The following is a 72,089-nucleotide window of genomic DNA, read 5'->3' on the forward strand; positions in this document are numbered from 1 at the left end:
TTCTAACCTCTTAATAGATTATACTTATTTATTATGTAATAATAATGATTTAATAATCATCTCGTCTGGTCACTACTACAGTTTTCTTCTTTGATCGGTTACCCTAACAGCACCTCAACTCTGTTTACTCCCCTAAACGACCTTCCTGCCTACCGGTTTCAACTTTAGGATGACATAGTCTGGACATACTTACTCGCAGAATATTTCCGTAGCAAACTTTCTAAAGAGGGTTATTATAACATTATTAAAACATGATAAACAATTATAATGAACAAGAGATTATTAGGAATAAAACAATTTAGTTACTCATGAATGTAAACGAGTATACCTATTTTTGTAGATTTGTAGGTTTGTCACTATATAATAATTTCTGCTTTCTTTTTACTTAGACTTACACTAGAATGTTTAATTATGTGTATAAATTTTTCTAATAACCTAATATGTTTATCTTGTGTTTTTGAGTATAATAATATATCATCTATAGACAATACAATTTTCTAATTGATTAAAATATTTGTCCATAAAATGTTGATATCTTCCTGGTGCATTTTTATATCCAAACGGTAGAACATTCCATTCATAAAATCCTTATGGTACAGTAAATGTTGTTAGCTGTTTAGATTCTTCTTCTAGTTTCAATTGATAAAATCCTGATTTACAATCAAATTTACTGAAATAGTTATATCCTTGTATTTGTCTTATTTTTAGTATCTTATTTGGTATTGAGTAATTATATGTTTTAGTTTTAGCATTTAAGTTGCGATAATCTATGGCCATTCTACTTTTACCTCGTTTTTGTTCACTATGTTTATTAACTATAAATGCTGAACTTGTATGTTTACTATTGCTTCTTGTATATAATTATTCTTCAATAGTTCATCTATATGCATTTTGAATTCTTCTAAATCATCAAAATTATATTTTGATGATTTTTGTGTTATTATACTATTTTCATCTATTAATTCAATTTTTACTTTCATCTTATGCTTTTCCCATCCTTGTAATCGATTTTCACTATATAATAATTCTAGTTGTTCGTTAATTATTTTAACTGCACGGTTTCAACCTCTTATAAATTGTTGCAACAATTAAGTAAGTCATTGTATTATTATTATTTTTTAACTTGTTTCAATAATTAATTAAATAGTTAGTGCAAATGGAATAACTCTTCAAATAGATAAATAACTTACTGAAATAATAGGGGTAGTTGTTGAACAACTACTCAAAATATTTTTTCTTATGTTACGATCAATTATTAATTTCTTAAATAAAAATATTTGTACATACCTCAAACTTTACTAATGGTGACAAAATAATAATACATATTGATTGACATGGTGAAAGAGTCGAGTTCAACAGTTATTATTGTAATACTTCAAAAAATGAAAAGTCAAGTCAAAAAGGAAATGTGCAATTTTTTTGATGATGCAGTGATTTACGAGTCTCATCTACGAATATAGAATGTTCTACGAATTAAACCTATGAATTTATATGCCGAGTCGTAGAAAGATTGACGGGTTGTAGGAATAATCCGTAGACTCAATTCAGTGATTTGGCTTAAAAAGATCAGTTGTATGAAAGTAATTGATGGGTCGTAGTTGATTTTACGAATCGTAGAATGGGTCTTATAGAAAGGTTCTAGACTTGTTAAATTTGGACTTGAACTTGTATTCTGCGGATGAGGTCTATGGATCATAAAAATTTAGACGGACCGTAGAAAGATCTCATGAAAAGTAACGTGAATTTGGATTTATGAAATTGGTTATATACGGTTGACCAGTACTAGCTGTAAAAACATCTACAGACCATAGGATCCAGTTGTAGAAATCACAGGACAATTATTTTAAAAATATCTGGATCTTTTTCTATGCATTAAATACCTATATTATGTTGTTTTAATCCTAATTTTAAGTCCTATAACTACCTTTCAACCCCTAAGTCTATGCAAAACCCTTACATTCACTCAAATTCTCAAATCTCATCTATATTCATCTTCTCCAATTCTCTCTTAAACTAAAGAAGGAAGCTAGAGTTTCAAGCTTCAAGTCTTCTATTCCTCCATTGCATTTGGGATTTGATCCTCAAGGTATGAAGGGTTTCATCAATGAATTATATTCATCCATTAAGCCTCAAAGAATTCTCAAGTCTCTAAGTTAAATTCATCATGTTAATTAGGCTTTCAATGAATTCTTCATTGATTCTAATTGTGTTGATTCACTTGTTCGATTTTGATATTTTTAAGATTTTATTTAACTCAATTACATGTTTTCTAATTGATTTCAGACAAACTCATGCATTTTTCATGATTTTGACTATGATTTCTTAAAGACATGAATTTATGAAGAAAATATAAATCTATGAATGATACTTTCATCAAAGTTATGCATAATTTATGAAAAAAATGTTTTATGATCTATCTAGGTTGCTTTAATATTAGCATCGATGAGATTGTGAAAGGTTATCTCATATATAAGGGATTATGATTTGGTGAAAGGTTTTCTCATATATAAGGGATTATGACTTGGTGAAAGGTTTTCTCACACATACATGCTTGATGACTTACGCAGCTACTCTATGATGTTTTAAGATTGAATCAGTGACTTAATTAAACTTTTACATGTATGATGATATGCATATATTTATGACAAATTTCATTGGGATTTTACTCAACACCGACGATATTGAGATGGAGGCTCTCCCATTAGTAAAAGTCGGGTCTCTAGTAGCAATCTCCTCCTCTCTAACTACATGTCACGTAGGATTGTATTATAACTAGTGGATCCACCTAAGTTAGAAGTTTAAGGTCTTTGTCTTGTCAAGCAAGAACGCCTCTTTTTTTGTATCGTAGCTAGACATTTGATTCCATTTTATAACTCAGGTGTTCTATTTCGATTAATATTATATATCTAGGTCGGACCTGCATATAAGATTGTTGGTACTCAAACACCCATTAATTGGTACATTAAGTGTATATAGATATACAAATATATTAAGCAAATGGATTTAAATTACTAATGAGCACCCACAATATATTAGTCTGTTGTGGTTGTTGGTTATTAGTTAGGTACCTTCAGTTTTAGTGGGCGAGGGAACAAATCCTCCTTAAAACAAAAGTTTTTTATTCTTATTTTTACTTCTTCTTAGTTCTCAACAGTTCTAATTTTTTTTTAAAAAAACAAAATATACTTATGAATAACGTTTTCGTTTATCAATTATATTGCAAATAAAGTTAATAACAATATTACATCAAATTTATGCTATGCAACTAATAATAACTTTATATTTAAAAAAATTAATTATCCACTATCACAAATTCTATATTTGTCACTGTTTATATCCCACAAAATGAACTAAGTGACTTTCAAGAGCCTTATGAAACTTTCATTATGATTTTAAGATGCATTGACCATGTTCATGATTTATATTTTTTCTTTAAAAGTTTTACCATGCTTTAGCTTGGTCATGCATATCATGTTTTCCCTCTATATCCTCTTATGATAATGTTTTATATTTTTTATGCATATCGCTCATACTTAGTATATTGTACTTGTGTACTTTTTCCACATTGTTTAATAATATAGGGTGTGACACTTCCTCTTCTCCCGCTCGTGGCTAGTTGATTGTTCGAGGTTGAAAACTTGGTTAGTCCTCATGTTTCGAGGACCATGTCATTTTCACTTTGTTTTCATATGTCTTTATTTTTTCGGTTGTTGTACATGGTGTACGAGTTACATCCTGATCACTTCGTTGATGTATTATATTGGCTTGTTAAGACTTCTGGTAGACTTCCACTCTTGTGTTAAACTCTTTCTCTATATGAGATTTTCTACTTTTGTATATTATATTATTTATATTTATGTCAAGTGGCTTGTGTAGGCGCTCGAAATCTTATCGTCATGTCATGTAATATAGTATACTTTGAATCGTGAAAATTGTTGAGTCCATTCCAAATTTTTGATCAACTTTTGCTATTCAATTGCTACAAGTAATTGTTAAAAAAGAATAGTCTATGAAGAAAAATAGAGTGTAAGCGATATTTTAGTAAGTTGGAAACCAAAAGAGTGTTGTTCCTTTGGAGTGTAGGAGTCATTTTGAGTATTGTATTCCTGACTAAACAATGTAAAATTTCTTACAATAGTGATATTAGTTGCTCCTCTTGGCCCGTGGTCTTTTTCTTATTTAAAAGGGTTTCCACGTAAAATTCTTGGTGTCATTATTTTCCCATTTTATTCCCATTACTTTTACCCTATATATTTTTGTGTTTATCCATTTTTCCCACAAAACTGGTATCAGAGCTGATGTTCTATCTGAGTATGCTCAATGGTTGTAGCGCAGTCTAAACTTTCACATCAGAAAAGATTTACTTTGATTTGCGATAACAATATTTTTGGAGAAAAAGATGGAAATCAACACAAGTAGAATGATTACTTCAAATGGTATTAATAATGTCATTTGGAAGGGAAAATGAAAGATATGCTTTATGTTAAGAATTTTTACAAACCAGTATTTACCACTGTAAAGCCTGATAACAAAATAGATGAACAATAGATAGGTTTGTTGATTCATTAGGCAATGGATTGATGATAATGTGTTGAACCATACTTCTGGGGAGACACATGCTCGAACCCTATGGGAGCATCTTAAAAGTTTGTATGCTCGAAAGATTGGCAATAACAATACGTTCTTAATAAAGGAGATGTTGAGTTTAAATTACCATGATGGTTCTCCGATGACAGACCATCTGAATAATTTTCAGGGAATCATGTATTAATTATGTTCTATGGGCATCAACTTTGATGAAGAAATTCAAGACTTACTTCTACTTGGTTCCCTACCAGACTCTTAGAAAACATTTAGAACTTCATTATATTAAATTCTGCTCCAGATGGTGTAATATCTATGGACAAAAGTAGTGTCTTGAACGAAGAGATGCGAAGAAAAACTCAAGGTTATTCTTCATTGGATGTCCTGATAACTGGCCCAGGGGGAGAATCAAAACTCGTGGTTATCAGTATAGAGAACAAAACAAGAGCAAATCGAGAGGCAACCTTAAGGATATTGAGTGCTATCATTGTGGTATGAAAGGGAACACAAAGAAGTTCTGCAGGAAGTTGAAGAGGGACAACAAAAATAAAGAAGAATTGAAGAGGGACAACAAAAATAAAGAGGAAACTAAGGAAGATGGCAATGAAAAATGCATAGCCACTTTTGCCACCAAAGATCTTGTTAGCGTTCTTGATGCGGATATGATAAAAATTGCTTGTGATGAGTCAAGCTGGGTTATGGACACTGGTGCCGCATCTTATGTGACATCAATTTCTTCCTATACTCCTGGTGATTTTGGAACCTTGAGTATGGGTAATAAGACTATTTCTAAGGTGATTGATATTGGTACAATTTGTTCGCAAACTACTATTGGAACTAAAATAGTTTTGAACCATGTGAAACATTCTCCTAATGTTCGTCTACACCTAGTTTTTGTTGGTGTTTTAGATGATGAAGGATATGTTAGTATCAACGGTGATGGAAAATGGAAGCTTATTAAGGGTTCCTTGGTTGTGGATCGTGGTAACAAACGTTGTGGTCTATACTGGACTACGACCTCTGCTTGTATTGATATGGTGAATACGATCGAGAGCGGTGACTCCTCAACATTATGGTACAAGAGACTTAGCCACATCAGCGAGAAAAGACTTAATGTTCTAGCCAACAAGAAATTTTTGTCAAATTTCAAAAGTGCTAAATTAGAAAAGTATAAGCACTGCTTGGCTGGTAAACAAAATAGAGTTTCCTTTAAGTCTACCCTCCTCCGAGAAAGATAGAGTTGCTTGAGTTGGTGTACTCTGATTTATGTGGTCTAATAAAGACAAAGACATTGGGTGGTGCACTCTACTTTGTCACTTTCATTGATGATTGCTCGAGAAAACTTTGGGTATATGTCTTGAAGACTAAATACCAAGTGTTAGGTGTCTTCAAGCAGTTTCAGGCTTCAGTTGAAAGAGAAACTGGAAAGAAACTGAAATACATTTATATCGATAATAGTGGTGAATATTGTGAACCATTTGAATAATACTTCAAGCATCAAGGTATTAGACACAAGAAGACTCCTCCAAAGACTCCTCAACTCAATGTTTTGGCTGAGAGGATGAACATGACCTTGATGGAAAGAGTTATATGTTTGTTTTCTGAAGCAAAGTTACCAAAATCATTTTGGGGTGAGGCTTTATTGACCGCTGCACATGTTAATAATCTATATCCTGCTGTTGCTTTGCAAAGTGATGTACCAAATAGTTTGGTATGGAAAGGATGTTTCCTATGACTATTTGAGATTATTTGGTTGCAAAGCTTTTGTACATGTGCCGAAAGATGAGAGGTCAAAGCTAGATGTCAAGACAATGCAATACATCCTTATTGCATATGGCCTAGATAAATTTGGTTACAGGCTATATGATCCAATTGAAAAGAAACTAGTGAGAAGCCGTGATATTATTTTCATGGAGAATCAAAAATTGAATATATTGACAGAGCGGAGAAGGTAGAATCTTCAAGTTTTGATGGTATAATTCATCATGATGAAGTTCCTCACACAAGTGTGCATGATGTTGTTGGGCTTGATAATCATATTGACGCCCATAATCATGTTCGAATCAACATGTTAATGTTGATAATAACAATGATATTGTTATTGATGATCTTGTTTCTCAAGAAGTCGTGGACGAATTAAATATTCTTCTTTGGAGGTCCATAAACAACAGTTTCCTTCCTCCGGTTATTCATCCAATGAGTATGTGTTACTCACTGATGAGGGAGAACTTGAATGTTATGAGGATGGCATGGAAGATGAGCACAAGGATCGATGGATTGAAGCCATCCAAGATGAGATGAAGTCTCTGCATGAGAACCACACTTATGAGTTGGTAAAATTGCCTAAGGGCATGAGAACTTTGAAAAACAAGTGGGTGTTCAAAGTAAAAGTTGAAGAACACAACTTGAAGCCCAGGTACAAAGCTAGATTGGTTGTTAAGGGATTTGGTCAAAGGAAGGGTATTGACTTTGACAAAATATTTTCTCCTATTGTGAAAATGTCCTCGATTTGCACAGCTCTAGGTTTGGCTGCTAGTCTTAATTTAGAAATTGAGCAAATGGTTGTGAAGACGACTTTTCTTCACGGTGACCTAGAAGAAAAGATTTATATGGAACAACCTAAGGGATTCAAAATAGAAGGTAAAGAAAATTTTGTGTGCAAACTAAAAAAGAGTCTTTATAACCTAAAACAAACTCCGAGACAGTGGTACAAGAAGTTTGAATCTGTCATGGGGGAGCAAGGTTATAAGAAGTCCTTAGATCATTGTGTATCTATAAAAAAAATTCAACAATGATTTTATCATCCTTTTTCTGTATTTGGATGATATTTTGATTGTGGGCAAAAATACTTCCAAGATTGACGAGCTGAAGAAAGAGTTGTGTAAGTCTTTTTCTATAAAAGACTTGGGACATGCCAAACACATTTTGGGCATGAGAATTACTCGTCTCAAAGATGAAAGGAAGATTTATTTGTCCCAGAAGAAGTACATTGAACATGTATTGGAGTGCTTTAATATTAAGAATGCTAAGGCTTTTAGTACACCTCTTGCTGGTCATATGAAGTTGAGCAAAAAGATGTATCCTACAGCTAAGGGGGAAAAAGAGAGCATGACAAAAGTTCCATATTCCTCCGTTGTGGAAGTCTAATGTATGCAATGGTATGCACTAGACATGATATTGCTCACGCATTGGTGTTGTGAGCAGATTTCTCGACAATCCAGAAAAAGAACATTGGGAAGTTGTGAAGTGGATACTTAGGTATCTTAGAGGAAGCTCAGATGAGTGCTTGTGTTTTGAAGTATCAAATCCAATCTTGAAAGGGTATACAAACACTGATATGGCAGGTGACCTTGATATCAGAAAATCCACTATTGGATATTTATTTTTACTTTTTTAAGTTGGAGCTATATCATGGAAGTCGAAGTTGCAGAAGTGTGTTGCATTATCTACAACTAAAGTTGAGTATATTGCGGCTACTGAAGTCGGCAAGGAGATGATATGGATAAAGAAATTTCTTCAAGAGCTTGGTTTTAATCAGATGGAGTATATTATCTATTATGACAGCAAGAGTTCAATAGACTTGAGCAAGAACTCCATGTATCATGCAAGAACAGAACACATTGGCATCAGATATCATTGGATTCGTGAGGAAGTGGAGTGTGAATAATTTCACGTCAAAAAGATTCACACAACTGAAAATCCTGCAGATATGCTGACCAAGATGATACCGAAAGAAAAGTTCGAGTTATGCAAAGAACTTATAGGTATGAGCTCTCTCTAAAGAAGATGAAGATACCTCCTTCCAGTGAATTGGACTGGAGAGGGAGATTTGTTGAGTCCATCCCATATTTTAGGTCAACTTTTGCTATTCAATTGCTACAAGTATAACATAGTAATTAGAGTTGAAAATAAAAGATTTGGTGGTTGACAAATTGGTAAGATTTGCAACCTTTTTCACTTTTTTATATTTACCTATGTCATTAGTGACATAAGCATGATTTTATCCTTCTAAATAGAGCATTCTTGCTCATTTTTAGAACACACCAAGTTCGAGAGAAAAAACCATTTTGAGAGTAAAGAGAGGTATTCCATAGACTGTACAAGAAAAATAGTCTGTGAAGAAAAATAGAGTGTGAGCGATATTTTAGTAAGGTGAAGAAAAATAGTGTTGTTCCTTTTGAGTGTATAGTAGTCACATTAAGTATTGTATTCGTGACTACACAGTGTAAAATATATAACTATAGTGATATTAGTTGCTCCTCTTGGCCCGTGATTTTTCTCTTATTTAGAAGGATTTCCACATAAAATTCTTGGTGTCATTATTTTCTCGTTTTATTTCCATTACTTTTACCATATATATTTTTGTGTTTATCCATGTTTTCCCAACAACAATTATATTTTGCATTGAAAGGGTAGATATATGGTAGCTTCAATTACTTTTTGTGCAAATGAAAAAAATCATAGTTATCAATGAGATATTTTAAAGATAAATATGACTGAGTATTGTTGTTCGTTGCAGATAATGCGGATAATTATTTTTTCCTCGATATACACTACTAAGAAATTGGTTAAATGACAGAAAGGAAAATGACGAGCGACGTCGCTCTGAAAAAAACAATGTCATTATGACAATATCTATCATTTTCTTTATTTTTTAATTAAAATGATAGGCACTGACTCTAAGTTCGTCATTTATTTTGGCAAATTATTGCGCTCTCTCTCTCTATCTCTCTCTCTCTCTCTCTCTCTCTATATATATATATATATAGATAGATAGATAGATAGATAGGGACATCGTTCTCACTTTTAATTTAATATATTGATGTATAAAATAATTTATTACGATGTCATCCTCGTTTTAATTAATTTTAATTTTTTAAAATTTTATATATAAGCAACGCATGACCTAACTTAGTCCGTCTCAATTTTGATTAAAATATTAGTCAAACATTTTAACAAAGCGATGGACATCGTCGTTCAGTCCATCATTTTTTAAAAAAAATTAACCAATATTTTGACCACAAAAAGGACGGACTAAGCAACGATATCCGTCGCTTTCATTGAAATATTTGGAAGACTAGATCAAGTTTTTTTTTCATTTGTACCCTTTCCCTCTTTATCTCTTCTCCTCACTAGACTTCCACCACTGGACGCCTCCACCTTGCTGGTCGTGGAATTGTCATCACCCCTCCGCAGCAGACTTCTCTACTGCACCGTAGCCTTGCTGCCCTTGTAGCCTCTCTCTTCTCATTAAATTAAGTTTATAGTTATTTTATTTCCAATTTGAGTTTGTTAGTTAGTTTATTCTATTTGGTTTGTTGAATCTTTATTATTAACATAGTTTGTGTATTTGATTGTGAATTAGGGAATACATTTATAAATTTGATGCTATCACGATGTTGAAGTTTAGACTTTAGAATTAACTAATTAGAACTTAGAATTTCATTCTATCACGAACTTGAACTTTAGATACTTGAATGTTAGATTTTTTGAACTTAAATTATACTAGAAATTTGGAATTTTTGAACTTTAACTTAGAAAAATTCAACTTGAATGTCATGAACTTTGTACTTAATTAAAACTTGTAATTACAACTTAGAACTTAATTATAACTTGAACTTAAAACTTTGAACTTGAAATCTTGTTGAATTGTGGTCCTTATGAACTAATTAAGCTAATTAAAGTTTAGAAATCTTGAATGGTAGGATTTATTTGAACTTCGGTTGTGAACTTAATTTAGAAATTTTGAATTATTTATGAACTAGGTAAATTATCCGTGCTTCGCAAAGGATTGAACTAATTTATTAATCTTACATATGATCATTCAATAATATTCATACATACACTACATTTTCAAGAATTTTTTATCTTAAGTCATAGCGTTCCTCCGAAATCTTAAAGTTCTATATTTTATAATTTTTATTTTTGTTATATAAAAATTATGAATCATAGAGAGATTTTAAGTATAAGAAAAAAATCTAAGAAAATATTCATAGAATAATTTGTCAGAATTAATGAAATTCGCTAAATTCCAAAAAGTTATAAAGAACAACATTAGACTTTGAAAAAGAGACCAAAAGCCTTGAACAACACTACTCCCAAGTAAAGTACAACATCACATCCATACAAGGATATATTTAACTAAACTCAAAGACCTTTAGCTCCTTTCTTAGGAACCTCCATCAATCAGTTTTTATTTTAGTATGATGTATCATATATATTTTCAAGATGACCCTAAAATTATTAGTATGACAAACGTTTTTCCTCATTATATCAGAATAGTCATTATATTCCTTAGGGCCCCAACTTATTTGGAATTCAACCATAGTTATTGTCATGGTTATAGTATGCAGTTATATTAATGCAATTATCAACCAAGAAGTAGGTCAAATATGAATGGAACTATTCACAGTTGGATATTCTAAACTAATATTTTGACATTTAACATATTAAAATCTCACGGTATATGCGTGCTTGAACTCACAAATTGACTCAAATAATAATAAAGACAACCTTACTTTCCAAGTAGTCAAGAAGAAAAAGACATGTTGCTTAACATCATTTTCAAAAAGATTGTCTATTTGGGTTGTATCCAAGTTTAAAGTTCACAAATTTTAATTTAAATAATCCAAAAGAAAGAGTTGTTATTTTCTTTATAAATTAAAAAATAAAAAAACTTTATCAAAATAAAGAGTTATCACTACATTAAAAATAATTTTTAACCACAATTAATAGATTAATTATCGCTAAATATGTGTTTTAGAGGCAATCCCTAATGTTTATAGAAACATTGAATTGAATGAAAATTAATTAATGTCAGTAAAAGCTCTAGCAATCTTTATTAATGAGCGTATTTATTGTCGATAAAAAATTACTTTTGTTATAGTGCATTTTGAGCTGTTGTTTGTTTCAAATAAACTTGATCTCTTATCATGCCAAAAAAGAAGAGACAGAGGAATATGACAAGTTACTTAACATGCGACAAAAGAAGTGGATCAATTGTGTCTATACTATTTTGGTTGTTTTTTCTTAGGTACACATAATTTATATCTCGCAATAAGATACAAATTATTTTTACTTAAGAAAAAGCCAATCAAAATAAATACTAACCCTGGAAAGGAAGAGATCAATATGTTTGGTTCTTTTAACAAACTTCATGATTGGGTTTGTATAAGTCATCACATGATTGTTGTTGTGTGCTATCAAATATAGCAGAACACACAAGCAATTTGCCCAAATATTATATGAAAAAAATTTGTAGTAAGCGACAAAACAGAAGAAAAATTTTAATCATCTTCACTGGAATTTTAACAGAGTAAAAAGAAATCACCAAAATAGCAAATAGGAATTGCAATAAATAAATAAATAACTATGACTTACAGTAAATGAATAAGTTTCATGAAATATGAGAAATGAAATACACTTTGTAATAAGAATGTATTTCAATTCGACTCCCATTTAGCAAAAAAAAAAAACCTACAAATAATAGTGCCAAAAATAAATATTTATCTTTCTAAAGAATCAAATGTAATGAATTCAACCATTTCAATAGTGTTATAAGTTGACATTGAAATAAAAATCAATTTTCTTTACATACATATGTCTTTAGGTTGTGATGACGATATATCTCGTGATCATCTTGAGGATATCCAACCTAATAATTCTAAAATAAAGAAGTCTATGAGGCATATATATGTTGAGTATATTTTCTTTCTTCTATTTTGGAGTCGCGTAATACCGATACACATTTTTATGTTGTTTCATTTCAGACTATGGATCCCTAAGCATATCATACTCAGTACTGTCAACCATATGATGCTTCCTATACTTCATAGTCCTTAGATCCATATCACTATTATATCCCACCTACAGAGGCTATTTGTAGAGCATGACCCGTATCGACAAATAACGTTTAGGCTCCATTTATCTATCCATCTCCGACAGGTATATCTCCTCCCTGATCTTCCATGAGGATTAGAGATTTCACTAGTGATTCAGATTATATGGTTGTTACTCCTCCATTTACTCAGCATTATGTGCATCATGGAGTATCACCTCCACCTTCATTTGTTTCTACACCCGATAAGATGCTTGAGCCAGCACCTGTACAGAGGGACAATATTTATAGTCATGATTGAGTCAGAATGATCATCGTAAGTTTGTTTTGTTATCTATTACATATTTTTATTTCTTGTACATTAATATTTTATCATGAAAGAACATATTTATTATGTGTCTTGCAGGTGACATCCTCCCGAAAGTGGTTTGTCAGGGTTCCACAAGAGAGTGTTAATAGGCTTTTTACATAGGACTATGTGTGTGTGTGTATATATATGTACATACATATATATATTTGTGTGTGTGTGTGTGTGTATGTTTAGTTATATATTTTTAGTTAAGTTTAACATTTTTAGTATATTTTACTTTATTAATTATCTAACACTACTTATTTGTTTTCAAAGTATGTGCACTTGGAAGCTAAAGCAAAATATGGTCATTGCAATCACATTCGAGAGGAAGGCATCTGCGAGACTGTCTAACTGGCTAAAGAAAGTTCGAGACAACGTCAAAGTTGAAAGTTGGATGTTGCCTCATGTTTTTGAATAATTGCACTGATATTGAAAAACAGATGAATTCAACAAGTCGTCTAAACAAGCCAAGAAAAGGATAAGTCGGTCTTAAGGGTATCTTTTTGCACACCAAAGGTGCAAAGAGTGCTGGAATGATAATAAGAGTTCGTATGTTCTAATTCAAACTTTTAAATAAGTAAGTAGCTAATAATATTTCATTAATATCATCTAAAATTATTTATATATTTATAGAAAAAATGGGCGTTGTCTCCTCGAACCTGAAGTTTCAAAGAGACTCATGTGATGAAGAAACATAATGAATCGAATCTGGATGTGTGGATGGAGTAAAGGATCGACGATCTTATGCAAGTTTTTAAGATAAATAGTGAATATCTCTCTCTCTCTCTCTCTCTCTCTCTCTATATATATATATATATATATATATATATAAAATAATTTTTATTTTTAATAAGAGGGAAAGTATCAGCATACATGCATGAGAATACATGTATTTCAGTCCATCACTCCTGAAGAGTTCACTTAAATTTGAAATGGAAAAGTGGTAGGGAAGATGCACAAGGAAAAAAAATCTATAGTCAAGACTCTCATAATGATGTGCGATGACTCCAGTAAGCTCTAAAAGGTATTGAATTATCACGTCAAATCGAGGTTCTTGACAGGGTTTAGATTACTTTATGTCGGACCAAATTACAAAACATAGACAAGAATTGACACAAAAAAGCATAAATAACACCGTTGAACAAATCAAATAGCAAGTTTTCAACCTCACTTTTCAATCTGTGACATCATCTCCTACTGAGGGCACCAACAACAGTGGTAAGGATGAATAGTCCAACCCTTACCTTGTTTTTCTTTAATTTATGAATATTTTAAACTTTCAAAGTATTTTTGAAATACTTATAATTCTCTGATAATTTGTAATTTAAGTATTTTTAAATGTTCAATGAATTTTGTTGTTATATATTTTGTGTATCATGTTTCATGTTTGATGTATATGAGTGAGCTAAATTGATGTTTATTTTATTTGCGGGTGGGCGGTAAAAACTGTCAATTTTGATGTCAAATATGTTGCAAAAGAAGTGTCGGATCGGGTGATTTTCATCGTCACTTTTTATCATTTTTTTTGAAAAGAAAAATTTCAAAGTAGCAAACAAGATCCTTTAGTCTATCGCTTTTCTACATTCAAGAAAAATATAAATCTAAAAAAGTGACACACTAGGACCCTTTGTCTGTCATTTTTGTGCATTTTAAAAAATAAACAATTGAGATATGAAATGAACTGCATCACTTACTCCGTCGCTTTTCTACATTTTAAAAAGAATAAAAATCAAGAAAAGTGACGGAGTGTGTCACTTTTTTTAAAAAAATATACCATGAAAAATTACACTGTCTGTCACTTTATGGCAATGCAGTCTGTTGTTTTTAAAAAAATGTCGAGGACAAAAGCGACCGACTGGTCTGTGTTGATTTTTATCGATATGACGAAAAAATCAACACAAGCTATCACTTTTTGGTAGTTTTTTTGTAGTTTTATGATTTCACGTGTCTATCACTTCATCCAATTTTAAGTGTCAACGATCATTAGTCAATAACATAACCCAACTGAATGAGTCAGGGTCGAATCACACTGGGAGTGATATGTGTTTGAGAATCTATAAGAAAGTACGAATATGTTCAAGTCAGCCATAGAAATAGACATTTTCAAATAAAAACATGATTCAAGTTAAGGGGTTGACACGACTGTCAAATAATAGGGGTTTTAATTTTAACTATCAGCTACAACAACAACAAATAACACAAAAATAACAATAATGGGACACGTTCTTGAGATGTGATTGGATAATAAGCTAAGATAGACAAGGGTGATTGCAACTGTTAGTAAATAGTTTTAAATCGGTGAATAAGCTAGACTGTAGTGGGGATAAACTTTCTCTCAAACAATTTACCTTGAATCAAGTTGGTTTCTCTCGAACACCAACAACCATGCAAATAAGAACAACCTGTGCTTTAGTCCATTTACTCTATGGAGCTGAATGTGTGAAAAAGGGTTTAGGATTCACTCTCTCGAGCTGAACCCATGTAAACCCAATACTCAAAAACCATTAATTCAGTAATATTGGTTTTAAAACCTCTCTAGAACAAGCTAAAAACACGAAGGTAGAACTACATTAGCAACTACAGTTCTTTAAATTGAACCACAATTACTAATTGAAATTACTTTTAAACAATATTTAAACTATAAATTTGCAATAGCCACAAGCGAAATCAACCCACAATCACATAATCACACCCCAAGAATAGGAGTTTTATCTAGACATCATAAAAGGATAGAATTCATAATCAAATTGTGTTTCCATCAACTGGGTAAGATACTTTCATCTTTACTATGGTCCAAATTAAAGAATCTCAAATAACGGCGCCCACCCGACTAGAGGGACTGAGAAATTAATTGAGTACAAAACTTATCTTCAAGCTTTACCTTATTCTGATCGTTCACCCACTTTCAATTTCTCAAAAAAGGAAAACTAAAGTTCTTCAGAGATAAAGGAAGACTTAGTCTCAGTACTTAGGGTTCAAACTATAAAAATTCTATTGAGTGTTCAAAAAATAAAATTCGATCCCTAAACACAATGTTTGAAAATGTATTTTTAATTGCCAAAAATATGTTATGAAGTGATATTCGGCGCAATAAGTCGGGCTCATCGACCCATTTCATCGCCTTCTTGCTTTGTCCTTAACCATGCTCAAGTTATGTAACTTTAGGCGATCCAACACTGTACCAGGAACCACTCGGTGACACGCCGACTATTCCTTTCTCTCGTCAACTTTATTTTTTCCTTGAGGGATTTGAACACTGGAACTTTGGGCGAGGTAATTGCCATTCAACGACTCACCAAAAGGATTTGGTGATTACCAGACTTTTGTTTCTTCCTTCTTTCAGCTCACTTCGCTCCTTTTTGTAAATTAGCATCCATTCTTTGTTCCTAATTCTAAGTACCTGAAAATTAAGGATTTTACATTTATTAATTGCACAAAATAAGCATTTGAGGACACTAAATCTAGTCAAATAATTCCCTAAATGATTCAAAATTTAGGACTTATAAACACCTCAACTTAAAATTTGCTTGTCCACAAGAAAAACTCAATTTTAGCAATTCAAAAATACATCTCAAACAGTAGTCTCAATCATGAATACACACAAGAAGACTCAAATTGCTTATGCAAGGACCAACTGTGCCCTCAAAGATTCATGTTGTGACTTACCGTTACCAAGATTCTCAGGCTCACACTACTTGCTTCAAATTCAATATCAAGATAAAAAAAAGTACTCAAATTCCCTCACATAAAGAATAATTCCATATTTACACGCAATAGTTCAACAATTTATAGCTCCAGAATCACAATCAACACTCATACTCACAAAGATGAATACATGCATGACTCTACTCATAGGTTTGACCTTATTTTCCAATCCACAATTGTTTTAGCTCATTCAAAATCAAAAAAGTGTTTTCAAGGCTTGTAATGAATCTGAGCTTAAAGGATGCTCATTTAGGCTTAGTGGTTGATTTCCTCATGAAATGTGGAATGAACAACACTTTCTTCCTCTTCCCTTTTCTTTACCATACTCATTCATGCTCACAGAGTAACCCCATCATTTAATTTTCATGGGATACCGGGCACCCCATTTTCTTTGAACTTTCTCAACTTTATTTCGAACTTTTTCATTCTTTTGTTGTTCTTCTCTTCCTTTCTCTTTTTTTTATAGAGGGCTTCCATATTTTTAAAACCATGGGTAAAAGGAAATTCCTTCACATTTTTTGAATCACCTTCTCTTTTACCCACACCCAAACTTAGAATTTTGTATTAAGTTGACTATTCCAACAAACTACATCTCATGAATATTAAGGGTAAAGGGATAAAGAAAGGTCACAAATGAATTAAGTTTCTATAACAACCTTCAAAATGAAATAAGTTAATCTAGATCCTCTCGTGTGTTTTAAGATTTAATAAGGTTTTAAAAGGATGAATAATAGCTTTAGAAGTCCTTTTGAAGAGTTAGGAATTGAAACGTCGAAGAATGACCAAGACGTTAAAAAACTAGTCTTGTGTGTGTTCTAGTGTGCCTTTGCAAGTTTTATGTGTTGTTTGGTGTCTAAAATGATAGGAGGGTATCCTAACACCTATATGATCATTTTTAGGGTCTAAAAATCCTGGTACGACTCCCCAAGGACCACCCTAAGGTTCCTTTAGGAGGACCCAAATATTTGGCATCAACCTGTCAAAAACAGTCAAATCAACGCCCCTCATCTATTCCTAGTAGATGGATTGACGCCCTATAAAAAGGGTGCGTAGCTCCAAACATAGTTTTGGTATATTATCCCCTAAATTAGGGGTCTCTGACCAAAACCACTGACCAGCATGATGGTCCGTACGTCAGAAGACACCCCGTCGTTGCAACCGCCGATTGACACTTTCAATTTTTGCAGGTGTCTCGTCCAAGTGAGGGGTGATTTGGGGAATTCACCCGATGTTATAATTAAGTCATAGATGGTTATTTTAGGTTTATTTTGGTATTATAAGTTATTTTAAACATCTAGACTTAAATTAGACCTTATTTTCCAAGTCAAACCCCAAAGTCCAAATAGAATTCTCTATAGACTCCATTGAACCTTGGACTCAAGTTGAAACTAGGATTGAAGATTTTTAGTGGTTTCCCCATAATTTTTTTGGGATTTCAATTATCAAGGTAGGGTGATTTCATCCTTGATTCATCTTCCATTCAAAGAGCCAATTCCAAAGGCTTTTCAAAGATCTTCAAAAACCTTGAAATCCTATTTTGAATCCTAAGCATGAGTTCTTGCATGAAAAAGTTTAAATTGATGTTTTATGAATTTCTCAATGTTAATTGAGGGTTTTAAGATTGAAAAATCCATGAACCTATGCATTCCTTGAAATTCTGATTTTGGCTCTAAAGTGGGGGAATTGATCATGGCTTAAATGTATTGAATTTATGTGTAAATTGTTATGGTTATTGAATTATGTGTTGATCATTGTTGCTATTGTAATTAATTGACTTATAATATTGATATCTATAGTGAGTTTTGTTGGATTTTTGATATGGATGAATTGTTGGCTTAGTCTTATGTATATTGATATTGGTAAAATCTCTTGATTGTGTGAATTTGTTGGAAAGGCTATGGAATGGTGATTGTGGCTATTGGAAGGTGGTGAGTTGTCCAAATTCCTTATTTAATGTATATTCGATATCGAATTGATATAGATTAGTATGGTCTTCTTCTGGTTTCGGTGTTTAACTGTTATAAATATTGTGAACATGGCCTTGTTGACATTACTATGTAAATTTTGGTATTATCATGATTCGGTATTTGTGAATGTATAAGGTGAATGTGCTCATGTGATGTCTATATGATCTTGTATGGGTTCTATAATCATACGATTGAATATATTTGTCAACTAACGAGCCTACACCTTGGACGTGACCGACACCCTATGACCATTGCTTGCCTTGAGAGAACCCTTGGCTTGACTTACTTAACTCACTGGAAAACTTAAACATAATATATATAACTCAAGGAAATATCTTAAAAGAAGTAATTAGCCGAAAATGGAAACCCAATGTCTTAGTCATTTATAAATGAAAGGAAAAGTCTAAGAAAACTACTACCATCTGTCTATGAAGCCTCTAAAATAAATATGGATGTTGGGAAAGGACCCCCAATCATCATAATAACTGAAAAATGAAGCAAATAAGTAAATGATAAGTATGTCCTCCGAAATGAAGGGAGGCACACCAACTGACTCTGAGCGGTTCACTGGATCAAAGGTACTCCAAATGCTGATCCTAATTACATGCGTCCGCGTCATTATGCTATCGAGGCCAACTGACAGTAATACATTGAATGTAGGAGTATGCACGTTGAATGCTAACAATACTCAAGCTTGAAATGGATCTAGAAAGAACATTTATCTTGGCTATGCTCAACTCATGAATAACTTAACTCATTCAATATAAAAGTAAGTGCAATATAAAAAAAACTATCTGAAACATGTTGTAATCACTGAATGTATGCAAGATAAAATTAACTCTAGTATGTATGTAAAAGTACAATTAAACTTGTATATATAAGAATACAACAACTTTTGTGGGAGTTTATCTAACCGACAACCATAACTTAAGAGCTACAGTGATGATACAATGATCTACCTCACGCTACCAGCGCATCCTATACCCGGCCAAAGGTATAAGACATGAAATGTCTAATGGATCCACTAGTATACTGTAAAAAGGGTTCGTCTAAAAAGTATTGAAACTTTTCTACCCATGGTGGATACATGGTTTATGGGGGCCGTGAGTTGTCTGAACTCTTTCCCATATCGGTGCTCAATACTACTCCCAAAAATATGCTGCCTCTTGTTTTTTAAAAAAACATACTGATTATGTGGTTTTGAAGTGCTAAAAATACTTAGCTCAAACCTATCTTGAAAATCATAGTTTCCCTACTTGCTTATATTAGAAAGCCGTAGTTCTTTTTTGAAAACTTGTCCTAAGGCTCCTTTGAAATTAAAGTTTCCTTACTATTAAATGTTAAAATATTTTATGTTTCTTTGGGAATACTTAGTCCCCATATACCTTTGAAGAAAAGAACTTCAACTTACTCTTTACTTAGATTGAAACTTGAGTCCCAAAACAAAGTTAAAATGTTTAAATAAGACTCTTGAAAATCTCTAAGAACTTCAATTAAACTTACTTCTTAGCCTTAGACTTGACTTCTTCCTTAACTTTGATCTTAACTTTCGTTGAATTAAATTATGGATTCAAGGTTCATGATTTCATGTTTATGGATGATTCATGATGTTCATATGTACCTTAGAGTGTTGTAATTAACTAAGAATTACGGGTACATAACTTGGGAACTAGTACAAAAAGATGGTGAAAGAACGGGGTCTCCAGGCGTCCTTGGCGCTCTGAGAGGCGTGGAGTGCCAAAGCCTGATGGGCAGAGTATGTCCTGTGGGGCTCTAGCTTGTGCGGCACGCCATAGCTTGATGGACAAAGATTGTCTTGAGGGGCTCTAGTTGGCGCGGCACCCAGGATTTGTCAGACGGGCATTTTGACTTTTCTTCTTCGTTTTTCATCTAGAAACCCTCTAAACTTCCATGGATCTCACCCCAATGCAGAAACACGAATACAATCAACTAAAAGCATACTACAACTCAACCAACAAGAATTCAGCCATTGTTCTTCAAGAACATCAATGTTCGTCATTCAACATACTAAAAATTTCGCTGAATTAAATAAATTGGTGTGTTGGTGAACTAACCCAACATAAAAATATCTCATATACCATAATCGGGATAACCCCCGACGAATTCCACCTGATAATTTTAGTGTTCTTGAAGAATTCTCAATCTTTCTCTCTTATCCTTCTTCTATTTTCTTTTCTCCCAAGCCATAGCATGAATAACTTTTCTAAAACTGACTAAACTCTTAGTTTTACCCCTAATAACCCTTTAAAACAAATTAGGAAATATTGTTGGGTGAAAACACTATTTTACCCTTACTAAATCCGGATTAGGACATTCCTCAGTCCAACAACCCACCTTCCGATAGTCATATCTCTCTCACACGATGTAGAAAATGCGGAACTCTATGGTGTTGGAAAGATCTTTCCAAGCGTTTTCAAACCATATAAGAAACTGAATGTAACTCATCATGAGCTAAAAGTTATGACCATTTGAAAATGACCAAAAACTCACTTTCTTAAGTTAGGAAATTTTCCAGATTTATCCTGTTCTTTAAAAAAATGAATAATTTTAGTTTCTTAGAAATTTCTTGGATATTACGAGTTATGAGATGTTACAGTATCTCCCCCTTGGGAATATTCATCCTCGAATGAGATTTATTTCACTATCCTAAGGATAGTAACATCAAGCTCAAGACTTAACAATCCAAAAGCAAATAACATTCATGCTTACTCATAATTCATAAAGAACTAAGAAGGCAATTAGCACCTTGATCTGCATTCTCTCTGGATTCAAAGAGATGTGGATATCTCTCTTCATATCCTCTTAATCTTCCTAAGTCGCTTCTTCAACAAATAAGTTCCTCCAAAGGACTTTAACCGGCACAACTTCCTTCGTTCTTAACTTGGGAACTTCGCAATCTAAAATCTGAACCGGGATATCTTCATACTACAATCTATCCTTAATCCAAACATTCTTATTCAGTATAATCAACGAATTCAATATACCGGAGACTAAGTTTCCCCTATTTACCAAACCGCATAACACCCTTCATGGGTGAAACTTTTAGATATAAGTCATCCACTTCAAACTTTAATGGCCTTCTTCTCACATCTGTGTAGGACTTCTAACGACTCTATGCCGTCTTCAATCTTTCTTGAATCACTTTCACGTTCTCCATGGCTTGGTGAACTAGATCTTGTCCTATCAAACCTGCTTCCCCAACTTCAAACCACCCAATAGGAGATATGCATCTTCTCCCATAGAGAGCTTTATATGGATCCATTCATATGCTCGAATAGTAACTATTGTTTTAAGAGAATTCAATGAGAGGTAGGTCATCATCCAGTTCCCCTTAAATCAATCACACCATCTCTCAACATGTTTTCTAAAGTCTGATGGTACGCTCTGCTTGTCCATCCGTCTAAGGATGCAAAGCAGTGCTTAAGTTCACCTTTGAACCTAAACTTTTTTGGAAAGACTTCCAGATTGAGCAGTAAAATGTGCACCTCTATCTGAAAAATGGAGACCAGAGCTCCATGAAGTCTTACCACTTCTTGAATTTACAACTTAGCATAATCCTCCGCCGAATGAATGGTCTTTACCAGCAAGAAATGGGTTGATTTTGTCATTCAATCGACAATCAACCAAATTGGATCATGCTGTCTGCAAGACTTTGGAAAGCCTATGATGAAGTCTATATTAATCATCTCCTACTTCCATTCTGTAAGCTCTATGTTCTGAGACAAACCCTCCAGGTCTTTGGTGCTGTACTTTCACTTGCTGGCAATTAAGGCACTTGGCAACAAATTCAACAATCTCCTTCTTCATACCTTCCCACTAATATACCTCTCTCAAATCGCGATACATCTTGGTGGAACCCGAATTAATGGATTATCTGAAGCTATGAGCATCCTCCATGATCCTATCTTGGAGTACATCAACCATAGGTACACATAATCTACTTGTTACTTCAGCATTCCCATCTCCCCCATGTTCAAAATTCAATACTCTTTGCTTATGAATATTCACCTTCAAATCAATCAAAATGGGATCATGGTCTTGTTTTTCTTTCACCTCTGACACTAGTGATGATTTTACCCCATTAGTCACCATTATTCCTCCTTCTGTGGAATCCATAAGTCTGACTCCTAGGTGTGCAAGTCTGTGCACATCTTTGGCTAACTCCATTTTTTGTTCCTCAACATGGGTGGTACTCCTCATGGATAACCTTCTTAAAGCATCAACAACCACATTAGCCTTACGTGGGTGGTAAAGAATACTCAAGTCATAATCCTTGAGAGTTCTAACCATTTTCTCTGTCTGAGATTGAGCTCTTTTTTAGTGAAAACATATTGTAAGCTCTTGTGATCAATGATTATGTCAACATGAACACCATAAAAGTAATGACTCCATAATTTGAAGGTGAAAACTACAACAACCAACTCTAAGTCATGGGTTGGATAATTCTTCTCATGGACCTTCAATTGTTAACCTTTCCATTCTGCATTAAAACACAACCTTGAGTACCCTCTGGTAAGGTCAAAACCAGAGCATTAGTCAACCTCTTTTTTCAACTCCTAAAAGCTTTTCTCACAAGCTTCATACCATTGAAACTTAAGTATTTTCTGAGTCATCTTGGTCATCAGAGACGAAATAGATGAAAACCCCTCAACAAACCTTCTATAGTGTTTTGCAGATGCTGATTTTGCTGGTTATCAAGTTGACAGGAAGAGTACCTCTGGAATGACTCATTTCCTTGGATCATCACTTATCTCTTGGGGCACCAAGAAGCAAAACTCTATGGCTCTTTCAACTGCTGAAGCTGAATATGTAGCTGCTGCAGCCTGTTGTTCTCAGTTGTTGTGGATCAGGCAACACTTGGAAGATTTTGGAATTCACATCAAAGCAATTCCTCTTATGTGTGACAATACTAGTGCTGTTAGTATGGGAAAGAATCCAGTCCACCATAAGAGAACAAAGCATATTGATGTTAGACATCACTTTTTGAGAGATAATGTTGAGAAGGGAAATATTGTGCTCACATATTGTCCAATGGAGGAGCAAATTGCAGACATCTTCACCAAGGCTCTCAGCAAGGATCAATTTGAGAGGAATCGGTTGAAGTTGGGCATGTTGATCTCCAAGTGATGCTCTTAGCTTCCAACAGTTGAACTCCCTTGATGGCTAAAATTTCAGTGCAGGTATCTTTTGTGTGAATTTTAAATATCTGAACAAAGATCCCTTTTGTACCTTCTGTAGGTATACTCTCAGTAAGGACCTGCTTAGCAAGGGAAGCAACTAGAACAACTGAGGAATGAAACTTAACTGTGCTATGGTACCTGGTGCCTATCCAGGTTAGCATTTATACATTAAATTGAAACTCAAAAAATATGACCGTTGATAATGCCACATGTCAGTCATCGGTTACTCTGACCGATCAGTCCCATCGTTTCTCTCTCAAACGACGCATCCAATCACAGACCTAGCACTTTTTCACTTTCTTTAAAAACCTTTCTTCTTTTTGAAATTCTCATCCGTCTCTTAACTTCTTCTTCCTGTTCACGAAAGGTTTTAGCAAAATCTCCAAAGGCAAAATTTTTCTTCTTCTTCTTCTCTTCGCTGTTCAAAGAAACTTTTCTCTAGTGAGAAAACCATGTCTTCTCCTTCATCTTCTTCCAAACAGATGTTGAATGATCTCAGTGAAATAGAGCCTCTTGCCTTCTATTCTTCGACCACTACACAAGCCAGACTTCCTCCCCCTTCCAGTTCTTAACAAGACACTCCTGATAACCCTTTTTTCGCCATAAATCTAAACAGTTCTGTCGTGCCTACCGGACCTGGTCCATTTCAAGACATGTTGCCTGACAATATATTTGAAGGGGATCTACCCAAGCATAAGGCTTCTGAGTCCAACATATTGGCAGCGAGTGAAGAGCTGGTGATTGAAAGCTTGGCCATGATGCGGGAAGAAGCAAGGGTTGAGCATACTGAAGTCTTCGAAAGGGAAGAGGTAAGACCCACTCAACCTATCTTTGATAAGACCCCTGATATAGGAAGGTACTCTTCTTCATCTTCCTCTGACTCTGCAAGCGAGGAGGAACCTTTAAAATGGAAGGTTGAGAGAAGAGAAGGGGAGAAATCTATAAAAGGGAAAGAGAAGGTTGTAGAGGAGGCCCCTAGGAGACGGCCTACTACTAGGTTTGCCGCTCAAAAGTTGATGGCTGATGCCTTGAAGGCGAGTGCACGTTCTACTGCTGCAGTTAGAAGTGCAAGAACCTTCAAGGTATCAAATTTTTAAATACCTGAGGCCAATGTGGTTGAGTTGTCTGGAGAAGAAGTGGAAAAGAAAAATAAGAAAAAGAGGTCAGAGAAGAAAAAGGGAAAGGTTACAGAGAAGGTTGAAAGCACAAAGTCAAAAGAGAAGAGATCTGAGAAAAAGAGAAAGCAGTCAAAGGGACCTGGTTCCCAAGCCAGGAAAGTTGAGAGTGTCAACATGCAGGAGGTGGTTGACAGCCTGAGAAATCAAGCAGTTTTGGTAGGAAGAGTTTTTGATATGGAAATCATAACTCTTCCTGGCATGGATTCGCTGCACGATATGGTAGAGATTCAGTCTTGGCTGCACTTGTTCGACAAAAAATTCCCCATCCTCTATGAAGAAGAAGTTCGTGAATTTTACTACAATGTTCAATTTAGGTAAGATGGGAGCATCCTCACACGGGTAAATGATATTGCCATATCTTTGGATGAGGAGGTGTTGAGCAAAATTCTCATGGTGCCTAAAGAGGGGACCTGGTCTGTGCTAGGCAAAACTTGCTCTTCTGAGTTTGCTTCTGTGATTTCTAAGACACCCACAACTAAGGTTGCTGGGATTTATAAGAAAATCATGAAGAGTGAGTATCAGCTGGTCTTTAAGTTCATCAACAAGGTGCTCCTTCCTCGCACAGAAAAGAGGACAGTCGCAACTGCTGCTGATTTGTATGTGACGGAGATGTTGTGTAGCTTCGACGCCCTGAACCTCCCTGGTCTAATGCTTGAACATATTCACAAAACCTTCATTGCGAGGAAAGGTGTTCATGGAATGGGTTACGGATACTTTCTCACAGAGGTAAGTCAAGCATTTTCAAATTCCTCTCAGTGTTGGAAAGGTTGGGACAGTTAAACAGACTATCTCTGAGAGTACCTTGGTTGAGTGCGAATGCATTGAAGGAAGAGGCTATCCAAAGAGCAAGATGGATCAACTTATTGATGATCAGGATCATCTTAAGCACGAGGTTGAAGAGCTCACTATGCGGTTAAGTGGTAAAGAGGTAGAAATTGCTATACTCAAAGCAGAACTGCTTACTGCACAGAGTGAGGGACCTGGTTCTTCAGTGATTCAAGCTATGGAGAAGGAAAATGCTGAGTTGAAGGCGAATATCACTGCCCTGCAAGAAAAGTCCATCAAAGATAATGATGCTGCCAATGCACGACTCACTCTTGTTATCCAGTCCCTGTCTCATCCTCCCCCCTCTTCCTAGCCTGTTGAACACTTTCTTTTGTGTCAATTTTTTTTGTGGCTTATCACTGTATTGATGGATATTCAGTTTGTTTTTAATGTATTAATGTTATGATGGCATGCCTGTTAATTTATTCCTTTGCTGTTTTGATTATCTTCTTTTGTGCATGCTTTTCCCTTACTGATTGATTGTTATTTAGCTTTGATCTTGTTCAGTATTTCGGTTTACATCATTGTTTTACTGCATATCTTTTTTATGATGCCAAAAGGGGGAAGTAAAACTGTGAATAGCTAAATGATAATTCAGTGAGGGGGAATGTAAAGTGAGGGGGAATATAAAAAGGGGGAACAAAGTTGAAGAAGATCTTAGATCACTGTTTCATTGTTTGTCATCATCAAAAAGGGGAAAATGTTATTTGTAGTTTTGATGAATTGACAAACTTAGGGACCTTGTAAAGGTACCAGTTTCATACTTGAGTATTGCAGGTTTCTTACTTGAGTATTGCAGATGAAACAAACCCAGGGACCTAGTAGAGGTATCAGGCTCTCATGATGACGAGCTAGTTGACTGCCAGCTGGAGACGGTACAGAAAGTAGGTGCATACTTCCCGATGGCGTCAGAAAGTGTGACTTTTCCATCCAATGGCAAAGAGGTTTAGGAAAGTGACTTGTCCATATAAAAGTCAGTTTCCTTAACATTTTTTGGCAGTTTTTGCAACTTGAGAGAAACCTCTTCAAGAACATTTGCAATGGCTGCTAGAAACAAAGGCAGAAGTATTCCAACAACAACAGCAATCTCTGGAGCTTTTCGTATAGTTGTTTAGGAATACATTCTCTTGTTCGTAAACTGTAAACTATTCCTCAATCTATAAAGGAATTGTTGTGTTGTGTTAAAAGTCTAGGTTGTCCAAGTGGGATAACTTAGTGGGTAGATAGTTTTCTACTTAGTCTTGTTAAGCAAGAGGGATTATTGCTTAACTGTGAGATTGATAACTTTTTCTTACTTTTGGTGTAATCGTGTTTTACTTTTGCTTTTGAAGATTAGTGAAAACGATTAAAAATCCTGTGAGACAAGTCGTGGTTTTACTCCCTTAAGCAAGGAGGTTTCCACGTAAAATCATCGTATTGATTTTACTGCATTTAACTTTCTGTTTTATTCATTAGTGTAGTAAGGGACCTGGTCTATTACTTGTTAAGTGAAGGCATATATTCTATCATAATCATCTTTATAAACATTTGTTGATATAGTGTACAAATTAAACATGTTATTGTTTACCCTTGCATGCGCCTTCATATTATTATCCAAGTTGATAATTCTAATTATAACTCTTGAAGTATTCTCACAAAATCAGTAGAGTATCTATTGAAAGAAGCTAAGTTATTATAATTGAATCCAAAGTATCATCTCTTTGTGCTTATACATTTTCTATAATATGAGATTTATATAATTTTACTCATACATGGAAGTATTGAAATAGAATCAATTGCATATTGTGAATGAATTCCATCGTATGAATGTGTTTATTCTAATGAATATTTTCATTTTAAAAAAAAAATAAAAAAATCTATAGAACATTCATCTGATCGACTTAATTATTAAGGGTTTGATTCAAACATGTGATATATTTTCATGAAGAGTTATCATCATACTATATTTGTTTACTTACAAAGATATCATTAGTTTATGAAGCTAATTATACTCGACGTGATCCCAACAATATTATATAACAATTATGCAACATTATCAAAAAAAAATGTCAATGTCAAATCAGTTTGTCCAATGATAATTTGACTAATCTGATCATAAAGACACAACCACTTCAATTAGAAGATTTGGGTACTATCATCTTCAAGAGTTATAATTATGTGATACTTTAATTAGCTAGGGATGAGTAAAATATGTGCTCCTTAATCAAGATTTTATTGCATTTTTGACACCGCTAGTTATATGTATTATTATATATGTGTACTCAATTTTATTCTTTAATTTTTTTCTAATAAAATTTTAATGAAACACAATATCGATTAATGAGCATATATATTAAAGATAGTTTTGTAAATATATTGTAAAATAGATGTACAAGCAGATAGAACGAACCACAAATAGATTAATCATGAAAAAACTTGTAATCAAACACGCAATTACTAGCAATCAACTTTTGAAAAGTCTTTCGGATGCTTTCTAATCAACTTCTTTTCTTCTATAGATAAAAAATAAACTCTCTTTAATTACAACAACTTAAAATAAAATTATTTCTCTTCCCTGATTTCTTTTGCTATATTTTTTATTGTTTTAATATTTTGTCATAATTAACAAATTTCACTCTAATACTTTTAACTTTTAGATTTTAAAAATATAACTCTTCCTAAAAAGATGAAAAGGACCTATTGAGCTCAAAGTCAACCCTCAAATCCAGAGTAAAGTTGAGTTTCAAAAGGTGAAAAAATAATCATCAACTAATATGCACTATATATTTGTATTATTAAAAAAATGAAACAACATCATAAAAGAATGTATAATTAGATTAAAATATGATCTCATCAATATTCTATGAGATATGTTCATAACATCTATAAACTACTATATATTTTAATATCTTGTTTTCCAAAATGATCGTCAACTAATATGCATTATACACTTATTTTATTTTTAAAAAAAGGAACAAAGTCATAATAGGAGGATTATATAGGATATGATATCTCATTTGTTCTTAATATTCTATGAATAATGTTCATACCACCTACAAACTATTATATATTTTAATGTCTTACTTTTCAAATTGCTTACGGATGATATTAGACATTAAAGCGCGTCATCTTCGTTTTATTTATATGACACAATAAATTTTTAAATAATTTTTTATAAATATTTTAAGTTATTCCTTATTATAATTTATGTAGTATTTTTACATAATTTTCATATAAGTTATGTTACATTCTTTATTTCAATTTATTTAGTACGGATAGAATTTGATGAGAATTATTTTTTTAATGTATTTTAAATATTTTAATTTGTCAATTGTAGCAATATATAATACTTTTTACGTCATTGACTTATTTCCATATAAGAAATGTTACTTCATATATATATATATATATATATATATATATATATATATATATATATATATATATATATATATATATATATATATATATAGAATTTAGAGAATGAATCGATTTTTATTTACATATATATATATATATATATATATATATATATATATATGTAAATAAAAATCGATTCATTCTCTAAATTCTATATATATATATATATATATATATATATATATGAATAGAATTTAGAGAATGAATCGATTTTTATTTCTTTTAAATTTTAAAGTTATTAATTCTTCTGATTTATTGTATTCTTTAGTTATTTCAAATAATTATTTAGACATTCCTATGTTTTAAATATGTTATAGAAAGAAAAGTCTACTGAAATTTTATAATTTTAATTATTAGGGATGACAATGGAGCGGTGTAGGATTGGACGGTGTGGGTTAAGTTTAATTTGTAAATTTTTTAATTTGCTCTGCATAATAGTTCTTTTCATTTTCAACCCTCCTTGCATGAACCCCGCCCGCATAATATTTTAAATATTTTTTTTCTAGTTATGTTGATACCAAAGATAAAATTCATAAAATAAATTTATTTTGTCATTCAGTTATATTTATTTATTAGGATAGTGACTTTAAATTTTATTTTTTAAAGGTCAATTAGAAAACATGTAAGAAATTGTATTATTTTTTATTGAATCATTATTTTGAATATTTTAATAGCTTTAATGAAATTCTTAATAAATAATGCTCTATCACTTTTATAACATGTAAAAGTTAAGTTTGAACCCATATAAAATCACATATACCCATTATCCGTAACCCGCTCAATCCCACTTTAATTTTTAAAAAAATCCACTTCAACTCGCCCGCATCAACCCTGTCCACACAATCTTAGACGTCTCACAAAGCTTTAAACCCGTTTCGCTTGGCATCTGCCCCTCCTTATTGTCATCCATAGTTTTATGAAAATAACACGTATTCTTTTGTATACATATAAGAGGTCAGGAGGCACACAACTCTTGAATGATGTATCTGCTTGAGTTGTGTGCTTTCATGAAGAAAGTGGAACTCCCACTCAAACATTTGAGTATTTTTGCTGGTTTATTTTTTTTTTCTTACTTTCGGTTTTAATTTGTTATAGGTTTAAAAATATATAAATAAAGCGATAAATTTTAATATATCACAAATTAAATATTCTATTGTATATTTAAAAATTACATAAAAAAATTATACATTACAGTATTTAAGATCTTGAAATATCTTAATATCTAATGAGATTTTACAAGAACACAACTCTTAACAGTAAATTAAATATTTAAAAATTACATGAAAATTACAATAATAAACAATTTAAATATTTTAGTATATATTTGAGAATTGTGTAAAAAATATTATGAATTTAATAATTTTAAAATATTTTAAAGTAAATATAAAAATTGATTGATTCTTAAAATTATATAGATGCAACATAAATTGGAACAAACGAAATAACATATATTATTTAAAAATTATGTGACACATACTATTAATCGCAATAATTAAAAGTTCAAAATATTTCTTCAAAACAATATATAAGAAAATCAATCAACTCTCCAAGCTATTGTTTGACCCTAAGCTCACAAATATTCTTGGCAAATCCTATTTGAATGAAGTGTTTGGTAAATTTTTACTATGTGTTTGTCCTTAAAATTTTTCAAAAATATTTGACTATTTCAAAAAATTTATACCATAAGCTTTAAAATTATTAAAAGTACTCATAAATTTATATTATCATTTTGTAATGACTAGATACTTTGAATTATGACCTTATCATATAATTGATAAAAATTAACAGTAACAATATAGGCAAGACAATATTTTAGTTGTTTACTCAAATTTATCACTATTTCAATTATAATTACAACGTGTTAAATACAAATTGTTTCTTTTTTCTCAATTTTTCACTCAAATAAAAACTCAATCTTTTTTGGAGTCGGCATAACAAATATTAGTTGAAATAAAAAATTCAAATATTAACCAAAATAGTAGTTTTTTCTAATATTTGAGAACCTGCGATATTATATTTGCCAAATTATATAATTAAACACCATTTTTCAAATTTTGCTCAAGTATTCTTTGGGTCAAACAAGTCCTAAATTTCTTAGACGAAACAAAGTAACCTCAAAAGTATTTCTCTTATTTTAATTGATCAAAATATATAATAATTAAGAACAACTAAAAAATAAAAAGCGGGTAACTAATTAAGAAGTGTGGGCATGATTAAAGAAGAATTGAAGACCACTATAAGTAGAAGGTTCTAGGAAAGAAAATGTGGGGGAGATAATGTAAATAAAAAAAACAAAGGGCAAATAACGTGTGATTTGTTTATGACAAGTTTGATGGGCTGTCGAAATTACTGTCACGGATCTCTCGCTCGCCTTATATAATTGAAGCAATGATTCATTTCCTTTATTCCTAGACTAGATAGATGTGCTTTTCTACCCATACACGTATTCATTCATAACAGTAACTTTTTATTTTATAGACTATACTATACATAGAGACTAGACTAGAGAGAGAAGAGAATAGAAGACAGACCATTCATTCATTGATCCATTGATCTGATGATGGAGAACCAAGTTGACATAGAGAATGATGGAGGAGGTATGATTGAGGAAGAGAAATTTGATTTGGAGAGAAATTTTTCAACAATTTCTGAAACTGGTAGCATAAGAGAGCCTTTGCTCAAATCTAAGAGCAGAGTCAACAATACCTCCCAAATCGCTATTGTTGGAGCCAATGTTTATCCCATTGAAAGCCTCGACTATGAGTATGTACTACTTATCATTTTTTTTTATTCCTTCCATCTCTACTCTGCTACTACTAATAGTATGATTAAATACTTTTTGCAGTATTGTAGAAAATGACCTTTTCAAGCAAGACTGGAGATCTAGGAAAAAGGTTGAGATATTTCAATATATATTTCTTAAATGGACTCTTGTGCTCTTAATTGGATTGAGTACTGGACTTGTTGGTTTCTTTAACAACATTGGAGTGGAAAATATTGCTGGTTTCAAGCTTCTTCTCACTAGCAACTTAATGCTTGAGGGAAAGTAAGTACATCTTCAACTTCAGCTACTCTACGCTCTTTGTTCAATTTATTAATTACAGAGCAGGTATTTCCAGGCATTTGCTGCTTTTGCTGGTTGCAATGTGTTTTTTGCAACTTGTGCCGCAGCCCTCTGTGCATTTATTGCACCTGCAGCTGCAGGCTCTGGTATACCTGAAGTAAAAGCCTATCTGAATGGTATCGATGCTCATTCCATTTTGGCTCCAAGTACATTACTTGTCAAGGTTGGTCTCTCAACTCCTTTTCCTTTCTTGTGTACACCCTGTTGATCGCTCCATGGCCGTATCTAAGAAGCATAATTCTAGCTTACAACAATAACCGTTATGATTGCAATTAAAGTTGAGAGTGTCAACATGCAGGAGGTGGTTGACAGCCTGAGAAATCAAGCAGTTTTGGTAGGAAGAGTTTTTGATATGGAAATCATAACTCTTCCTGGCATGGATTCGCTGCACGATATGGTAGAGATTCAGTCTTGGCTGCACTTGTTCGACAAAAAATTCCCCATCCTCTATGAAGAAGAAGTTCGTGAATTTTACTACAATGTTCAATTTAGGTAAGATGGGAGCATCCTCACACGGGTAAATGATATTGCCATATCTTTGGATGAGGAGGTGTTGAGCAAAATTCTCATGGTGCCTAAAGAGGGGACCTGGTCTGTGCTAGGCAAAACTTGCTCTTCTGAGTTTGCTTCTGTGATTTCTAAGACACCCACAACTAAGGTTGCTGGGATTTATAAGAAAATCATGAAGAGTGAGTATCAGCTGGTCTTTAAGTTCATCAACAAGGTGCTCCTTCCTCGCACAGAAAAGAGGACAGTCGCAACTGCTGCTGATTTGTATGTGACGGAGATGTTGTGTAGCTTCGACGCCCTGAACCTCCCTGGTCTAATGCTTGAACATATTCACAAAACCTTCATTGCGAGGAAAGGTGTTCATGGAATGGGTTACGGATACTTTCTCACGGAGGTAAGTCAAGCATTTTCAAATTCCTCTCAGTGTTGGAAAGGTTGGGACAGTTAAACAGACTATCTCTGAGAGTACCTTGGTTGAGTGCGAATGCATTGAAGGAAGAGGCTATCCAAAGAGCAAGATGGATCAACTTATTGATGATCAGGATCATCTTAAGCACGAGGTTGAAGAGCTCACTATGCGGTTAAGTGGTAAAGAGGTAGAAATTGCTATACTCAAAGCAGAACTGCTTACTGCACAGAGTGAGGGACCTGGTTCTTCAGTGATTCAAGCTATGGAGAAGGAAAATGCTGAGTTGAAGGCGAATATCACTGCCCTGCAAGAAAAGTCCATCAAAGATAATGATGCTGCCAATGCACGACTCACTCTTGTTATCCAGTCCCTGTCTCATCCTCCCCCCTCTTCCTAGCCTATTGAACACTTTCTTTTGTGTCAATTTTTTTTGTGGCTTATCACTGTATTGATGGATATTCAGTTTGTTTTTAATGTATTAATGTTATGATGGCATGCCTGTTAATTTATTCCTTTGCTGTTTTGATTATCTTCTTTTGTGCATGCTTTTCCCTTACTGATTGATTGTTATTTAGCTTTGATCTTGTTCAGTATTTCGGTTTACATCATTGTTTTACTGCATATCTTTTTTATGATGCCAAAAGGGGGAAGTAAAACTGTGAATAGCTAAATGATAATTCAGTGAGGGGGAATGTAAAGTGAGGGGGAATATAAAAAGGGGGAACAAAGTTGAAGAAGATCTTAGATCACTGTTTCATTGTTTGTCATCATCAAAAAGGGGAAAATGTTATTTGTAGTTTTGATGAATTGACAAACTTAGGGACCTTGTAAAGGTACCAGTTTCATACTTGAGTATTGCAGGTTTCTTACTTGAGTATTGCAGATGAAACAAACCCAGGGACCTAGTAGAGGTATCAGGCTCTCATGATGACGAGCTAGTTGACTGCCAGCTGGAGACGGTACAGAAAGTAGGTGCATACTTCCCGATGGCGTCAGAAAGTGTGACTTTTCCATCCAATGGCAAAGAGGTTTAGGAAAGTGACTTGTCCATATAAAAGTCAGTTTCCTTAACATTTTTTGGCAGTTTTTGCAACTTGAGAGAAACCTCTTCAAGAACATTTGCAATGGCTGCTAGAAACAAAGGCAGAAGTATTCCAACAACAACAGCAATCTCTGGAGCTTTTCGTATAGTTGTTTAGGAATACATTCTCTTGTTCGTAAACTGTAAACTATTCCTCAATCTATAAAGGAATTGTTGTGTTGTGTTAAAAGTCTAGGTTGTCCAAGTGGGATAACTTAGTGGGTAGATAGTTTTCTACTTAGTCTTGTTAAGCAAGAGGGATTATTGCTTAACTGTGAGATTGATAACTTTTTCTTACTTTTGGTGTAATCGTGTTTTACTTTTGCTTTTGAAGATTAGTGAAAACGATTAAAAATCCTGTGAGACAAGTCGTGGTTTTACTCCCTTAAGCAAGGAGGTTTCCACGTAAAATCATCGTATTGATTTTACTGCATTTAACTTTCTGTTTTATTCATTAGTGTAGTAAGGGACCTGGTCTATTACTTGTTAAGTGAAGGCATATATTCTATCATAATCATCTTTATAAACATTTGTTGATATAGTGTACAAATTAAACATGTTATTGTTTACCCTTGCATGCGCCTTCATATTATTATCCAAGTTGATAATTCTAATTATAACTCTTGAAGTATTCTCACAAAATCAGTAGAGTATCTATTGAAAGAAGCTAAGTTATTATAATTGAATCCAAAGTATCATCTCTTTGTGCTTATACATTTTCTATAATATGAGATTTATATAATTTTACTCATACATGGAAGTATTGAAATAGAATCAATTGCATATTGTGAATGAATTCCATCGTATGAATGTGTTTATTCTAATGAATATTTTCATTTTAAAAAAAAAATAAAAAAATCTATAGAACATTCATCTGATCGACTTAATTATTAAGGGTTTGATTCAAACATGTGATATATTTTCATGAAGAGTTATCATCATACTATATTTGTTTACTTACAAAGATATCATTAGTTTATGAAGCTAATTATACTCGACGTGATCCCAACAATATTATATAACAATTATGCAACATTATCAAAAAAAAATGTCAATGTCAAATCAGTTTGTCCAATGATAATTTGACTAATCTGATCATAAAGACACAACCACTTCAATTAGAAGATTTGGGTACTATCATCTTCAAGAGTTATAATTATGTGATACTTTAATTAGCTAGGGATGAGTAAAATATGTGCTCCTTAATCAAGATTTTATTGCATTTTTGACACCGCTAGTTATATGTATTATTATATATGTGTACTCAATTTTATTCTTTAATTTTTTTCTAATAAAATTTTAATGAAACACAATATCGATTAATGAGCATATATATTAAAGATAGTTTTGTAAATATATTGTAAAATAGATGTACAAGCAGATAGAACGAACCACAAATAGATTAATCATGAAAAAACTTGTAATCAAACACGCAATTACTAGCAATCAACTTTTGAAAAGTCTTTCGGATGCTTTCTAATCAACTTCTTTTCTTCTATAGATAAAAAATAAACTCTCTTTAATTACAACAACTTAAAATAAAATTATTTCTCTTCCCTGATTTCTTTTGCTATATTTTTTATTGTTTTAATATTTTGTCATAATTAACAAATTTCACTCTAATACTTTTAACTTTTAGATTTTAAAAATATAACTCTTCCTAAAAAGATGAAAAGGACCTATTGAGCTCAAAGTCAACCCTCAAATCCAGAGTAAAGTTGAGTTTCAAAAGGTGAAAAAATAATCATCAACTAATATGCACTATATATTTGTATTATTAAAAAAATGAAACAACATCATAAAAGAATGTATAATTAGATTAAAATATGATCTCATCAATATTCTATGAGATATGTTCATAACATCTATAAACTACTATATATTTTAATATCTTGTTTTCCAAAATGATCGTCAACTAATATGCATTATACACTTATTTTATTTTTAAAAAAAGGAACAAAGTCATAATAGGAGGATTATATAGGATATGATATCTCATTTGTTCTTAATATTCTATGAATAATGTTCATACCACCTACAAACTATTATATATTTTAATGTCTTACTTTTCAAATTGCTTACGGATGATATTAGACATTAAAGCGCGTCATCTTCGTTTTATTTATATGACACAATAAATTTTTAAATAATTTTTTATAAATATTTTAAGTTATTCCTTATTATAATTTATGTAGTATTTTTACATAATTTTCATATAAGTTATGTTACATTCTTTATTTCAATTTATTTAGTACGGATAGAATTTGATGAGAATTATTTTTTTAATGTATTTTAAATATTTTAATTTGTCAATTGTAGCAATATATAATACTTTTTACGTCATTGACTTATTTCCATATAAGAAATGTTACTTCATATATATATATATATATATATATATATATATATATATATATATATATATATATATATATATATAGAATTTAGAGAATGAATCGATTTTTATTTACATATATATATATATATATATATATATATATATATATATATGTAAATAAAAATCGATTCATTCTCTAAATTCTATATATATATATATATATATATATATATATATATATGAATAGAATTTAGAGAATGAATCGATTTTTATTTCTTTTAAATTTTAAAGTTATTAATTCTTCTGATTTATTGTATTCTTTAGTTATTTCAAATAATTATTTAGACATTCCTATGTTTTAAATATGTTATAGAAAGAAAAGTCTACTGAAATTTTATAATTTTAATTATTAGGGATGACAATGGAGCGGTGTAGGATTGGACGGTGTGGGTTAAGTTTAATTTGTAAATTTTTTAATTTGCTCTGCATAATAGTTCTTTTCATTTTCAACCCTCCTTGCATGAACCCCGCCCGCATAATATTTTAAATATTTTTTTTCTAGTTATGTTGATACCAAAGATAAAATTCATAAAATAAATTTATTTTGTCATTCAGTTATATTTATTTATTAGGATAGTGACTTTAAATTTTATTTTTTAAAGGTCAATTAGAAAACATGTAAGAAATTGTATTATTTTTTATTGAATCATTATTTTGAATATTTTAATAGCTTTAATGAAATTCTTAATAAATAATGCTCTATCACTTTTATAACATGTAAAAGTTAAGTTTGAACCCATATAAAATCACATATACCCATTATCCGTAACCCGCTCAATCCCACTTTAATTTTTAAAAAAATCCACTTCAACTCGCCCGCATCAACCCTGTCCACACAATCTTAGACGTCTCACAAAGCTTTAAACCCGTTTCGCTTGGCATCTGCCCCTCCTTATTGTCATCCATAGTTTTATGAAAATAACACGTATTCTTTTGTATACATATAAGAGGTCAGGAGGCACACAACTCTTGAATGATGTATCTGCTTGAGTTGTGTGCTTTCATGAAGAAAGTGGAACTCCCACTCAAACATTTGAGTATTTTTGCTGGTTTATTTTTTTTTTCTTACTTTCGGTTTTAATTTGTTATAGGTTTAAAAATATATAAATAAAGCGATAAATTTTAATATATCACAAATTAAATATTCTATTGTATATTTAAAAATTACATAAAAAAATTATACATTACAGTATTTAAGATCTTGAAATATCTTAATATCTAATGAGATTTTACAAGAACACAACTCTTAACAGTAAATTAAATATTTAAAAATTACATGAAAATTACAATAATAAACAATTTAAATATTTTAGTATATATTTGAGAATTGTGTAAAAAATATTATGAATTTAATAATTTTAAAATATTTTAAAGTAAATATAAAAATTGATTGATTCTTAAAATTATATAGATGCAACATAAATTGGAACAAACGAAATAACATATATTATTTAAAAATTATGTGACACATACTATTAATCGCAATAATTAAAAGTTCAAAATATTTCTTCAAAACAATATATAAGAAAATCAATCAACTCTCCAAGCTATTGTTTGACCCTAAGCTCACAAATATTCTTGGCAAATCCTATTTGAATGAAGTGTTTGGTAAATTTTTACTATGTGTTTGTCCTTAAAATTTTTCAAAAATATTTGACTATTTCAAAAAATTTATACCATAAGCTTTAAAATTATTAAAAGTACTCATAAATTTATATTATCATTTTGTAATGACTAGATACTTTGAATTATGACCTTATCATATAATTGATAAAAATTAACAGTAACAATATAGGCAAGACAATATTTTAGTTGTTTACTCAAATTTATCACTATTTCAATTATAATTACAACGTGTTAAATACAAATTGTTTCTTTTTTCTCAATTTTTCACTCAAATAAAAACTCAATCTTTTTTGGAGTCGGCATAACAAATATTAGTTGAAATAAAAAATTCAAATATTAACCAAAATAGTAGTTTTTTCTAATATTTGAGAACCTGCGATATTATATTTGCCAAATTATATAATTAAACACCATTTTTCAAATTTTGCTCAAGTATTCTTTGGGTCAAACAAGTCCTAAATTTCTTAGACGAAACAAAGTAACCTCAAAAGTATTTCTCTTATTTTAATTGATCAAAATATATAATAATTAAGAACAACTAAAAAATAAAAAGCGGGTAACTAATTAAGAAGTGTGGGCAAGATTAAAGAAGAATTGAAGACCACTATAAGTAGAAGGTTCTAGGAAAGAAAATGTGGGGGAGATAATGTAAATAAAAAAAACAAAGGGCAAATAACGTGTGATTTGTTTATGACAAGTTTGATGGGCTGTCGAAATTACTGTCACGGATCTCTCGCTCGCCTTATATAATTGAAGCAATGATTCATTTCCTTTATTCCTAGACTAGATAGATGTGCTTTTCTACCCATACACGTATTCATTCATAACAGTAACTTTTTATTTTATAGACTATACTATACATAGAGACTAGACTAGAGAGAGAAGAGAATAGAAGACAGACCATTCATTCATTGATCCATTGATCTGATGATGGAGAACCAAGTTGACATAGAGAATGATGGAGGAGGTATGATTGAGGAAGAGAAATTTGATTTGGAGAGAAATTTTTCAACAATTTCTGAAACTGGTAGCATAAGAGAGCCTTTGCTCAAATCTAAGAGCAGAGTCAACAATACCTCCCAAATCGCTATTGTTGGAGCCAATGTTTATCCCATTGAAAGCCTCGACTATGAGTATGTACTACTTATCATTTTTTTTTATTCCTTCCATCTCTACTCTGCTACTACTAATAGTATGATTAAATACTTTTTGCAGTATTGTAGAAAATGACCTTTTCAAGCAAGACTGGAGATCTAGGAAAAAGGTTGAGATATTTCAATATATATTTCTTAAATGGACTCTTGTGCTCTTAATTGGATTGAGTACTGGACTTGTTGGTTTCTTTAACAACATTGGAGTGGAAAATATTGCTGGTTTCAAGCTTCTTCTCACTAGCAACTTAATGCTTGAGGGAAAGTAAGTACATCTTCAACTTCAGCTACTCTACGCTCTTTGTTCAATTTATTAATTACAGAGCAGGTATTTCCAGGCATTTGCTGCTTTTGCTGGTTGCAATGTGTTTTTTGCAACTTGTGCCGCAGCCCTCTGTGCATTTATTGCACCTGCAGCTGCAGGCTCTGGTATACCTGAAGTAAAAGCCTATCTGAATGGTATCGATGCTCATTCCATTTTGGCTCCAAGTACATTACTTGTCAAGGTTGGTCTCTCAACTCCTTTTCCTTTCTTGTGTACACCCTGTTGATCGCTCCATGGCCGTATCTAAGAAGCATAATTCTAGCTTACAACAATAACCGTTATGATTGCAATTAAAAATATACAACTCAATATGTATTAACCTTCAGATTTCATAGGCTTTACTTGACAAACTCTCTACCTTCACAAGGTAAGGGGTAAGGCTGCATACACACCACCCTCCCCAGAAACGATATCAACAGTCTGGCGTTTCCGTCACAGTCATCATTTACCATGAAACGATAAATTATAAACTGAAGCAGTACGTTAGCAAATTAGTTCACGTTAAATGATTGTTAGGGTATATTTGTTTGTTGTTCTAATTCTATGTGTTGTAATTTATCTCACCTCCACAAAAACACTTATTCTGGCATATTGCATTCCACAGATCTTTGGATCCATTTTGGGCGTTTCTGCTGGATTTGTTGTTGGCAAGGAAGGACCCATGGTCCATACTGGTGCTTGCATAGCAAACTTACTTGGACAAGGGGGTTCCCGAAAATATCATTTAACTTGGAAATGGCTAAAATACTTCAAAAACGACCGTGATCGTAGGGATTTAATCACTTGTGGTGCCGCTGCTGGTGTTGCAGCTGCTTTCCGTGCCCCAGTTGGAGGAGTTCTTTTTGCTCTTGAGGAAATAGCATCATGGTCTCTCTCTCTCTCTCTCTCTCACACACACACACACAGAGTTCATGCACATAATAAACAGGCCAAATACTTGCTTCCATTCATAATAAAGCTTGTATCTCAAACTGTTCAATTGTGCAATTTATGTTGTAGGTGGCGAAGTGCTTTACTTTGGAGGACTTTCTTCACAACTGCCGTCGTTGCTATGGTTCTCAGATCTCTCATACAATTCTGTCGCGGTGGAAACTGTGGATTATTTGGGCAAGGAGGTTTGATAATGTTTGATGTCAATTCAGGAGTATCTAATTACAACACAGTAGACGTATTGGCACTTATCTTAATTGGAGTACTTGGAGGTCTTCTGGGAAGCCTTTATAACTATCTTGTCGACAAGGTCCTTCGGACTTACGCTGTCATTAATGAGTTAGTCTTTTAAACCCCTTGTTCCACTGATATATGTTTAGTTACTTTTCTCTCAGTTAGCCATTATAGGCATAGGTCTATGTTCAAGTCCGACGAGTAACAACTTTGAGAAGTAGCCAAGGTTTTCCTGGAGCATGTCTCACTTTTTCTTTTGATGTTAGATTTGTATTTTTCTTTTCTTTCATTTGCATATTGGAGTTAGTATTTTAAGCCCCTTGTTCCACTGATATATGTTTAGTTACTTTTCTCTCAGTTAGCCATTAGAGGCATAGGTCTATGTTCAAGTCCGACGAGTAACAACTTTGAGAAGTTGCCAAGGTTTTCCTGGAGCATGTCTCACTTTTTCTTTTGATGTTAGATTTGTATTTTTCTTTTCTTTCATTTGCATATTGTACTTCCAGGTAGATGAATGTAACTGATCCATACTGATTATGTGGATAGCAGTGAAATTCATCAGGATATTTCATCAAAGCATGCATACATATTTTGAGAAGTTCATCTTAAATGGGTCCTTTACCTGTTGCACTAAAATTTGTTTGATCAATGTTCTTCCCTTTCAAGTTATTTGATCTTGTAAAAGTTGACTATGTATGTGTTGGTTTTATTTATTTATTTTGTGATGCCATCTCAATAGTAAGTTACATGTGCTATTCCACTAGTAGATTTTTCCTGGTGCGTAAACTGTGGTTGTACTCCAGTTATTTTCTTCGACTTATTCTTGGAAACAAAAGTAATAATTATGGTATACTTTTTTCCTGGTTGTCCTTTTAACTAATTTTTGGCAGTGAATTACAGGAGAGGTCCTGCTTTCAAGATCTTGCTTGTCATGAGTGTTTCTATCCTGACTTCTTGTTGCTCTTATGGCCTACCATGGTTTGCAGGGTGCATTCCATGTCCTGTAGGCTTGGAGGAAAAGTGCCCAACTATAGGTCGCTCTGGAAACTACAAAAATTTCCAGTGTCCAGCAGGGCATTACAATGATCTTGCATCACTCTTTCTGAACACCAATGATGATGCCATCCGCAATTTGTTTAGTTCAAATAATTCAAATGAATTTCACATCTCTACACTTCTAATCTTCTTTGCTGGGGTATATTGCCTTGGCATTATTACCTATGGAATTGCTATTCCTTCTGGACTCTTCATTCCTGTCATACTTGCTGGAGCATCCTATGGGCGTATTTTTGGTAGAGCCTTGGGTTCGTTATCCAATCTTAATGTTGGTCTTTTTTCGCTACTTGGTGCTGCCTCTTTCCTTGGTGGTACCATGAGAATGACAGTATCAATATGTGTCATACTCCTTGAGCTTACAAACAATCTACTAATGCTTCCATTGGTGATGCTTGTTCTCCTCATATCAAAAACCGTGGCTGATATTTTTAATAAGGGTGTCTATGACCAGATTGTGAAAATGAAAGGTTTGCCTTTCTTGGAAGCACATGCTGAACCATTTATGAGGAATCTGGTTGCTGGAGATGTCTGTTCTGGGCCATTATTGTCATTTTCAGGTGTGGAGAAGGTGGGGAACATAGTACATGCTTTGAAGTATAGTAGGCATAATGGCTTTCCTGTGATTGATGAGCCACCTTTCTCTGAGACACCAGAGTTATGTGGGCTTGTTCTACGGTCACATTTACTTGTTTTGCTCAATGGAAAGAAATTCACAAAACAACGTGTATTGAGTGCCTCCAATATTTTGAGTAGGTTTCATGCATTTGATTTTGCTAAGCCAGGATCAGGCAAGGGGCTTAAGTTTGAGGATCTCGTCATCACGGAAGAGGAGATGGAAATGTATATTGATCTCCATCCTATAACAAATACATCCCCATACACAGTAGTGGAGACCATGTCTCTTGCGAAAGCTGCAATCCTTTTCCGACAACTTGGTCTTAGACACTTGTGTGTTGTCCCAAAGAAAACTGGGGTAAGTCCTCTTCCCCCCTCTCCACTTGTTTCTTTTGCCATTTCTTATTGTGCATTCTACTATACAATAATAATGTCCTGCTATTCTTAATTTGCAGAGAGCTCCAATCGTCGGAATCTTAACAAGGCATGACTTCATGCATGAGCATATATCTAATCTCTACCCGCATCTTGTCCCCCACAAGTAGACAGACAACAAAGAAGCAGTATATTGTGCATTACTATTCCTTATTTCTTCTATATTTCCAGAATCACTTTCATTGTAATTCTTTTGGTTTGATTTTTGTATCGTACAAATTAAAATTGCACTGATTTTCTCATATCAAGCTTGTCGTCTTGCTTATGGGTGCTGAAGTTGGGCGGCGGTTCAACATGAGTTGGACCAATGAATTGAGTCATGATGGCTAAACTATGTGTCATAATCCAATCATTTCAATTTGATTTTTTTTTTCTATTATGTGACACCATTGATGAAAAAATAACTTTTAAAACTTGTCATCTTAGACAAGTTTTAACTTGTGGTTATATAAGTTTATGAAAGGTTTAAGGGGTGATTATAAATTTGAATTGTTTCTAATTATGCCAAGATGATACTACTGAAACCACATAAATTGTTTCAATTTATTTTTCTTTATTTATTGCTTCAATTTATTTGTCTTATTTTATTTTTTTAGTTTAGCTACTTTTTATTTTTAACTTTTGACATGACAACGTTTAAGAAGGACATTTGGTACTTATTTTACTCCTTTCAGAAGATGCTTCTATTTTTTTGCACCCTCGGTGACTTGAACATCTAATCTTAGGGTTAGATGTGGAAGATGCTTATTATCCGAATAAAATTCAGATTACAAGATTCAAACATTTTCTTTATTTGCTTTAGCTCTATGTCAAATTAAAATAGAGGAGATAGAGTAAAAATGGAAAAAGTTCAAGCATACCTTGTACAATTAAAAATAGTTTAAATATATTTATTGTTGTACTTTCGATCCAAATGTGCCCCACTTTTATATTTTTGAATCAAATATATCCTTTATATTATACGTTGACACACATTTGTCTTTAATTTTAACAGAGAGACAAATGGCAGAGTCAAAAGTAGACGACCCTCTAGTATGTATTTATGGGAAGTTTTGACCACAATAAGTCATTATTAAAATTAATTTATCAAAATAATACATTTTTTTTTTGAAATTTTACAAAACTAATGTAAATGTGGTTCTCAATAACGTTTTAGGTAATGTTTTATCAAAAAAATTCAATAACTAAAAGACAAAAATCTGACAGAGCAAACAGACATAAAACGTTATATCAGTAACGTTTTATATTTCGTTACTCTGAGGCACATTTTACAGTTAAAACGTGACTCATAGTAACGTTTCTCTAGAATGATTAAAAATTAAAATTCAATCTTGTACATGCCTCATTCTACTTTACATATAAATTTCTCTTATCTTCTTTTTTCATACATAAATAATATTTTTGCAAGAAAAAAGAGAGTGAGGAGGGATTTTCTACGATATCAAGTAATTCCTTTTTTTAATAGTTGTCTTGCTTACTTATTGCATCAATATTAATTCAATAACTTCTTTATTGATGGTATAATATTTATTAATCATAAGAAACTAATTGGTCTAATATTTGGAAGGGACGGTTACCTAGGCTAGAAGATGATCTTTCATATGATTTATTCACAAATTTTGAAATTGAAATAATACAAGACAAGCTCCAATTTGTTCAAAGTCTTCCTCACGTTTAAAAAAATTTAAGTTCTTAATTCATTCACTTCATAATTTACAAGGATAAAATGATAAACTTATTATTTCAATATTATTTTTAAAATAGATTCATTAATTCAAAAGTAAACAAGTAAATAGAGATAGAGGGAGTATTAAAAAAAAGTTTCAACTTTCATCATTTGCATGGACAATGACTTGCATAATTGCATCATAATTTATCTACACAATAAATAGAATTTTTAATCAAAGAAGGTCATTATTAAAATAAATTTATCAAGATAATATGTTTCTTTGAAATTTTACAAAACTAGTATAAATGTGGTTCTCAATAACGTTTTAGGTAATATTTTATTTACAAAAATTCAATAACAAAAAGACAAAAATATGACATAGTAAATAGACATAAAACGTTATTGTCAGTGTCGTTTTATAATTCGTTACTCTGAAGCACGTTTTACAGCTAAAATGTGACTCACAATAACGTTTCTCTGAAATTGTTGAAAATTGAAATTCAATCTTGTAATAGTAGAAAATTGAATAATGAATGAAGCATGTACAAGATTGAATTTCAATTTTCAACAATTTCAGAGAAACGTTACTGTGAGTCACATTTTAGCTGTAAAACGTGCTTCAGAGTAACGAATTATAAAACGATACTGACAATAACGTTTTATATCTATTTACTCTGTCAGATTTTTGTCTTTTTGTTATTGAATTTTTTTAAATAAAATATTACCTAAAACGTTATTGAGAACCACATTTATACTAGTTTTGTAAAATTTCAAAGAAACATATTATCTTGATAAATTGATTTTAATAATGACCTTCTTTGATTAAAAATTCTATTTATTGTGCAGATAAATTATGATGCAATTATGCAAGTCATTGTCCATGCAAATGATGAAAGTTGAATTTTTTTTTAATACTCCTTCTATCTCTAATTACTTGTTTACTTTTGAATTAATGAATCTATTTTAAAAGTAATATTGAAACAATAAGTTTATCATTTTATCCTTGTTAATTATGAAGTGAATGAATTAAGCACTTAAATTTTTTTAAAAAAATTATCATTTTCAAAGTAATTAATCCAGGATAAAATAGATAAAAATAATGTCCTTTCTTGATTTTTTAAAATGAACAAATAATTAAAAATAACTAAAAAAAAGAAAAAGTAAACAAGTAATTAGAAACCTACATGAGTAATTTATGAGTAATTTATAGAAATGTGATGCATTAGTTACATTGGACTGAACACCAAGAAAAAAAATTGAAGTAGAGTAAGATGGTCTGCCCAACATCTCTATAGGAAACATAAATTCAACGAGATGGATGATGCCAAAATTAATGGAATTTTTTTTTTGTCAGAATGATATTTTAGTTATGTTATTTTATATTTTAAAATGTATTTATATTTTTAATTTTAATATTTTAACTAAAAAATGAAATAGAAATCAGTCAAAAAAAGATATTATAATTTTTTTAAATTTTTGATCAAATTCTTTAATCATTTAGCATTACGCAAAATTAATATTCAAAATTAAAGGTTTGCCCAACATTTGTTTTCTGTGTTAATATAGTCCATCACAATTTATATTCGAAGCTCAAGATATTAATTAGGAATATGTTAAATAAGTGGAATTTCAACAAAATAAGGGATGGGTATCTTTATTATGAGCTTGTCACGTCTTCTATAGTCAATATTAAAGGCAATTTGTGTCAAAAGAGGGTATATTTGGATGGAAGATATAATGAGGGTTATAATAAAGGGAAAAGGGAAAGATTTACCCCCGTACTTTAATAAAAGGAGCGATATACCCTCCGTTATACTATGCGTACACATGTATCCATACCGTCCAATTAGTGGTACATATATAACCTTGTCATTAATGGAGCCCTATTTTGTAACAAGTATCATGATCCTATTATACTACCCGTTTCATCCCCTTTTTAACCCATAACCATAACCCGCCCCATAACCCTTAAAATAATCCTAAACACACGCACCCTAATCAAACACCCAAAGAAAAATCCGCCACTATTCACCCAAATATCTCGTCTTCGTCAGATGCATGTGTTGGTCATAATTTCCTATTTCATCTATTGTCTCCTTCAATTTAGACCTAAAATCATGTCTGAAGGTTCATGTGATTCAATTAGTAACTCCATGATGATGACTTGTTTTTGTGGTGAATTGGCTCGTTGTTTCACTTCAAGGACTCTATTGAACCCCAAAAGAAAATTTTATAGATGTTCTAAGCCTAAGGTACATTTTTCGCCTAATAGGAAATTAATATGATTTGTGATTGTATTTGGTGTTCATGATTTCTTCTCTGTTATTTTTATTAGATTGAAAATTGTGAATTTTGGAGGTGGAAAAACAGTTCTTCAGAAAATTCTTCTATTGAAGTTAATTTATTGAAATATAAATTGGAAGTTGCTATGTTGAAAATGGAGAATTTGAGAGAGTCGTTGAATGCGATTAAGATTGAAAGAGACAATTTGAAGAAGAAATTAGAGAATTTAGAGAGTTTAAACTACTTCGAGGTGAATAAATCAAGAAATTTGAAAGCTAAAGCGTCAAAGTTGAAGATGTTGTTCATGTTGCCATTTACTATGTTTGTGATATTTGTTGTTGCAATTTTCAAGTGTTAGTTATTTCAATTGTTTCTTATGTATTAGTGATAGTGAATCTTCTGTTTGAATGTTGGCCATTATTTTCAAGTGTTGCTTCAAATTTATTGTGAATTTCAAGTGTTGAATTTGAAATATTATTTTGTGTCTTTTGCCTTTAAGTTTGTAGTATTTAGTTGTGTTTGAATGTTAGCTATTATTTTCAAGTGGTGCTTCAAACTTATTGTGAATTTCAGGTGTTGGATTTGAATCCTTATTTTGTATCTTTTGCCTTAAAGTTTGTAGTATTTAGTTGTGTTATATTAGTCTTTACGTTGAAGATGGATAAAGTTTGTGGTATTGCCACTATGTTTTTCTTGAATAAATGTTTTATATCATTACAAACTTATTAGAAAGTAAAAGCAAGATTGAAAAGATACATAACAAAATAACAATAAAGAGCAATGGAAAGGTACATAGTAAAACAACTAAAAAAAGTGCAACTTATTTCAAATCACAAACCGCATCCTACATTAACAGAACCCAATAGATACAAAACACTATATATGACATTCACTTGGTTATATATAAGCAAAACGATAGTTAGTCTTAGCTGATACGCTCAGTCTATACAAAAAGTAGAAGTGAAAATCAAAACTACAACTATAAGTTTAAGGCACCATCCTACACAAAACATACCAAAAAATAAGTTTAGCCTTAACATCATTTAAGGCACCAACCAACACAAACAGTAGCAAAAACTACACTAACATATACAAAACAGTACCAACACAATAACATCATCCCCTTCTTGGCCTCAATTTCTGTAGTTGATTTGTAGTAACTGCACCCTGTCCATTCCAAGTTAAGTCAGTTGGTGCTATGGGAAGATTTGTAGGTTCACTAACACCAAATTTTTTACCTCTGAAGCCTATCACTCTACTCCCAATCGGTTCTTGTGGGTTTTGTCTCTTTCTCAATCTTGATAGAAATTTCTTTTCTAAGATTGTTCTTGGCTTTAGCCTAGGGTCTTCATCATCATCCTCAACTACTGGATAATAGTTGCTAGAAGAAGCATATTCAAACGGACTTTCTTGTGTTGGTTGTGGGGCTGTGCAGTTGATTTCTTCCTCATAAGCTTCATCTTCATCAACTAAACCTCTCCTAGGCTGCCTCTTTATTCCCCTGCCAGTTTCTTTTCCTTCCTTAGCAGGTTGTTTCTGTAACGACCTGTTTAGTCGTTTTGAGCAACAAACTTCAATTCTGGAAAAACAGGCTGAGGCGACGGACCAAACGATGATCCGTCATAGGCACGACGGACCGTCGCAGGGTCTCATTTCAAAACACTTAGAAAATCTGAAATTAGGTACTGAAAATCGACTCTCTGAACTTCGTGACGGAATGGCAGGATGGACCGTCACAGGCGTGACGGACCGTCATAGATTGTTCAGTGGAAATTGACTCTCTGACTCTTGCGACGACCTGTAGGACGGACCGTCGCAGGCACGACGGCCCGTCACAGGTTGCGCAAATCCCAGGCAGAATCGGATTTCCTTACACGTTTTAAGGGACGTTTTTGGACTATTCTTTCCTTAATTATAGATTTCGTGGGTTTATATTAATAACTCAAATTCTTGGGGGTTAAAAGAGGTAACCCTAAGTTAATTAGTGGGGTATTATTGCCATCTTTTATTCTTAATTATATACTAATTAGGGTAAAAGAAAGAGGGTTTGAATAAGAAAATAGAAAGAACAAGAAGGGAGAGAGAGAAACGATCGAGAAGAAGAGGAAAACACCAAGCTTTGAGGATTAACTTGCTTGATTTCAATTCTTCGGTGGAGGTAGGTTATGGTTTTCATGCTTCATAAGTAAACTCTTAATAGTGAATGATATGTATTGGTAGTATTGTAAACCCTACTATATGCTTAATGGTATGTTTGCATGAATATGATTATGTGATTGTGATAAGATAAGCATGATGAAAATATTGAATCCCAAATCTTGAAAAGAAACTTTAATATACATTATTAATGATGATGTCTTGGTATAGAAGAAGGCTTGATAAATTAAAGTAATGGGATTGATGATGCCTTGGAATAGAGAAGGCTTGATGATTTACAGAATGATATTAGTGGATCGGAGTGTCACGTTCCGACACATAGTATTAGTGGATCGGAGTGTCACGTTCCGACACATAGAATTAGGGGATCGGAGTGTCACGTTCCGACACATGTAGGGGATCGGAGTGTCACGTTCCGACACATGTAGGGGATCGGAGTGTCACGTACCGACACATGTAGGGGATCGGAGTGTCACGTTCCGACACATGTAGGGGATCGGAGTGTCACGTTCCGACACATAGAATTAGGGGATCGGAGTGTCACGTACCGACACATAGTAGTAGGGGATCGGAGTGTCACGTACCGACACAAGAAGAGGAAAGATAATGAATCTTGAAAGATGATAATATGCTCAACTTAATATACTAAATTCCCAAATGAGTATGGTGTTGAGGCTTGAGCCCTCATGGATGAACTTGATGGTACTTATTGATGATTATAATACTTGTTATTGCTACATGTTGAGTTTTATAGTTGATTTACAATAATATTGATATATACTGTTCCCTATTTTGAGTTGGCCGATGATATCTACTCAGTACCCGTGTTTTGTACTGACCCCTACTTTTATGTTTTTCTTCTTGTTATTTGTGGAGTGCAGCAAACGTGCCGTCATCTTCGACTCAACAGTAACTCAAGCCAGTCTTCGTCACACCGGATCTTCAGGGTGAGCTAACGCTTCTAGCTTAGACTGGATCTTCTCCTTCATGTCTTGATGCCTTGAACTTCCGGCATGGACTAGCTTCTTATGTATTTTTAGCTTCTTAGAAACTCTTAGAATTAGTAGTTTAAAGTAGATGTTCTTGTGATGATGACTTCCAGGTTTTGGGAATAATAGATGTTGAATATTGATAGTTATTGAATTGGTTTTTATTAATGAGTTTAAGTCTTCCGCATTACTTTCTGTTGTTATTACATTGAAATGTTAAGGTTAGATTGGTTGGTTCGCTCACATAGGAGGGAAAGTGTGGGTGCCAGTCACGGTCCGAATTTGGGTCGTGACAAAACTTGGTATCAGAGCATTAGGTTCGTTGGTCTCATCACACAAGAACAGGTCTAGTAGAGTCTTAAGGAACGGTAGGGGGACGCCTTTACTTTTCTTTGAGAGGCTATAAGACTTTAGGAAAAATTTCACTCTTTCATTCTTTCTTTCGTGCTACTACTTGAGTCCAATTGGTATCTAGGCGATACGAATTGGTATCTGACCATCTTCACTCTCTTTCGCAGATGGTTAGAACTAGAGCAACGACTACGTCAACACCAACACCGGCCAGACAAGAAACAACTGAGCCAGCCACTGGGGCTGTGGCTCGAGGAAGAACAGCGGCAAGGGGCCGTGGTAGAGGTCGTGGGAGGACGTCCTCTGAGGAAAGAGGACGAGCACCTAGCCCATCTGATACTAGGGCAGTGACTCCTCCACCGACTGAGGAAGTAATAAGAGAAGGGGAGGATGGGGAAACTGAACAAGTGCAGAATGAGGGATTGCCACCCCAACCTACCCCAGAGATGATCAATCAGGTTCTGGCTTATCTTAGCGGGTTATCTGATCAGGGCCAGACACCCCCAGTGTTTTCTACACCAGCACCTCAGGCTACGGAGGTACAACATGTGGCTACTATGGCTCCCCGCATGGATGTTCCATTGGAAATAGGCACATTTCCTCGTCTGACTACAGGGCCTGTAATGACAAGTGATCAGCATGAACTTTTCAGTAAGTTCTTGAAATTGAAACCTCAGGTCTTCAAGGGTGCTGAATCGGAGGATGCTTATGATTTTCTGGTTGACTGTCACGAGCTACTACATATGATGGGTATAGTAGAACGGTTTGGTGTGGAGTTTGTGACTTATCAGTTTCAAGGGAATGCCAAAATGTGGTGGCGGTCACATATTGAGTGTCAACCAATAGAGGCACCATCTATGACTTGGGCCTCATTCTCTAGCTTGTTTATGGAGAAGTATATCCCCCGGACTTTGAGGGATAGGAAAAGGGATGAGTTCCTGAGCCTAGATCAAGGTAGGATGTCGGTTAATGCTTATGAGGCTAAGTTCCGTGCACTATCCAGATATGCCACTCAACTCTGTTTCAGTCCTCAAGAGCGGATTCGCCGGTTTGTGAAGGGGTTGAGGTCAGAATTGCGGATTTCGGCCTTACAGGTAGCAGCAACGGCAAAATCCTTCCAAGAAGTGGTAGACTTTGTGATAGAAGTGGAAGGAGTGAAGCCAGACGACTTCACCACAACATCGACATCAAAAAGGCTTCGAAAGGGAGGTGAGTTTAATGGTTCTTACACTAGAGGACAGGGTTCGGGAAGTTACTCAGTCCGACCAATTCAGTCTTCACTACAGACTGTAGTTGGGGGACCACCTCAGACCGGTCAACACTTCTCCGAGGGGCCTATGATTGACTCCAGAGAATGTTATGGATGTGGGGAGATTGGACATATTAGGAAAAATTGTCCCAGACAAAGTTATAGACCCCCAATAGCTAGAGGTAGAGGTGGTCATGATAGAGGCCGTTATTCTGGAGGACGTGGTGTCGAGGTAATGGTGGTCACCAAAACGGCAGAGGTAATGGGCAAACTGGGGCCACGACATCACAACATGGTAGGGGCAACGGACAGACGAACGATAGGGCCCATTGTTACGCTTTCCCTGGGCGGTCTGAAGTAGAGGCATATGATGTTGTCATCACAGGTAATCTTCTGGTTTGTGATTGCATGGCTTCTATATTGTTTGATCTTGGATCCACGTTTTCTTATGTATCTTCCTTATTTGCTAATGGTCTAAATTTACATTGTGAATTTCTTGATATGCCTATTCGTGTTTCTACTCTGGTGGGTGAGTCTGTGGTAGTTGAAAAGGTATATAGGTCTTGTGTGGTAAACTTTGTGGGGAGCAACACTTATGTGGATTTGGTTATCTTGGCAATGGATGATTTTGATGTGATTCTGGGTATGACTTGGCTTTCTCCGCAATTTGCAATCTTGGATTGTAATGCTAAAACGGTGACGTTAGCCAAGCCTGGGATAGACCCGTTAGTGTGGGAGGGTGACTACACTTCCAATCCGGTCCGCATCGTCTCCTTTCTTCGTGCTAAGAAAATGATTAGTAAAGGGTGTTTAGCTTTCTTGGCACATCTCAAGGATGACACTACCCAAGTACCTTCGATTGAGTCGGTTTCAGTAGTTCGTGAGTTTCTAGATGTGTTCCCTGCAGATCTTCCTGGTATGCCACCGGATAGGGATATTGAATTCTGTATTGATCTTGAACCCGGTACTCGCCCCATTTCTATACCCCCTTATAGAATGGCTCCCGCGGAGTTAAGAGAGTTAAAGGCACAACTTCAAGAGTTATTGAACAAAGGCTTTATTAGACCAAGTGCATCCCCTTGGGGTGCTCCGGTTTTGTTTGTAAAGAAGAAGGATGGGAGTTTTCGAATGTGTATAGACTACAGACAACTAAAATAGGTAACCATAAAGAACAAGTATCCTCTTCCCCGCATTGATGACTTGTTCGATCAGTTACAAGGTGCTTGTGTTGTCTTCTCTAAGATTGACTTGAGATCCGATTATCATCAATTGAAAATACGGGCAACGGATGTGCCAAAGACTGCTTTTCGAATGAGGTATGGGCATTACGAATTTGTAGTGATGTCCTTTGGTCTTACGAATGCCCCTGCTGCGTTCATGAGCTTGATGAACGGGATTTTTAAGCCATATTTGGACCTCTTTGTGATCGTATTTATTGATGATATATTGGTATACTCAAAGAGCAAGAAGGAACATGAAGAGCATTTGAGAATGGTATTGGAAATGTTGAGGGAGAAAAAGCTTTATGCCAAGTTCTCTAAGTGTGAGTTTTGGCTAGATGCAGTGTCCTTCTTGGGGCACGTGGTTTCTAAGGATGGAGTGATGGTGGATCCTTCTAAGATTGAGACAGTGAAGAATTGGGTAAGACCTACTAATGTGTCAGAAATAAGGAGCTTTGTTGGGTTAGCTAGCTACTACCGCCGATTTGTCAAGGGATTCTCTTCTATTGCTTCCCAATTGACGAACTTGACTAAGCAGAATGTTCCATTTGTATGGTCGGACGAATGTGAGGAAAGCTTTCAGAAGCTCAAGACTTTGTTGACTACCGCACCTATCCTTACCTTGCCAGTAGAGGGTAAGAACTTCATTGTTTATTGTGATGCATCCTATTCTGGGTTGGGTGCAGTACTAATGCAAGAGAAGAGTGTGATTGCTTATGCTTCAAGACAATTAAAAGTGCATGAACGTAATTATCCAACTCATGATTTGGAATTGGCTGCGGAAGTGTTTGCATTAAAGCAATGGAGACACTATTTATATGGGGTTAAGTGTGAGGTCTACACGGATCATCGTAGCCTTCAGTATGTCTTTACTCAGAAAGATTTGAACTTAAGACAGAGGAGATGGATGGAACTACTGAAGGACTACGACATCACTATTTCGTATCATCCGGGGAAGGCGAATGTTGTAGCGGATGCTTTAAGTAGAAAGGCGGGAAGCATGGGAAGTCTAGCTCACTTGCAAGCTTCTAGACGCCCACTGGCTAGAGAGGTTCAAACTCTAGCTAATGACTTGATGAGATTAGAAGTAAATGAGAGGGGAGGATTGTTGGCTTCTGTGGAGGCAAGATCTTCCTTTCTTGACAAGATTAAGGGAAGACAGTCTGATGATGAGAAACTGCGCAGAATTCAAGATAAAGTATTGCGAGGAGAGGCTAATGAAGCACAAATCGATGAGGAAGGTGTTTTGAGAATCAAGGGAAGGGTATGTTTACCCCGCGTCGATGATTTGATCAACACTATTCTGACAGAGGCTCATAGTTCAAGGTATTCTATACATCCGGGTGCAACCAAGATGTATCGTGACCTAAAGCAACACTTTTGGTGGAGTAGAATGAAGCGTGATATTGTTGACTTTATTGCCAAGTGTCCAAACTGTCAACAAGTAAAGTGCGAACACCAAAGGCCCGGAGGAACACTTCAGAGAATGCCCATTCCGGAATGGAAGTGGGAAAAAATTGCAATGGATTTTGTGGTTGGTCTTCCGAAGACAATGGGTAAGTATGACTCCATTTGGGTGATTGTTGATAGGTTAACTAAATCTGCTCATTTTATTCCGGTTAAGGTGACTTACAATGCCGAGAAGTTAGCCAACATCTATATCTCAGAAATCGTTCGATTGCATGGGGTTCCACTATCCATCATATCAGATAGAGGTACGCAGTTTACTTCTAAGTTTTGGAAAACATTGCATGCGGAATTGGGTACTAGGTTGGACCTTAGTACTGCGTTCCATCCTCAGACCGATGGTCAGTCTGAGCGAACGATTCAAGTGTTGGAGGATATGCTTCGTGCATGTGTGATAGAGTTTGGTGGTCATTGGGATAGCTTCTTACCCTTAGCGGAGTTTTCATACAATAATAGCTGTCACTCAAGCATTGATATGGCTCCATTTGAAGCATTGTATGGTAGGAGATGTAGGTCTCCCATTGGCTGGTTTGATGCATTTGAGGTTAGACCTTGGGGCACTGATCTCTTGAGGGATTCGATGGAAAAAGTGAAGTCTATTCAAGAAAAGCTTCTAGAGGCGCAAAGTAGACAAAAAGAATATGCAGATCGAAAGGTTAGAGACTTAGAGTTCATGGAGGGTGAACAAGTCTTGTTGAAAGTTTCACCAATGAAAGGGGTGATGCGGTTTGGTAAAAGGGGTAAACTAAGTCCAAGGTACATTGGACCATTTGAAGTACTTAAGCGAGTAGGAGAGGTGGCTTATGAGTTAGCCTTGCCTCCAGGGCTGTCCGGAGTGCATCCGGTATTCCATGTGTCGATGTTGAAAAGATACCATGGGGATGGAAACTACATCATCCGTTGGGATTCAATTTTGCTTGATGAGAACTTGTGTTATGAGGAGGATCCTGTTGCTATTCTAGATAGAGAAGTTCGCAAGTTGAGGTCAAGAGAGATTGCATCCATCAAGGTGCAATGGAAGAATCGACCGGTTGAAGAAGCCAATTGGGAGAAGGAGGCGGATATGCAAGAAAGATACCCACATCTGTTTACAGATTCAGGTACTCCTTTTCGCCCTTGTTTTCCTTCTTTTGATCGTTCGGGGACGAACGATGGGTAAATTGGTATCTATTGTAACGACCTGTTTAGTCGTTTTGAGCAACAAACTTCAATTCTGGAAAAACAGGCTGAGGCGACGGACCAAACGACGATCCGTCATGGGCACGACGGACCGTCGCAGGGTCTCGTTTCAAAACACTTAGAAAATCTGAAATTGGGTACTGAAAATCGACTCTCTTAACTTCGTAACGGAATGGCAGGACGGACCGTCACAGGCGTGACGGACCGTCATAGATTGTTCAGTGGAAATTGACTCTCTGACTCTTGCGACGACCTGCAGGACGGACCATCGCAGGCACGACGGCCCGTCACAGGTTGCGCAAATCCCAGGCAGAATCGAATTTCCTTACATGTTTTAAGGGACGTTTTTGGACTATTCTTTCCTTAATTATAGATTTCGTGGGTTTATATTAATAACTCAAATTCTTGGGGGTTAAAAGAGGTAACCCTAAGTTAATTAGTGGGGTATTATTGCCATCTTTTATTCTTAATTATATACTAATTAGGGTAAAAGAAAGAGGGTTTGAATAAGAAAATAGAAAGAACAAGAAGGGAGAGAGAGAAACGATCGAGAAGAAGAGGAAAACACCAAGCTTTGAGGATTAACTTGCTTGATTTCAATTCTTCGGTGGAGGTAGGTTATGGTTTTCATGCTTCATAAGTAAACTCTTAATAGTGAATGATATGTATTGGTAGTATTGTAAACCCTACTATATGCTTAATGGTATGTTTGCATGAATATGATTATGTGATTGTGATAAGATAAGCATGATGAAAATATTGAATCCCAAATCTTGAAAAGAAACTTTAATATACATTATTAATGATGATGCCTTGGTATAGAAGAAGGCTTGATGAATTAAAGTAATGGGATTGATGATGCCTTGGAATAGAGAAGGCTTGATGATTTACAGAATGATATTAGTGGATCGGAGTGTCACGTTTCGACACATAGTATTAGTGGATCGGAGTGTCACGTTTCGACACATAGAATTAGGGGATCGGAGTGTCACGTTCCGACACATGTAGGGGATCGGAGTGTCACGTTCCGACACATGTAGGGGATCGGAGTGTCACGTACCGACACATGTAGGGGATCGGAGTGTCACATTCCGACACATGTAGGGGATCGGAGTGTCACGTTCCGACACATAGAATTAGGGAATCGGAGTGTCACGTTTCGACACATAGAATTAGGGGATCGGAGTGTCACGTACCGACACATAGTAGTAGGGGATCGGAGTGTCACGTACCGACACAAGAAGAGGAAAGATAATGAATCTTGAAAGATGATAATATACTCAACTTAATATACTAAATTCCCAAATGAGTATGGTGTTGAGGCTTGAGCCCTCATGGATGAACTTGATGGTACTTATTGATGATTATAATACTTGTTATTGCTACATGTTGAGTTTTATAGTTGATTTATGATAATATTGATATATACTGTTCCCTATTTTGAGTTGGCCGATGATATCTACTCAGTACCCGTGTTTTGTACTGACCCCTACTTTTATGTTTTTCTTCTTGTTATTTGTGGAGTGCAGCAAACGTGCCGTCATCTTCGACTCAACAGTAACTCAAGCCAGTCTTCGTCACACCGGATCTTCAGGGTGAGCTAACGCTTCTAGCTTGGACTGGATCTTCTCCTTCATGTCTTGATGCCTTGAACTTCCGGCATGGACTAGCTTCTTATGTATTTTTAGCTTCTTAGAAACTCTTAGAATTAGTAGTTTAAAGTAGATGTTCTTGTGATGATGACTTCCATGTTTTGGGAATAATAGATGTTGAATATTGATAGTTATTGAATTGGTTTTTATTAATGAGTTTAAGTCTTCCGCATTACTTTCTGTTGTTATTACATTGAAATGTTAAGGTTAGATTGGTTGGTTCGCTCACATAGGAGGGAAAGTGTGGTGCCAGTCGCGGTCCGAATTTGGGTCGTGACAGTTTCCCTTGCTTCTTAGTAGGTACTATAAGTTATAATAATTAACAATCTAAAATATTTAAAGACATATAAAAAAGTTGATTTGTAATTCTATACATTCAACATAAATTAGGACAAAAAGAGTAATATATATTATTTAAAAGTTATAAAAATTATTAAAAATCACAATAATTAACTATTTAAATATTTATAAAACCATATAGAACTTTGGGTATCTTCACAAGTTTCATCCTACCACATAAATTAAGACAAAGAAAATACTTCATCCATTTCACAAAGAATAACCTGGTTTGCCTTGACACAAAATTTGAAAATATAAAGAAAACTTTTGAATCTTATGATCCTAAATTAAAGTTAGGTCAAATGTACAAAATTGTCTTTGATCTTGTTGTCTTAAACATGTCACGTGGAAAACTGAAATTAAAATGTTACAAAAAAAAGAGGTCATACTTTTTCAAACATACTCAAAAGAAAATGATATCATTCTTTTTGAAACGGTGGGAGTAATATATATTAGGACATGTACTGGCACAAAGTCCTAAACCTAGTATATATTTGTATACAAAATCACAACAGTAAAGGGTCATATTGTCCCTCTATTCCCATAAATAAAGTTATATTTATACCTTATCATATTTTTTGATGTATTTTTCCTTGCATCAAACTTTAAGCACATATTTTTTTTGTGCAATTAAATTTCATCTCTCCTGTTACACCCCAATTCTAGGTGAGGCGGACAAGTACCTCATGAACACATGTTTTACAAGTAACCTATGATGAGAAAATAAATTGTTATGCAAATTACTGATGATAAACTTCATATACAATACATTTTGACTAGCTGAATCACTACCTGTGACAAGTGAAACTATGAATACAGATGATATCTTTACAATGTTTATAAAGCCTCTATTGGAATTCATGAATTTACCACTATGAAAATATGCATAGTTAAGACTCGGCAAAGCCCCGAATCAACCTGAAGCTCACCAACAATCGCTGAGTATCATGTGCTTTTATTTGAGAGATCTACTTTTGAGTACTTGTACCTGCAACATGAACATTCAGCGTCCCCAATAAGGGATGTTTATACGAAACAATGTATTGAATATGTAAGGCATAATACAACCATATGTAAAATAAGAGCTCAAGTGAAACCAAATACAGAGACCACCTTTGTTTATACTTGTGGAATTGTGTATGTTACATTCTTTTCTTTACTTTTCTATGCATTATAATATTTATAAGACATATGATACAAATGACTAGCTGATCAGCAGTAGAAGAGGATGACCGTGCTAGACAGTTTAACCTCTGGGATGTTGTCCTCATAATTCCACAAATTGAGATCGGCCCATGCTAGACTTTCTCCCCTGAGGTGTCACCCTTCTATACCAATAGGAATCGGCCCATTCTAGGCTTTCGATCATGAGCTGCCACCCTTCTATACCAATTGGGACCCAATAATGCTAGGCATTTTCCCCTGGGCTGCCACCCATAATTATACAGATAACTTCACTTAGATTCTTTAATCTTTGAGATTATTGTTTGATGCTCATAACTCCTTTGAGATTGTTTTTTGATGTTCATAACTCGTTTGTGATTGCTATGTTGATGGTCATAATCCTTGTTTAGATTTGAAACTATGGACCAGTAGTAGACATATGAATATGGACTTACGATAATAACAATGATATGAGAAGCAAATGTGACATGAACGTGTAATACTTAGGAGCTTATATGACTCAATAAGCATTTTGACATCTCAAATTGAAACACATATCAAGTGAAGACATTTAACATTCATCCAAGAGATTTGAGCTATATATGGTAGCCGAATACTCACTAACTAATATCAAATACAAGGTATACATTAAAGTGGAACCAAGAGAGAACGTGGGCAGATTCAACTTAAGGCTGGATGCATATTCCAAGTAAGTACATATAAAGCACACAATAGAGCAAGTAAGGATCTTGTGAGGTAAAATTATAGTCTAATACAATGGTAGTAATAACCAATAAAGGGAACTCTCTCTCTTTCTCTCTCTCTCTCTCTCTCTCTCTCTCTCTATCTATCTATCTATCTATCTATCTATCTATCTATCTATCTATATCTATCTATCTATATCTCTATATATATATATATATATATATATCTATCTATCTATCTATCTATCTATCTATCTATCTATATATATATATATATATATATATATATATATATATATAAATAATTGAAGCAAGTTGGCATGATATGGGCAGATTATGTATCATACATATAAATATATGTACCATGTATAGTTTAGGATCACTTTGATTTATACAAGGGGAATATGTGCCAAGGTTACTTGACAATGAAACAAGTTTAAATCTTGCATTCTAATACTTGGTAGAGTAAGCATGCACATTTAGTAATAAACTCATGTTAGAGTATTCACTTTAATGCTATGGGAAGTAGAATCTGTAATTATGGATCATTCACTACCAAGGGCACTTTAAAAAATTACAAGTGTTGGATTATGTGTTAACCCTCCCAAGCACCAAAATCATCTCACTATTTAGAGGTCTAAAAAGCATTTTTTTTTGTCCACACAATGTTTCATTAGTTTTTTTTATCCTCTTTATTTTAAAAGAAAAATTACCTAAATACACAACTTATTTTATTATATTTCTAAAAAACTCTGTCATTTGAAAATTTTATAAAAATTCCTACTCTCTCTTATTTTTAGATACATCACTTTACACAATGTATCAGTCAAATATATCATTATATGTGATTTATTGGGACATATGCGATGTATGAGAACGTCGAGTGATATATCGATACATTGAGTGATGTATTCGAAACGAGACGTGGTGTATTAAAACATTGAACGGTATATCTAAAATGAGAACGCGATATATGAAGACTTTTTGAAATATATCCAACCTTCAGTAAATTTAAGAAATTTTTATAATTTTTTAAAAATAGGAATAAGAGGTAATAACTTTTAAAAGGATGATATCTCATTTAGCCCATTCAAAAAATAAATACACACTTTATCCAAATTATTGTTGTGTCGAGAATAAATCATTATGATGGACTTCATTTTCTTTCTGGTGTATGTAGTGCAATATTTTACTTTTCTATTTTTGTCAAGAAAAAGAAAGTTGTGAAGCAGCTCTACCACAACAGGGGCTACTCTCTTACTCTGGGGAATAAAACCAGGCCGAACGAGTAATCTGAACCGTTGTATCCGTATCTTCGCCGACGATACAGATGCTGCCGACCGCTCCATCACTCTCTCTTGTCCTGTTCCTGGCCGCCTTTATTATCTTTCCGCCTGCGCTTGCTTCCGAGTCCGATCACAAGGTAATAATGTTTCACATATTCTTCATACCAACGCGGAAACTTAATTCTCCTTCATTCTTTGTTTTTCATGGTTGAAATTCGATCACTTTCTTCATGTATTGTTCAGATCTATGGGGATATTGATTACTTGTGCGTCATGTTATAATTTCTGAGCCATTATAGATTAGATTTGAGTAGGTATCAATTGGATATATAAATCTTCTATATTCATTCAAAATCTAGTTTCATCAAAACTTCTCTTTTGGACTTAGATAGTTAGATGTTACTATATGGTTTATCCCGGCATGCAGATTTTCTTAAATACCTCCAAGCGAAGTCTAAATGGGAACAATGAATGAAAGTAAATACCTTTTTCTTCTAAAGAAAGATAATGTGTTGGCTGTACATCTTAATTAACTTTACACATCTTAGAATTTCATTATGCTGATTTTTCACGAGAAATTTATCTTTGTAAGCATTACATCTGTCTGACTGTAACCGACTGCTACCTAGTACTGAAGTAAAGTTTCTAATAAGTGTTCAGAATGATTGCGTGTGCATGCAGTAGCTTAGGCAGGATTTTGTGCAAGCAGTGTCGATCTATTGTCAAAATGCAATTTGTATACATGTTTGGATTTGAAGCAATGGGGTTTTAGCGGTTAACTTCTTAACCGGAGTTGATGTTTACTTTTTTTTATTTTCCAAGTTGTATAGGACTACTGTATATGCATATGGGAAATATTATTTACGTCCTGGTTGAAGGTGTCTCCTCCATCGTGTGATGGATAGGGGGATTTGACGATGATTGATAATTATCAGTTGCTAAAATTTTGTGAACAACCACTGAAATGAAGAAAATACGAGATATTTTTACAAAATCTAATGCGTCCTAAACGGTCCGCGACAACTTTTCGGCCTATATGACTTTGTTGGTTATTCTGAATAAGGGACACTGTCAACTCCATTTTGATCTTGTCATGTTATTTTTGCCTTCTAAGTAAGTACATGATAAAGACACGTTGAATGTTAGTAAAGTTTAGGTGATGCCACTAAATTTGCATGTTTAGAGGTACAGGTTATTAGAAGGAAGACAACACTATCCCAAAAGTTGAAACCTTCTAGTCGGATTAGTTTGCTTCATACAGTTGGTTGTAGCGGTGCTCAAAGTTTATTTATTTATTTTTTGAGAACCTTGATGTTTGGGCCAGCTTGGTTAAAATCTGGGAGCATTCTATACACTTTGTGTTTTCTTCTGGTAATTTTCTTATTATCCCCCTCATGAAGATATTTCAATTTCTCAAAGTACTCCCTAAACCCATTTCTAGTATTCAAAAGAGTGTCTTTTTCCCATAAATATAAAAACGATAGGAGGATTATATACATGCAAACTTAGCGATATTTTATAATTTTTTATAGCAATGGTGTTCAGGCAGCTTGCGTGCACCTTGACTATTCCACTGTTTCCTTACTACCTCTGTAGAAAAGGTACTACATAATCTGACACTAAGACAGACTAAGGCAGATGAGAAAATGTCACCTATCATTTTTTGTCTCTGCTGCAATTTAAACCTGGTCGCCCATGGTTTTCACCTTCTTCCTAGATTGCTAGGCCAAACCCTTGGGTGCAAAGAACATCATAATCAGTAAAGAGAAGTTCTTTTTGCAGACATACAAAAGCTGCAAAATAACTTAGCAAAGGAAAAAAGTTAGCAAGAAAAGGGCTGCTCGCTGGCAATGGTATTTCACATAAAGTCATTTTTTGTGCTAAATGGCAATATTGCTGGATAGCAGCATATTGTGGAGGTGCATTTTTCTCATGATAATTACCACACCCACTGTCCCATTCTTTACTGGGTGATTCTATTTTAATGATTATACCTGCTAATTTGAACATATGCCCTTTATTCTACAGTGTTATGGAGTATATGATTTTTTTCTTCATCAAAAAGAAGGTATATGATCTTAGATCTATTGTACAGAAGGGATTATGGTTCTTTTCACAGTTCATTCTATTGATCTATTCTATTGCTTATTTCTGTCAATTGGACTATTGTAGTATGATGCGTTTTAAATTTTCTGATTTCTTTTCTCTCTTTAGTTTGTCTATCTTTGCACGGGTGTTCGTAAGATGTTATACTTTATTGTATTTTTAGCTTATGCTTTTCTGCAATACAGGTTTGCCTACTTCCTTGCTCCATGGTTTGTTCTTTTATGCTAATACTGGGAGATGATACATCTCTTAGAATGTTACCTTTCTCAAAAAAAGAAGAAAATAAACCTCTTACAATAAAGAAAATATATATTTTGGAAACTTCGCTAGGTATTAATGAATGCACCAGTAAAGTGAACAAATCAGTACACCTACTTATATTTTTTTGACCAACTATTTTTAATATGAAATTGCTTTTCTCTGATCCCTATGCTTTCTTCAACAGTATCAAGCAGATGATCCGGTTACCCTCTGGGTGAATAAAGTTGGGCCATATAATAACCCACAGGAAACATACAACTATTACAGCCTTCCATTCTGTCATGCATCTGGTAATACTCACAAATGGGGTGGCCTTGGTGAAGTTTTAGGTGGAAATGAGCTTATCGATAGTCAGATTGACCTAAGGTTTCAAAGTATGTGAATCTCTTTTGATTTCAATTACTAGTTTTCTTTTTCTTGTTTGATTTGAGTTGCATGGCTGGGCTGAGGGTCTATCGACTATCAAATAACCTCTCTACCTTTACAAATTAGTGAAGGTAGTGCTAAGGTCAACATAAACACCACCCTTCCCAAATCCCACTTGTGGGATTACGCTGGGTATGTTTGTTATTGAGTTAACATGGACTATTCTAATTTGATAGAAAATGTGGACAAGGGTAGCATTTGTGAACTTGAGCTTGATGAGATGAAGGTTAAGCAATTCAAGGATGCTATTGAAAACAATTACTGGTCTGAATTCTTTATTGGTAAGTTGCAAATTTTGTTCTTTTTGATATATTTTAAAATTATATAGCTACTGGTAATATTGAGTTTTGTCTGCACCATAGCACAAAACTTCCAATAAAAGTTTGAAATGAGATGGCATATAAAACATATTGCACAATCAAAGTTGTCAAAGATTGGATTTTTTTCTAGTTAGTACTTCTATTATTCCAACACTGATCATAAGTATTTTGTTAATTTATTTTGGTAGAAGTCCGTGAAATATTCCAAAAAGTACATCTTTTGTTCAGTCATATGTTACATCGTGCACTAAGTATTGTTGCTGATCTACATTTAGAATAATCTATGGATGGTTTTCATGGAAACGAAATAAAGAAAGATCGTAGATGGTTTTACAGATAGGTGATTGGTGTAACGTATATGCTGCTAAAACTTTGTTATTACTTACCAAATTAGAATATTAATTATATCCTAAAGCTTTTTGATGGGCACTGGGAAGTTAATTTAGCTTTGTTTGTCTTCTCGTCAGTAAAGAATTGAGATTGGTTTTTAAAACCGTTTTGGGATTTTTAGGCAAGATAGCGATCACAAATTTTGTTGTAGACTGCAAACAAATACAAGTTACTTTGTCAAAGAGGTAGGTGTTGCTTGGAAATGGTACAACATAATGCATAAAATCTTAGAAAACTGTCCTATTCAACATAGACACTGGTCTAAAGCATTGTCTCAAAATGCTCTTACATTGTACCAAAAATGCATTACAAAATATGAACATTGCTTAGTTTTCCAAGAGCTTTAAATCCTATCCCAAGGTCACACAATTTGACGATCAAGGGTTTACTCAAAGGGCAAGATGTAATCTATGAATTTCTATGTTTGTATGACATGTTACTCTATAAAAAGGACAATGCATGAAGTAGGCGTACTTCATTTCATGATATAAAGTATTCTTGAGATGCACTTGTGCTTGAAGCTTGGTGAGTGACAGGTTAAGCAGTAGTTGGCACATCAGTACAGGTACCAAGGTACTAAGGCGAGCACATGGCTTCTGTACAGGAGAGGACTTCACCAATTAGTAAATATTGATCAAAAAATAATATCTTAATTGCTTGGTAACGTTATTGATGAACCTGTTAGTGACTGGAAGTAGGAAATTAGAAATTATAATACTATAAGATTGGTCATTAAATCTAGATTAGGAATTAAAAACTGCAACTTGGAAAAATTAAAAAAGATTTTAAGAAATTGACTTGGGTTTTGCTACAGGTTTTAATTAAAATTTAAAGTTGCAGCTTTCAATTTATTTGTTCAATTGTGTTCCTATAGTTATTGCTGTGGGGAGAATGTGATATGTTTTTAATTTTCGATGGAACCTTTGCTCTCCAACTGAGGAGATATGTTTCTTTTGTTTATGAAGTGACATTGGTGAGACTTCAGCTGTTTGTGGTTTTAACGTCTTAAGAGATGGATTTCTTTAGCAACTTCTTCTGGCATATTATAAAGTTTCCTTCCTTCTTCTCTTTGTATTTGCAACATCCCTGTTGAATTCATGTTGACTTTGCTTTTCTTGATTTGTGCCTTTTTTTTCCCAGCACTGTTTCATTGTTCTGTTGACTGTCTTATAGAAGGATTGTTTATTTTACTTTCTAATTATCCATTTTGCTTGTTTTGACTTTTATCTTCTTTTGCCTCCGGTCGAATGTCTTTTTCCAGATGACCTGCCTTTATGGGGTATGTGCTCTCCTAGCTTTCTCTCCTTCTCTTGCAAATTTCCTTTTCTTACTTGATGTATGGGTAAGTGGTTCTGCTTTGTGCTTTATTTTGGTGTTTTAGGTTTTGTTGGTGAGCTACATACCGACAGAATCAGTGATAACAAGCATGTGCTTTACACACATAAGAATATTAATATTAAATACAACAAGGACCAGGTTGGTGTCTTTGTTTATTTCACCTATGTATCCTGTCTGCATATTGACGTGCCTGGTTTCTTTCTTGCAGATCATTCATGTTAATCTCTCTCAGGAGAGCCCAAAGCCTTTGGAAGCTGGAAGAACATTGGACATGACATATTCTGTCAAATGGGAACCTACCAATATCACTTTTGCTCATCGTTTTGACGTATACTTGGACTACCCATTTTTTGAGCATCAGGTAGATTTTAGCTTGAGGCATTATTTCTTCAAGCAAACTTACTATACCTTTTTTGTTTTGTATCACTAGATCTAGATCAATTTAAAGTTATAAAATCCTCACGTGTTCAATGTGGCATAGAGAAATTCATTATCGTGCTTGAATTTCATATTGGTTATAATTGTAATATTCACTCTGCAGATCCATTGGTTCTCCATATTTAATTCCTTCATGATGGTCATCTTCCTTACTGGTTTGGTGTCTATGATTTTGATGAGGACACTGAGGAATGATTATGCCAAGTATGCTCGGGAAGATGATGATCTCGAAACCCTGGTAAAGACTTGATGCTGAAGAACCTTGTGTTTAACTAAGGCTTGAATAGGCTTTATGTCCTATAACGTTAATGTTATTGTCTCAGGAAAGAGATGTTAGTGAAGAGTCTGGTTGGAAACTTGTTCATGGGGATGTGTTTCGACCTCCTCATTATCTAGCGCTAATTTCAGCTCTTGTTGGTACTGGGGCACAACTTGCACTGCTTGTTCTCCTAGTCATTCTGTTTGCAATTGTGGGGACATTATATATTGGGTATGCCGGAGCACTTGACATTATTTTTTAAAATCCTAACAGCATGTATACATTTCCGAATTCAAATACATCAACCCATTTGCCTAGCACATGCTATCTAATTGCCTTAGCCGAAATTGCATCTGCCCAACACTTCAGAATATTTAGCCTGCTTCCAACACTTGGTTTTATTCCTTCAATTCTGCCAACTCTTGCTGACACTTGAATCAACTTTGTCTTGCCATCGTCAAGTCCTGCATCCTTGCCTTGTCAAGCCAATACACTGTCTTTCCTTGCCGATGCCACTGCTCACACATACACCCCAAAGGTGGACATATGCCTGTGTTTGCCTTTGCACATCCTAGCTGCCTTGCCCACAGTCAAGCATCTTGAACGCTTTGCTGCACACCAACACTTCGCTGCACAGCTGCACTATTTATCCGCACACATGCCAAGCCCAATGCCCAAATCCTTGCCATGCCAGTCTGACGTTGCTTTGTTAGACTAGGGGTCTAACACTATCCAACCTATTGATGATTCGTGTTGGGACAGGAAATAATGACGTCATATATGTTGGCAGTGCATGAAACACATAATTAATCAGAGTCAGTTTTATCCCTAGTGGAAGGTACTGAGACTGCCACCTTTCTATCCTCTTCTCACACTTCTCAATCACCCCATTCCAGATTTCCATAGACTTGAATTTTTCCCCCAAAGACATAGCCAAGTACGTGGTTGGTAGGACACCCACTTCACCTCCAAGACTGTTGTTACTCTTTCTAGTTCCATTTATTTTAACTAACTCCATGTATATGCTACGTTGACAGAATTATCAGCTTAAACTGCATTGTTTTTCTTTTTTTTTTTTGGGTGGGGGAAGGGGAGGAAAGCTTAAATGTCACGTGCATATTATTTTTTTTGCAGGAGAGGAGCTATTGTCACAACTTTCATAGTATGCTATGCTTTGACATCATTCATTTCAGGCTATGTTAGTGGTGCAATGTACTCACGGAATGGTGGTATATGCTCTTGCTTATCTATATTTATGCATACAAGCCACTACTTTTGCCTAACGTCTTCTTTATGGCTTGCCATTTTTTGTTCATCTGACTAACAAAGTACAGATGAACAGAATATTTTGCCTTCATATTTGTTAGTGTACACTGTAGACATTTCTGGTACCAACATTATCTGGTGCACAGCTTTTATTTCCTTGTATATTAGGTTCACTCTGTGTGTAATCTATGGATATATAAAGTATTTCATTTGGTTTACTATGTATATATTTGCTTAAACCATGTTACTCTGTCTGAATGTCTACATAGAATTGTCATGGTGTTTGGTTCCTAATTGCAGGGAAAAGCTGGATCAAATCTATGATTCTTACAGCGTCACTTTTACCCTTTTTATGCTTTGGGATTGGCTTTATTCTGAACACAATTGCAATATTTTATGGGTCTCTAGCAGCCATTCCCTTTGGTACTATGGTAGTTGTCTTTGTCATCTGGGCCTTCATTTCCTTCCCCCTGGCTCTTCTTGGTACTGTTTTTGGGAGAAACTGGAGTGGCGCTCCAAACAATCCATGCCGTGTCAAGACCATACCTCGGCCTATTCCCGAAAAGAAGTGGTATCTGACACCATCTGTAGTTTCCTTGATGGGAGGATTGCTGCCATTTGGAAGCATATTTATTGAGATGTATTTTGTCTTCACCTCCTTCTGGAATTACAAGGTAAAGTCTAACCTTCTGCGAGGTTTACAAACACTGAGTCACTTGGTATAACAATCTGAAGGGGAAGAGTTGACAGATGTAGATACAAAGAACTTGAATACAATTCTTCAATTGATTAGGAATTGTTTCTAATGAATATGAATATGAAATGACTTATGGATTCAAAATACAATGAGGGGTCCTCCTCCCTTTGGTCTGACTGTTTGCTTGTTCGTTTCAGCTAGTTCATTGTGTTTCATCTGCCACCCCACCGATAAGGAGTAATTGGGTAATTGGAAGGGGAATCCGTTAAATATTGAGAACCTTCTTAATGGTGGGGGTAATTTTTTTTAGCCATATAGTATAATGGAGGATAGATGTGACCATTATATTGAAGTAGAGGGGTAAAATTGTCCCTTTATTAAATGTTCTGGAGAAGAACTGGAAAAAATTACATAGGATGATGACAAGTTCATTGCTTCTGGACAGACAGATATTACATTCCTTTAGGTGTATTCAGTTTATTTATTGTACCTACAGAATAGTTTTTTTTTTTTTTTGTGCTTTTGCACATTTTATTTGTCTAACTCTTCATCAGATGCTCCTACTTCATTTCATTCCTTCCCTCCCCGAGTATGGAGGGCAAAGAAAAGGGGGAGAGGATCATCCTTTTTTCATCCTTGGCTAGTATGGGAAAGGACAAACAGCTAAGGGATTTGAACGTACTCCTTTTATATCATATGTTGTAATTTGCATTTGTCAACTTTTTAAATTGAAGAAGAATATATGCCTCTTATTAGGTAGTGGCATTATGCAGTTTTCTGTGGAGCTGCTGGGCTTTTGCAAAATTTGAAGTCATTGCTAATCTCTTCTATTGTGTTCTTTTACAGGTATACTATGTGTATGGATTTATGCTTCTGGTGTTTCTGATCCTCATTATTGTTACGGTCTGCGTGACTATTGTGGGAACATATTTCCTACTAAATGCTGAAAATTATCATTGGCAGTGGACTTCGTTTTCCTCAGCTGCCTCTACCGCTGTCTATGTATACCTGTACTCTGTATATTATTATTATGTGAAGACTAAGATGTCAGGGTTCTTTCAGACCAGCTTCTACTTTGGCTATACACTGATGTTTTGTCTTGGCTTAGGGATTCTCTGCGGTGAGTATATCAGTTCCAGTTTTAAAGACCGTTCATGTGATATTGTGTTTGACTAGACGTTTGTGATGATTTACGTCAACTGTTATATCTGTCTTATCGCTCTGGACAAGGATGCATCTATTAATAAATTTCTTTCTTTATGTTGCTTGTGAGGAACTAGTGCAGCAATTTTATTTTGTTTTATGCTGTTCTAATCAACTACATCATAATGTCATCTATGTTCAGGAGCTGTTGGATTTTTGGGCTCTAACCTATTTGTGAGGAGGATTTATAGAAACATCAAATGTGACTGATTTTCTTTGGAAGGATAGAGTTCAATGTCCTTATTTACGTGGTCAGTGGCTGTGAGGTCAAGAAGAGTATCAAGTATCTTCATGGGGTTATTCAGTCAACTGCTGGTAAGCCCCTCTGCCAGGAATCATCGGAGCCTGAAAGTTTTCCTTTGGGCTGTAAGAGATTTTTCTTTTCTTTTGTACTTGTAATTAGAAAGATTAGATAGTTTGAGGCATTCAAGGCTAGCTTTTAAGATTGTCATTTAGCAATTTTGGACGCTCCAAAGTAGTAATCCTTCCATTGTTATAAATTATTTTGCTGCAAAGGAATGAGACGCAGGTTAGTTTTCTCGTTAGTGGGCAAGTTAGAACCATGATTTGGATGGATAATTATACATTGTGCAGGAACTCAGATTTCCATCTTCCATCTCTAATTGATAAAAAGATGCTCAAAAAGGTTTTCACTTTTCACAAGTCCCTGTATACTGGTTAACTGCAATACAAACAAACCCCCTTAATTTTTTGTTTGCTCTCTTAGGCTTCACTATGGTGGCAGGGATGCACCAACGTTGTTGACTTACCTAGACTTTGGTGCGACTCTGCATTCACTTGGTACCATTGGTTATACAATTGTTCAACTCAGCATATTTATTACGCGACACAATGACGAATTTACCTTCTATAACTTGTGATCTGTCCATGAAAATACAAATTGAGAGGAAGGCTGCACGCTCTAAGCTCCATGCATGATATGTATCAAATTATGTATTAAACAAGTGTTGAAAAAAGTATGAATAATGCAATATGATGTAAAAAAAAAAATACAAATCAAATTACATTTTCACCATTTAAATAAATAGGTGAAATAATAAAGACATTTAAAAATCACCATTCGCTCGTATATTTGAAAAAAATTATATTTATGCGTCAATTGGATGTACTATATCAAGTCAACATCAATTGAAATTGAAATAATTAAGCAACAAAACATTATCACAGACCACAGTCCACAACTATCCTTCTCACTTGCTTGTACCCCTGTTAATATGGGCTAGAATCATTGGATGGTCTAATTCGTGATCTAATAGAGTTGAGCTATGATTTTTAAAACTCATTTAAGAAAAGAGTTTTTTTAGCCTGGTCTGAATAGGCCTGCTGATTTGTGGGGCTTAAGAAATATGAGTTGGATCGGCTCGTACGCCAAATAAAAATCAATAAAAACATAGAGTATTAAAAATAACAAGAGTTCAAACTCAAAATCTACTTGATGTTTTGAATATTAATATTCAAATACGAAACTATGTACTACATAAAATAAAAATTCCCTAAAATTTCTAAGTAATCACTATGTAGGCTGTAGCCAAAATGATATTGTTATATTTTGTGTTATATTATGATCACTGAACACAATTAAGTTAATATTTCTATTTATCTATTTATACTTTACTTGAAATAGTAAAAGATAATTTTATTTGCGGATTTGATTAGTAGGTAGTAGGGATGGGATGTACAAAATCAAATCGAAAACTGATCAAATCATAAACCGAGTCAAACCGAAAAAACTCGACTAGTGGTTGGTTTGACTTGATTTGGTATTGAAAAAAATTCGGATTATGTTTGGGTTGGTTTGGTTTTAACTAAAAAGAAACAACCCGAGACTAAACCAACCCGATATTATATATATAATTTAAAAATTATATTTTATACATAAAAATATTTACTTTGACATGATTTTAAAAATATTTACTTTGATATGATTTTAAAAATATTTCTTACACTTTTTTCATAGTTTTTATCTTTTAGTATATTATTTCAAGTTTGAAACATAGAGTTCTGAATGGTTCAATAAATATCATAGTCCACACATGTTGATAATTATAAGAAAGCTTAAATAAAAAATTAAATTAATACTAATGCAAAAAGAAAATTAATTAAATACTAAAAATGACAATAATATTGAATATTTGTTCTTTAGTTTTACATTGGTTTAGACAATTCAAATATATAATCTAATTTTAATTTCCTTTATATTTAGTCATGTAACTAATACATATTAAACTTATTTAATATGATTTAGTACTTTTAAATTATGATCATTTTCATTATGACTTGTTAATTTGCAATATTTATTTTACGCGATTTCATTATTATTATTATTTTGTTGGGATATTTTAGTGTCATTAGTCATATCATATTTTGTGTTATTTTCTTAAGAGACACCTTAGATAATTGTATTTTGGTATGACTAAAGAAATAAGGAAAAAACTCTGAAAAATACTCCAACTTTGACTGAAATTGTTGTTACAATACCAAACTGTATAGATGACCTTTTACCCCCCTGAACTATTTAATAGTGTATTTTAAAAGAATATATATGCCCACGTGTTACTATTAATAATTACGCAATATTTTTTATATCTAAGGAGTTAGTGTTACTACCTATCAGGGGTGTAACTATTAACTCATTGATGACTTAAGTCAATTTTTCGTCAGTTTTTTCATAATTTTGTAATTTTTATTTTAAAAAACCAACAAATTCATCAGT

The 72,089-nt window shown here is 33.9% G+C and overlaps 3 protein-coding genes across 4 annotated transcripts; all 3 read left to right on the top strand.

Annotated features, from left to right (window-relative positions):
* The first annotated feature begins 31,302 nt into the window (after positions 1-31,302).
* On the top strand, positions 31,303-33,600 carry LOC138339022 (chloride channel protein CLC-c-like). Its single transcript, XM_069290303.1, has 4 exons — positions 31,303-31,811; positions 31,894-32,094; positions 32,158-32,335; positions 32,471-33,600. Exons 1-4 carry the CDS (start codon positions 31,606-31,608, stop codon positions 32,666-32,668), a joined length of 783 nt encoding a protein of 260 aa, XP_069146404.1. The 5' UTR covers positions 31,303-31,605; the 3' UTR covers positions 32,669-33,600.
* A 5,231-nt stretch (positions 33,601-38,831) lies between these two features.
* LOC101262869 (chloride channel protein CLC-c-like) lies at positions 38,832-43,425 on the top strand. 2 transcript variants are annotated; one of them, XM_004248801.5, is made up of 7 exons: positions 38,832-39,329; positions 39,412-39,612; positions 39,676-39,853; positions 40,277-40,539; positions 40,672-40,941; positions 41,737-42,865; positions 42,963-43,425. In XM_004248801.5, exons 1-7 carry the CDS (start codon positions 39,124-39,126, stop codon positions 43,050-43,052), a joined length of 2,337 nt encoding a protein of 778 aa, XP_004248849.1. In that variant the 5' UTR covers positions 38,832-39,123; the 3' UTR covers positions 43,053-43,425. The 2 variants fall into 2 exon arrangements, with proteins under 2 accessions (XP_004248849.1, XP_069146405.1); XM_069290304.1 differs by having other exon boundaries at positions 40,277-40,941.
* Positions 43,426-60,405: 16,980 nt separating this feature from the next.
* LOC101262570 (transmembrane 9 superfamily member 1) lies at positions 60,406-70,018 on the top strand. The gene is made up of 12 exons (XM_004248800.5): positions 60,406-60,788; positions 63,203-63,392; positions 63,621-63,725; positions 65,416-65,433; positions 65,536-65,630; positions 65,701-65,853; positions 66,034-66,168; positions 66,254-66,420; positions 67,324-67,418; positions 67,756-68,129; positions 68,999-69,272; positions 69,498-70,018. Exons 1-12 carry the CDS (start codon positions 60,696-60,698, stop codon positions 69,563-69,565), a joined length of 1,767 nt encoding a protein of 588 aa, XP_004248848.1. The 5' UTR covers positions 60,406-60,695; the 3' UTR covers positions 69,566-70,018.
* The last annotated feature ends 2,071 nt before the right edge of the window (positions 70,019-72,089 follow it).

The sequence above is a fragment of the Solanum lycopersicum genome, chromosome 10 (genome assembly GCF_036512215.1).
Source record: "Solanum lycopersicum chromosome 10, SLM_r2.1".
Classification (NCBI taxonomy): Eukaryota; Viridiplantae; Streptophyta; class Magnoliopsida; order Solanales; family Solanaceae; genus Solanum; species Solanum lycopersicum.

Bases quoted from the DNA above. Each gene is read 5' to 3' on its own strand.
- LOC138339022 (XM_069290303.1), top strand. From the start codon at position 31,606: ATGATGGAGAACCAAGTTGACATAGAGAATGATGGAGGAGGTATGATT. The intron at 31,812-31,893 runs GTATGTACTACT...TACTTTTTGCAG, and splicing joins ATTGAAAGCCTCGACTATGA to TATTGTAGAAAATGACCTTT. The intron at 32,336-32,470 runs GTTGGTCTCTCA...GTCAACATGCAG, and splicing joins CAAGTACATTACTTGTCAAG to GAGGTGGTTGACAGCCTGAG.
- LOC101262869 (XM_069290304.1), top strand. From the start codon at position 39,124: ATGATGGAGAACCAAGTTGACATAGAGAATGATGGAGGAGGTATGATT. The intron at 39,330-39,411 runs GTATGTACTACT...TACTTTTTGCAG, and splicing joins ATTGAAAGCCTCGACTATGA to TATTGTAGAAAATGACCTTT. The intron at 39,854-40,276 runs GTTGGTCTCTCA...TGCATTCCACAG, and splicing joins CAAGTACATTACTTGTCAAG to ATCTTTGGATCCATTTTGGG.
- LOC101262570 (XM_004248800.5), top strand. From the start codon at position 60,696: ATGCTGCCGACCGCTCCATCACTCTCTCTTGTCCTGTTCCTGGCCGCC. The intron at 65,854-66,033 runs GTAGATTTTAGC...TTCACTCTGCAG, and splicing joins ACCCATTTTTTGAGCATCAG to ATCCATTGGTTCTCCATATT. The intron at 67,419-67,755 runs GTATATGCTCTT...TCCTAATTGCAG, and splicing joins AATGTACTCACGGAATGGTG to GGAAAAGCTGGATCAAATCT.